Source organism: Anomaloglossus baeobatrachus, chromosome 1 (genome assembly GCF_048569485.1).
Source record: "Anomaloglossus baeobatrachus isolate aAnoBae1 chromosome 1, aAnoBae1.hap1, whole genome shotgun sequence".
Lineage (NCBI taxonomy): Eukaryota > Metazoa > Chordata > Amphibia > Anura > Aromobatidae > Anomaloglossus > Anomaloglossus baeobatrachus.
This window is the reverse complement of record NC_134353.1, coordinates 635,477,496-635,549,584: the sequence shown is the minus strand read 5'-3', so window position 1 is coordinate 635,549,584 and position 72,089 is coordinate 635,477,496. Positions and strand designations below refer to the sequence as shown.

Genomic DNA, 72,089 nt, shown 5'->3' with positions numbered 1-72,089 from the left:
AGGAACGTTACCCTAGCGGCAACGTCCACCTACGAGTAGAATCACAAGGCCCAGCCAGACCATGTGCCTCAGGCACCTGCCTATGTCCGCTCCCCTAAGAGGTAAGGATACGGACAGCAGCCGAAGCTGTAAGGTATAAGAACGCTACCCTGCCGGTAGCGCTCACCTAGCATAGACAGAGGAATGCCTAGAGGAACGCGCACAGAGCGTCTACTCATATGCATGAACCAAGAGGACTGAGCACCATGCGGCGTGTGTCAGGGTCTTATATAGACTCTGTGCCTCATCCAAGATGGAGGACACCAGAGCCAATCCGCTGCCAGAACGACAGGAGTGACATCATGCTGGCCTATCACCGAGCAAGACGTCACAAGCACATGACCAGCGACCAATCGGCATAGAAGGTGTCAGAGACATGTGACCTCGTGTCAGCGATGATGTCACCCGCACATGTGCAATGGCTCCAAGATTGGACTTAGTCTCCGGCGCTCGCACATGTGCAGTAGCAAGAAATCTGGACTTAGTCTCCAGCGCTCGCACATGTGCAGTAGCAAGAAATCTGGACTTAGTCTCCAGCGCTCGCACATGTGCAGTAGCAAGAAATCTGGACTTAGTCTCCAGCGCTCGCACATGTGCAGTAGCAAGAAATCTGGACATAGTCTCCAGTGCTCGCAGCAACCGTAACAGTCCCCTTGTGAGGTTGATGGTGGCCCCTTTCCCTTGCACCTCTTTGTTGTGGTTTTCGGCTCCCCTGCCTGGGCAGTGGTAGCCCGCTCCCCGGCGTTGAGCTGTCGGAGGAGCCCTCGGTTGCCCGCAGGCACTGGCCCGTCGGATGTTTGGCCCTTGGCGGTGGCTCTCACCCGGTATCGGTGGGCTTTTGCCTTCTTTTGGGACTTTGGGTGAGGATGAACCCGTGAGGTCCAGCCTGCAATCAGTTAATTTGCTTATACTCAGTGGCTTCTAAGCTAGGACGGGGTCTGAGTACCCGGTTTTTGGTGCTACGGTACACGGTTGACTCCCTGGTTCAGGGCCGGCGGGCTCCAACCCTGGCCCGGTCCCTATGGTTCCGCCGGTTACTGTACCGGTACTCCAGCAGGCGGCCACCACTGTCTGCCTGCCTGACGGTTCAAGGGTCCCAGGCTCCTACCCGGGTCCCTGACAGCTCTACAACTCCGCTCCTCTCACTGTCACTCTACAACTCTTTCTGTTTGTATTTCCTGCCTCAGGACAGTAGTCTCCTCGGTGGCCGTGTCTTTCCGCCTGACTCCGCCCACCTGGTGGGCCCTATTGGCCCTGAGGGAGGCATCAGGTCTCCCTTTCGGGTGACGGGTGTGTCCTCACAAGGGGTGGGGGTGGGGGTGTAATGTGGTAGGTGTTGTTACCTGTGACCCCTAGGGTCCAGGGCGTCACACTTGTACAGCATAAGGTCAAATATTGTTATTAATTTCTTCTTAGTTCCTAAATTATTACTCCAGTTCCTTATCATATTTATCTGCGTGTGTAGAGGGTCCATCCAACCTAGAACCTAAAATAAGGTATAAAAGTGATACTAACCTGTTTAGCACGTATTTTAGAAAGATACTCCGTTTGTGCTGCAGAAAAATACACTTGGGCCACATTCACACATTAAGTATTTGGTGAGGTTTTTTACCTCAGTATTTGTAGCCAAAACCAGGAGTGGAAAAATCAGAGGAAAAGTGTGATACAATCACAGGCACCACTTCTGTATTTATTACCCACTCCTGGTTTACAAACACTGAGGTAGAAACCTCATCAAATACTCAATACATGAAATTGTCAGAAACACATGTCATGCAAAGTTTTGACACTAGAGGGCACTAGAGTATTTTACACAAGAACAGCGCAGTTTCTAAACAGGATATGTGCACATGTTGAGTATTTGGTTGCAGAAATGTCTGCATCTTATGGCAAGAAAAACGCAGCTGCAGAAATGCGCCTTTTGCCTCATTTTCTGTGCGTTTTTGAGTGCATTTTGTCATGCATTTTCGACATAGATAGATAGATAGATAGATAGAGACACACAGATATAGACACAGGTCCATAGTTATTATTAAGACCTTAACAACCTAAATATACCAGCCCACAGCTGACAATAGATGCTCCAATTGTGGTCTATGGTGATCCTGATGGCGTCTCCCTTATAGAGTCCAAACTCCGTAGTCTCCAACAGTGGACGCAGAAGGCTAAGGAGTACTGCTCTAAGTTCTGGAATGGGCCATGGACACCTAATGGATTGATCCTGCTCTCGGGAGTCCGTTCATTCAGGGACTGTCTGATAGGCTGAGGGATTCTCAGGGAGGGATGCTCCAAAGTCACTGGAGGCCACCTTTGTCTTTGCTATTAGGGTGAACAGATACCTCAGGAAGAGACCAACTGTGACCCAGTCAGGCCCGTGTAGTTCTTTTAGAGGCTTGTGACAGGCTCATGTCCAGAGTGTTTTTCTTTCCTATGGTGTATTAAGGGTTAATGTCAGTTTTGTTGCCAGCAGCTTTCTAGCAGTCCATGTCAGGTGCAGCTGCCCTGTTACCATGCCCACCACCTTCAGATCATGGCAATACCCATCAACTTTGGCTGTTGATAGAATACATTCTGTCCTGGCTTACTAAGTGAAAGGGGCTGCTGGGGTTCTGACCTGAGCTCATCTGTCTACTGCCTTAGAGTCTGGCTGCAGCCATGGAGTTTGTATCCTCTTTCCCCCTGTCTGTCTTCTAACCCTTCGTGCTGTATTGGTTGAGTGGTGAGGCTAGTGTTCCTCGTCGGCCAGCTCACTAGCCAGGATTAATTGCAGGGCTTTCTAAGGTTCAAGGTATATTGTTCAGTAACAGGTTGAAAGAAACTGTATAGGGCTGGCTAGGGAGTGCAGGGTACAGCTGCAGGTGAGTACAGGAGGTGTCCCATCTTCCCTCTCCCTAGCACCAGGACCCACCATTGCTATATTGTCCCCCTTGTGTGTCGTGTGTTTATAGTGCACCAGACATCTGTTGGTCAGGATGCAACTGTAAAGGCCCAGTCACACTAAACAACTTACCAGCAATCCCAACAACGATCAAACCTGATAGGGATCGCTGGTAAGTTGCTAGGAGGTTGCTGGTGAGATGTCACACTGCGACGCTCCAGCGATCCCACCAGCAACCTGACCTGGCAGGGATCGCTGGAGCGTGGCTACACGAGTTGCTGGTGAGCTCACCAGCAACCAGTGTCCCAGCCCCCAGCCAGCAGCGCCGCGTGGAAGATGCTGCGCTTGGTAACTAAGGTAAATATCGGGTAACCAACCCGATATTTACCTTGGTTACCAGCGCACGCAGCTACACGTGCAGAGAGCAGGGAGCAGCGCACACCGCTTAGCGCTGGCTCCCTGCTCTCCTAGTTACAGCACACATCGGGTTAATTACCCGATGTGTGCTGCAGCTACATGTGCACAGAGCAGGGAACAGCGCACAATGCTTAGCGCTGGCTCCTTGCTCTCCTAGTTACAGCACACATGGGGTTAATTACCCGATGTGTGCTGCAGCTACATGTGCACAGAGCAGGAGCCGGCACTGACAGTGAGAGCGGAGGAGGCTGGTAACGAAGGTAAATATCGGGTAACCAAGGACAGGGCTTCTTGGTTACCCGATGTTTACATTGGTTACCAGCCTCCGCAGAAGCCGGCTCCTGCTGCCTGCACATTTAGTTGTTGCTGTCTCGCTGTCACACACAGCGATCTGTGCTTCACAGCGGGACAGCAACAACTAAAAAATGGCCCAGGAATTCAGCAACAACCAACGACCTCACAGCAGGGGCCAGGTTGTTGCTGGATGTCACACTAAGCAACATCACTAGCAACGTCACAAACGTTGTTCGTTAGCAGCGATGTTGCTAGCGATGTTGCTTAGTGTGACGGGGCCTTAACACCGTGTAATCGGGCGTCTTCCACTCTGAGGGTGACATCACCACTCATCAGTGTCCCGAGTCTCGCAGTGTGCAATGTGAGCCGGGACAGGCTGCTGCTCATAGTTTATGTAGCATCATTCTGATAATCGAGAAACATTGCGGGAACTGCAGGACTATGACAGACCTTGGACCTTCGATTTCTAATAAATTGGTGAATAAGGGACAGTGTCTTGTTTTTCTTTTTCTCTTTTTATGTCTTTCCTTCATCCATTTGTTGACTATATCGGGGTAGGGGGGGATTCAAATAAAGTCTTTGTGTTTGATTTTAGTTTTTGCTTACTAGGTTCGTACTGGGAGTTTCTGATAGTCATGTCTCCATTGCTGTCATCAGCTTGATGACAGCTGTCATCAACCCCTACTTCCATTACTCTGATGGCCACTGCACCAGGACAATCAGGAAGCACATCTAATGTGATGCGTCACTTCAGGGGCAGCTTTCAGTTGGTATTTGCAGGCTGGTAAGGGTCCAATTATTATTATTATTATTATTATTATTAATATTAATAATAATATTTATTTATAGAGCACCATTAATTCCATGGTGCTGTACATGAGAAGGGGTTATGTAGAGCGCTGCCACGCCCCTGGCCCTTGGGATACTCGGTTACGGGCGTTGGATAACGGGGATCACCATCACAGGTGGCCGTGCCCGGTTCCGTGACCTGGGGTGCGCTCGGTAATAGGGTTATTTTGTATATCACCTGTGACTCCACTGGCGGGTTGCGGTAATAAGATGACCCGCCGCTGCTCTGGTTTTAGGGACAGATGGTATAGCAGTAAGTGTGTTCGCACCCTCCGCCAGTAGGGGCTTAAGTCCCATGTAGGTGTGCTGAGCCTTGTGGTTCGCCAGTAATAGACACGACACAGTTGTTGCAGATTAACTGGTATTTACTCACTGGATGTTGAAAGTGCAGTTTGGTACGGCTGGTCAACCGACTTTCCTTTGTCCCACTGCTGACTTGAGACCCTGTTGAGCCCTTCGTGCACATAAAGAGCTGATGGTCCCCTTGCCTGAAGCTGTCGGTGACCTGCGGCGCTCCGCTCCTTTTCTTTCCAGGCCCAGTATGACAGGCCTCGCGGTCCCTTGTGGGATAGGCTACTTTTCGGTGCCCTCTCCCGGGTCCTATATATCAGGCTGTGTCCCTGAGCTTATGGGTGGTGTGGTACCCTGGAAGTCACCAGACATGGCTGGATCAGCAGACCGCCTGGAGCTGTTGTCTACTCTGGGGTCCAGTACCCCATCGTGCAAAGTACCTGGGATCTGTTTACCCTCAGGCTACTACCTCCTAGTCGCCCTTTGGGGTCTCCTCACAATCCTTACACCACCCTCACTCACTGACGCCTTTCAACTGTTCCTTTTTAAACCGTAGTTTTTCCTCTCCTACTCTGCCTAGCAACGCCTGTTGCTTTCCACTAGCCACGCCCCTTCTCCAGGATAACAGCTAAGGGATTGGGTCTCACATCTGCCCACTGTTAACCCTCTACATGCTGTGTCCCTACCTGTGTGTGAGGTGTGGGTTGTCAGCAGAGGGCGTTCCAGAAAGCCTTAGGATCCTGCAGACCACTAGGGTAGCATACCCCAGGGTGCTGTAGTTACATACAGAATACATATCCAAGTTACAATAGACAGACTGGTACAGAGGGAAGAAGACCCTGCCCTTTCGAGCTTACATTCTGTAGGATTTTGGGGAGGAGACAATAGGTGGTGTGTTGATTGTATGGCGGCTCCACACGGGGGTGAGGTGGTGGCGGCTCCGCACAGTGGTGAGGCGGCGGCCGCACCGCACGGTGGTGAGGCAGTAGCTGTGGTGGTGGTGAAGCAGTGGGGTCATTGAAGATTATAGGCATTCCTGAACAGATGAGTTTTCAAGTTCCGTTTGAAGCTTGCAATTGTAGCAGATAATCTGATGTGTTGAGGCAGCGAATTCCAGAGGACAGGGGATGCTCGGGGGAAGTCTTGGAGGCGGTTGCGTGAGGACCAAATGAGAGGGGAGGAGAGAAGGAGATCTTGGCAGGACCGGAGATTACGTTTTGGAGTGTAGCGGGAGATTAGTTAAGAGTAGTGATGAGCGAGCATGCTTGTTACTACTCGGTACTCGCACGAGTATCACTGTACTCGGTCTACTCGGCGGGGACCGAGTAATCTCGCGATACTCGTGCTGTACTCGTGGTCTTCATTTCTGCATGTTGGCGCTCTTTTGAGAGCCAGCCCTCATGCAGGGATTGGCTGGCAGACCACTGCAATGCCACAGCCCTGTTAGTTGTGGAATTGCAGTGATTGGCCGGCATGCACAGCGTGACCGAGCCTTTATATCGGCCGGCGCGCTGTGCTCTGCTCACAACTATCCAGACAGTCAGTGCAGGGAGAGTGTCGCTGATTCAGGGAAAGCTTTGCGGCCCTTTATAGTTAGTTCCGGAGCAGGGCTGCAAACAGTGTGACCAGAAGTCCTTCTCAGGACTATTCTAGTTGTATACAGGCAGGCAGGGTATAGCCAGGTCGGAGTACAGTAGCAGAGTCCTTCTCAGGACTATTGTTGCTATATACAGGCAGGGTATAGCCAGGTCGGAATACAGGCTAGTGACCAGAAGAGTCCTTGTCAGGACTATTGTAGCAGTATAAAAACAACATCCACTCAAAAATATTATGTATTGCAAAGTGTGCACAGTACCAACATTCCAAGCTGTACTATTGAAAAAATGAGATTTTTGGCAAAAAATTGCAATTTTTCGAGCCACCCCGCCAACGTCACGGCAAATCTCCTGGGGCAGTCCTAACACTAAAATATTTTTATTTAAAGTGTGCCTATTGTAGCAGTATACAGGCAGGCAGGCAGGCAGGCAGGGTATATAGCCATTCCTAGTGGTGACCGTATACCAGCCTTCATCATATCTGGGGCTGGTGTACACAGTGTAAAACAGTCCAGATAGTGTCAGACTTCTCAGTAATTGTCGCTCCTAAAAACCAGTTAGGTTCTTATTGCGTCCGTGCTTGCATTTAAAAACAGCACGTGTGTGTCTGTCGGTGGCAGCGTACAGGTGCGCGTTTTGCACAAACTATTATATAACGCACAAGTCTAGTGTATAATACACGTCAGTCAGCAGTGTCTGATAGTGTCAGACTTCTCAGTAATTGTCGCTCCTAAAAACCAGTTAGGTTCTTATTGCGTCCGTGCTTGCATTTAAAAACAGCATGTGTGTGGCAGTCGGTGGCAGCGTCAGGCTCCATATTGTCCCTGGATAGAGACGTGCATGATGGCCTGTAAACATGAAGTGCCCATTGTAAGGAAGTGGGTCTATTTTAGTATAGCCCTTAGGCAGGGCAGCCAAAAATTGGGAGGCTCCACATTGTCCCTGGATAGAGATGTGCATGAGGGCCTCAAAACATTGTTCCCATTGCAAAGGAGCGGGTCTCCTGTCGTTGTAATGCCCATTCAGAAAGAATGGGCGAAAAAATTTACCACTGGGGGTATACCTGAAACAACGGCTTAACTATTGTAACGGTCACCATGATGGCGCATGAGGAGAAGGAGGAGCAGTCCAGCGATTAGCCAAAGTCCAGAAGTGTGTTACCATGGGTGAGTGGAGGTACATGGCAAATTCCGGTTACAAACTTTAAATTCCGCTGTAATTTGCTGTTGGTGTGTGTGGTGAAGTCTGGCCAAATCCAACCCTTGTTCATCTTGATCAGAGTCAGCCTGTCAGCATTTACAGTTGACAGGCGGGTGCGTTTATCTGTAATGATTCCACCTGCGGCACTAAAAACACGCTCTGACAAAACGCTAGCGGCAGGGCAGGCCAGGACTTCCAAGGCGTAGAGAGCCAATTCATGCCACGTGTCCAGCTTGGATACACATTAATTGTAAGGCACAGAGGAATGTCGGAGTACAGTTGTTTGATCAGCATCTGGCCAAACTTAGGATTTCTTGTGTCACTACCCCTCACCTCAGGGGCTGTGGTATGTGAGGGGCTGAGAAAACTGTCCCACATCTTAAAGACTGTTCCCCTACCTCTGGCGGATTGGACTTGTGCCCCTCTCGGCTGTACGCCTTGGTTGTCCAGTGATTCCTGACCTATGCCGCTAGCGTTTTGTGAGGGGAATGCTTTGCCTACTTCCGTGACTATGGCCTTCTGGAACTGCTGCATTTTGCCTGACCTCTCCGCCTCGGGAATAAGAGACATAAAGTTCTCCTTTTAGCGTGGGTCTAACAGTGTTACCAACCAGTAATGATTGTCGGCCAAGATGTTCTTAACGCGAGGGTCACGAGACAGGCAGCTTACCATAAAGTCAGCCATGTGTGCCAGACTCTTAACAGCCATCACTTCAGTATCCTGACCAACACGATGACTGAACATGCTGTCCTCCTCCTCCTCATCATCTACCCTGTCCTCTGGCCAGCCACGCTGAACCGAGGATATGACTGCATGTCATATCCTCAATTTGGCCAGAGAGTTGCTCCATGTCTTCATCCTCCTCCTCGTCATAGTCCTCCACTGCACGTTGTGATGAGACGAGGCTGGGCTGTGTGTTATCATCACCCACACCCACTACTGTTTCTTGCTCAAACTCATCGCGCTCCGCCTGCAATGCATCATGGTTGTTTTTTGAGCAGAGACCATTTTAGAAGGCAGAGAAGCGGTATGGTGACGCTAATAATGTCGTCATCGCCGCTCACCATCTTGGTGGAGTCCTCAAAGTTTTGGTGGATGGTGCATTGGTCGGACATCCATCTCCACTCCTCAGGTGTTATGTGTGGAGTTTGACCCATTTCCCGACGGCTTAGGTGATGCAGGTACTCAACAACTGCCCTCTTCTGCTCACATATCCTGACCAACTTGTGCAGAGTTGAATTCCAACGCGTGGGGACATCACACACCAGTCTGTGTGCCGGAAGATGCAAACGGCGTCTTAAGCCGGCAAGGCCGGCTGAAGCAGTAGGTGACTTTCGAAAATGTGCAGACAGGCGGCGAACTTTTACCAGCAGATCAGACAGCTCTGAGTATGACTTTAGAAACCGCTGAACCACGAGGTTGAGCACATGGGCCACGCATGGAACATGTGTCAGCTGGCCTCGCCTCAAAGCCGCCACCAGGTTCCGGCCATTGTCACACACGACCTTTCCTGGCTTTAGGTTCAGAGTTGTGAGCCAGTGATCTGCCTGCTGTTTCAGAGCTGTCCACACCTCTTCTGCATTGTGGGGTTTGTCACCTATGCAGATTAGCTTCAGCACTGCCTGTTGCCGCTTCGCCGAGGCAGTGCTGCAGTGCTTCTGTGTCGCCCTGGACAAGCCAGGGGCCACAGAGCACAACACTTAAACACCCCACACTCCCTGCAGGCATATCATAGTCAAAACACAAAATCCTTGTTGCCTTCCCCAGGGGCTGTTGTCCACACCAGGGTGTGGAGCCAGGCGGTTGGTCTCCACCCACCGAGGAGGAGGGAAAACACAGGCAGTGAGAGTTAAGCTAAGGAAGTGGAAGGAGGAAAGTAGTAGAGAGGAGAAAAGTGACAGCAAAGAGCCTGAAGTTGGTCCGGGTGTGTGGCCCGGACAGGACAGCAAGGTTGGCAGGATGTGGTGACCGTCTGCAGTGGAGGCCGATTGGAGTCTGCCGTAAGGACCGTGGACGGGTGGTGACCCGGCCGTACCGGACCGGTATACAAAGAGAAGCCAGCACCATTGGCAGAGGACTTTCGGATCCCGGCAAGGCTTGGTGTCGCCGTGAATTTGCCAAATCCGTTAGTGAAGGGAACCTCAGGGTTTCCAAACAGCCAAGTCCAGATAGAAGGCAACCGTACAACCGTGAAGGGGAGACACCGCCACCGCTAAGGGCAACCGTCTCCCAGGGCCAGCGCCTGTGGGCAAAAGGGGCTCCTCCGGCCCATATCCAGGTCGGGGAGCGGGTTACCATTGGGAAACCATCACTACCAACACTTAACTTAGGTGCAGGGAGAGACAGTCATCACTAACCTGCAGGGAGGAACAACCGCAGCCGTCCGAGTGACCCGTCCATCCAGCCACTTGTTTTACCGTGAACTGTGTCATCATCATTGGGCTGAGTGAGTACCTCCGTGCCGTGCGGCACAGCGCTGCCCCTGCGACCCTGCACCTCATCAGGCCCCGCAACCCGCCTGTCATCCATCTCTACCCCATCACCAGGCCCCGGGACAACCAACCCCCCTACCCACGGAGGGGAGAAATAACAACAAAGCTGCTCCCTGTCACAGGCTCCCGGGATCCCCGTCCAGAGCAGCGGTGGTGTCCACACACAATCACCACAACCGTGGGTGGCGTCACGGACAATATCCCCAAAACCCAAACCACCCCTTTTCACTCACGGGCGAGTAGCGCCGCTCGAGTCCCCGGGATCCGGCCATTGCTCGAGCCAACGAACAGCAGCAGCCGTAGAGCAGCGTCAGCCGGACCCGAGCAGTGGGAGAGCGCACCGTCCCCTCCTCCGCCCGCGACACTTCCAGCTTGGGACTGGTGTGGAGGGTAAAGTGGATCAGGATGCGCAGGAGGAGGAGGAGGCTGAGGAGCATGACATTCCGGAGCTGTAGAGTGTGTGTGAAACCCTGACTGAGGTAGGGCCTGCAAAACTTGGTGTGTGAAGGACGTGTTCCGTCCCTCGCTCAGACTGGGTCCCAGCTTGCACAATATTAACCCAGTGTGACGTCAACGAGATGTAGCGGCCTTGCCCACATGCACTTGTCCACGTGTCTGTGGTTAGGTGGACTTTGGCTGAAACAGCGTTGTTCAGGGCACGTGTGATGTTTTGAGACACGTGGTTATGCAATGCGGGGACGGCACACCGGGAGAAATAGTGGCGGCTGTGGACCGAGTAACGTGGGACAGCTGCCACCATCATGTCGCGGAATGCTTCTGTCTCAACCAGCCTAAAAGGCAACATTTCCAGCGCAAGCAGTCGCGAAATGTTAGCATTTAGAACTGTGGCATGTGGGGTGTTGGCAGTGTATTTGCGCCTGCGTTCAAAGGTTTGCTGAATGGATAACTGAACGCTGCGCTGGGACAAGGACGTGCTTGATGATGGTGTTCTTTCTGCGTAGGCAACTGCAGGTGCAGGAGTGGAGGAGGCTTGTTCGCAGGCAGCATGGACAGGGGATTGGCTCGCATGCACAACCAGCGAAGACGTAGCAGTGACATCAGCAAGCACTGCTCCTCGACTCTGTTGTACTTCCCACAAAGTCGGGTGCTTGGCTGACATGTGCCTGATCATGCTGGTGGTGGTCAGGCTGCTAGTTTTGGTACCCCTGCTGATGCTGGCATGGCAGGTGTTGCAAATGGCCTTTTTAGAATCATCTGGAGCCAACTTAAAAAACTGCCAGTGTCAGAGTTCCGGGTTTTCCAGTTTTCTTTTGAAAGAGCTTGCCCTTTGTTAACATGGAGTTTTCTGTTCTGTTGCCCTACTTCCTGTCCATCTGTTTAAAAGCCGCCCCTAAAGCTTAGTCCAGTGCCTGAGTATACTGCTTCCTGTGTGCTCCTGCCCTGCTGCTTTTGGTTCCTGATTGTTATTCGGATCCTCTTGGAAAACAACCGACACCGACTCTGGACTTCATCTGGTATCATCTAGCTGTGCCCGGACTCCGTTTGCCGTCTTTGGTCGGCACTTCTGCCCGGTTCCTTCCGTTTAATACCACTCTGGACTCACATCACGTACGGACATTTTTGGACTTACCTATTGCCCTTTTGTGTCCCGGCTGCTGCGCATTTAGGGCTTCTGGGGTGATTGCCAGACAGTCCCTGTATAGGGGTTCGCTCTTGGTGGTCTCCCTGGGGGAGTCCGGTGCGCGGTCCCGGGAATTCCCTTTCGCTCCGTCCCTGGAAGGTATTTCCTGTATTTATGTTCTACTGTGTTTTTGTTCCGTTTATGTACATATTTGCTGGTTGCATATTATAAACGTCTTGCACCAAGAACTCGTCTCTGGTTGTCATTGCCCTAACGCAATCGAAATCCTCAATACATACAATAGTATTACAGCCAGACTCGGGAAGACCTAACATTTGTACAGGCACCTTGTGTCGTGTTGTTCCGGGGAACAGTTGCCTGACGTCTGCCTGGGGCCACCACTCTGCTTCTTACTGCCTGTTGGGATGCTACGCCTCCCTCCCCCTGTGCACTGCTGTCCTCGCTCTGCATATCCTCCTGCCAGGTTGGGTCAGTTACTGGATCATCCACCACGTCGTCTTCCTCTTCCGCACCCTGCTCCTCCTCCTGACTTCCTGACAATTGTGTCTCATCATCGTCCACCCCTTGTTGAGACACGTTGCCAACTTCGTGAGAACGTGGCTGCTCAAATATTTGGGCATCTGTACATACAATCTCGTCATGGCCCACTTCAACAGGAGCTGGCGAGAGGCCAGAATTTGTGAATGGAAACGTGAACGAACAGCTCTTCCGAGTGTCCAAGTGTGGGATCAGTAATGTCCGTGGACGTGTACTCGGCCTGGTGGTAGGAAGGAGGATCAGGTTCTGAAATGTGCGGTGCAGTATCACGGCTACTGACACTTGACCGTGTGGAAGACAGAGTGTTTGTGGTGGTGCCAATCTGACTGGAAGCATTATCCGCTATCCAACTAACAACCTGTTGACACTGGTCTTGGTTCAAGAGCGGTGTACTGCTGCGGTCCCCAAGAATTTGGGACAGGACGTGCGAGCGACTAGATGTGGCCCTTTGTTGTGGCGAAATTAGAGCTTGCACACAACCTCGGTCTCTGCCTGCACCACCATCACGTCCACTTCCTTGTTCGTTGACAACGCCCTTGCGCATTTTGCAATGCTGTGCTGATGTGTATTCACTAGACTTGTGCGTTATATCCAAGTTTTTGCAAAACTCACACAAATGCAGCGGAAAGCTGCCACCAACAGGCACACACGTGCGGTTTTTAAATGCAAGCACGGAGGCACTAAGAACCTAACAGGTCTCTATCCAGGGACAACGTGGAGCCTCCCAATTTTTGGCTGCCCTGCCTAAGGGCTATACTACAATAGACCCACTTCCTTCCAATGGGCACTTCAGGTTTACAGGCCCTCATGCACGTCTCTATCCAGGGACAACGTGGAGCCTCCCAATTTTTGGCTGCCCTGCCTAAGGGCTATACTACAATAGACCCACTTCCTTCCAATGGGCACTTCAGGTTTACAGGCCCTCATGCACGTCTCTATCCAGGGACAACGTGGAGCCTCCCAATTTTTGGCTGCCCTGCCTAAGGGCTATACTACAATAGACCCACTTCCTTCCAATGGGCACTTCAGGTTTACAGGCCCTCATGCACGTCTCTATCCAGGGACAACGTGGAGCCTCCCAATTTTTGGCTGCCCTGCCTAAGGGCTATACTACAATAGACCCACTTCCTTCCAATGGGCACTTCAGGTTTACAGGCCCTCATGCACGTCTCTATCCAGGGACAACGTGGAGCCTCCCAATTTTTGGCTGCCCTGCCTAAGGGCTATACTACAATAGACCCACTTCCTTCCAATGGGCACTTCAGGTTTACAGGCCCTCATGCACGTCTCTATCCAGGGACAACGTGGAGCCTCCCAATTTTTGGCTGCCCTGCCTAAGGGCTATACTACAATAGACCCACTTCCTTCCAATGGGCACTTCAGGTTTACAGGCCCTCATGCACGTCTCTATCCAGGGACAACGTGGAGCCTCCCAATTTTTGGCTGCCCTGCCTAAGGGCTATACTACAATAGACCCACTTCCTTCCAATGGGCACTTCAGGTTTACAGGCCCTCATGCACGTCTCTATCCAGGGACAACGTGGAGCCTCCCAATTTTTGGCTGCCCTGCCTAAGGGCTATACTACAATAGACCCACTTCCTTACAATGGGCACTTCAGGTTTACAGGCCATCATGCACGTCTGTATGCAGGGGCATTGGTGAACCTCACAATTTTGGACTGCCCTGGCAAAGGAAAATACTACAAAGACTCACTTCCTCAAAATGGGCACATTAGACTCAAGAGGCCTTCATGTACGTCTCTTCTCAGGGACATCGGAGTGCCACACAATGTTTTCACGTAAAATCTTTCATGTATTAATCTCAAAAAGTAACATACACCAGCTCTATCTCACTATTGGGTATGTGCCCTTAACATTTCCGCCATGAAAAATCATTTTGGGGTCATTTTGGAAGGTTTTCTGGTGAGTCCGTAAAAATGGCGTAAAACGCGGACAAAATTGTTCACAGCTGTGACTTTTTAGTGATAAATGCTTCAAGGGGTCTTCCCCATGCTGTTGCCATGTCATTTGAGCACTCTTCTGAGACTTTTGTGACATTTTTAGGGTTTCTCCATGCTGCCGGGGGGTCATTTCACAAAAATACTCGGGTCTCCCATAGGATAACATTGGGCTCGTTGCTCGGGCCGAGTACACGAGTATCTTGGGAGGCTCGGCCCGAGCTTCGAGCACCCGAGCTTTTTAGTACTCGCTCATCACTAGTTAAGAGATATATGGAGGAGACAGATTATGGATGGCTTTCTAGGTCAGTGTTAGTAGTTTGAATTGGATACGGTAGAAGATTGGAAGCCAATGGAGGGTTTTGCAGAGGGGAGAAGCAGGGCGGTATTGAGGAGAGAGGTGGATCAGTCAGGCAGCAGAATTAAGGATGGACTGTAGAGGGGCAAGATGGTTAGCAGGAAGGCGACAGAGGAGGATGTTGCACTAGTCCAGGCGGGAGATTATGAGGGCATGCACTAGCATTTTTGAAGTAAAGGGGTCCGGTGCAACAGGCCTGAACACAGAAGTATCCCCCAGTGCCCCCAGCACCAACACACCCACCCAGGACCTCCAAATTTCAGTAGCGTGCAGTGGTGTTAAAGGAGTACTTGCCCGGGGTTATTGCCCCGAGCCACGTTACACTGTTTATTTTCATGTAAGAAAAAACAGACAGCACATGGATTGCATCCAAATGGCAATGTGGGTTGCTCGTAATTTTTCATGAACCTATAGACTTATATAGATATGCATAATTGTCATCTGTGACTCAAATCAAAAAGAGATGTGTCTCGCTTATTTTTTATTGACACATAGTCTGCAAGAAACACAGACTTACAGTATACACAGCTTTATAGATTACTAGCTGTAGTACTTGGGCGTTGCCCAAGATAGTAACTGTCTCTCTCCCAGTCTCTGTATGTGTGTCGCTGTCTGTCTTTCTCTCTGTCTGTCTCTTTCCTTGTCTGTCTGTGTCTATGTCTCTGTCTGTCTGTTTCTATCTCTCTGTCTGTATTTGTATCAGTCTATCTGTCTCCATCTCTGTGTCTGTCTGTCTCTATCGCTGTGTCTGTCTTTATGTGTGTGTCTGTCTGTCTCTCTCTTTCCCCGTCTGTCTCTTTCCCCATCTGTCTCTTTCCCCCTCTGTCTCTTTGCTCGTCTATCTCTTTGCTCGTCTGTCTCTTTGCCCGTCTGTCTCTTTGCTCGTCTGTCTCTTTGCCCGTCTGTCTCTTTGCTCATCTGTCTCTTTCCTCGTCTGTCTCTTTCCTCGTCTGTCTCTTTCCTTATGTATCTCTTTCCCGGTCTGTTTCTTTCCCGGTCTGTCTCTTTCCAGGTCTGTCTCTTTGCCCGTCTGTCTCTTTGCCCATCAGTCTCTATGCCCGTCTGTCTCTTTCCAGGGCTGTCTCATTCCAGGGCTGTCTCTTTCCAGGTCTGTCTCTTTGCCCTTCTGTCTCTTTGCCCATCTGTCTCTTTGCCTCTCTGTCTCTTTCCAAGGCTGTCTCTTTCTAGGTCTGTCTCTTTCCCCGTCTGTCTCTTTCAAGGTCTGTTTCTTTCCCCGTCTGTCTCTTTCCCTGTCTGTCTCTTTCCCTGTCTGTCTCTTTCCAGGTTTGTCTCTTTCCAGGTCTGTCGCTTTGCCCGTCTGTCTCTTTCCAGGGCTGTCTCTTTCCAGGGCTGTCTCTTTCCAGAGCTGTCTCTTCCAGGTCTGTCTCTTTGCCTGGCTGTCTCTTTCCAGGGCTGTCTCTTTCCAGGGCTCTCTCTTTGCCCATCTGTCTCTTTGCCTGTCTGTCTCTGTCTGTCTCTTTGCACGTCTTTCTCTGTCTGTCTCTCTGTCTCTATCTCTCTGTCTCTTTCCCCATCTGTCTTTGTCTGTGTCTGTCTGTCTTTCTGTGTCTCTCTCTCTATCCTTCTCCCCACCGACATCTTATTACCTCACACATAAGCTTCTTATACTAAGTTTATTTTGTTCTTATAGCAACCACTGACAGTTGCTATTAATAACCTATAGCTCTTACATCCATTCAGTTTAATGGAGCCAGGATTTTTGGAGAGTAACTGTAAAGCGCGGGGTTAAATTTTCCCACCCAAACATAGTCTTTGACGTTCCCTGAGGCACATAGAGTGTCTGTGCAAAATTTTGTGGCTGTAGCTGAGATGGTGCAGATGCCAATCCCGGACATACATACACACATACATACATACATACACACTCACATACACACATTCAGCTTTATATATTAGATAATGGGTATATCTTCTACATAGAGTAAAAACTGGATGTCTGAATGAGGCCTTAGTTGGTCTGCAGGAACATCATGGAATAAGGTTGAAGTCTAAGTACATTCCCCTTCCTGATCGTCTGTATTGCGTCTAGTAATGTCTTGTGCATCATTGATGAGCTTCAGTTCACACCGTTATTGCTGTTTTCCACATTGCTTTTTCTCAGAACAGACTTTTCCTACTTTGAAGCAGTTTAAAAGCTGTTAAAATTTTACTTGCAGTGTCTTAGGTCTTGATAATGTTTAGCGGGACCTACTGCAACATGAGCCCTGATCTTTTTACTGCATCTAAATTATTTTCTTGCTGAAGATGAGTATTCTTCAATCCGCTTTGTATACTTTACCAGTAAACATGTGGTGTTCTCCAGTTCTGTTCTATGCACAAGGCTGTGTTCACACATGCTGGCCTTGTTTCCCTGGCAAGTACAGGTATATAAATAAATATATTATTATAGGCGGAAACTCTTGCATAGGGGCCAGATATACATGAAAACTAAAACAGTCTAATTTACTGATGTTTTTCTGTGCAACCCTAGATGGTCCAGAAGGATGGAGTAGTGGATGGTTGGTGGATGGCAACCATGTCCCAACAAGGCTGCAATGTCAGCAAGAAGGGAGCAGAGTCCTGTTTTGGGAAGAGACCTGGTATGCCCCATTAGTGTCCCCATTAGTGTGAAAATGACCTTGCCAAAATCTATAGAGTATCAGACAAAAATAGTGTAGCACCCCTGAGACCATCAGGGTGCTACAATGTTCTGCATCCCCACGAAAATACAGGGCCCACCCCCTTAGGGACCCAGTACCCCAGTGCTGGTACCAACAAAAACCCAGGTAATCCCAGTTTTTCCCCAACAATCCACCATACTATGGTACCCAGCTAGGGTGGGACCAATGGATGGTCGCCTAGAGGTGGAGCCAATCCAGTCCACTAGTTGACCAGGTGGGAGGGGCAGACTGTGGAGAGATTAGTCAGAGAAAGTGTCAGGCAGGCGAGAAGTGAAAGTGGAAGCTGAGTGACGTCCTGACTCGGGTTGACGGTGACTTGGTACCCAGGAGAAGTGGTTGCGGGTGGAGTACTCCCGGAACTACGCACTGACAGTATACAGGACCCTAGGACAGGAAAGAGCTTCAAGCTCACCTGTTAACACCTGCACAGCAAAGGGACCTTCAAGGATCTTGCTGACCCTAAAGAATCCAAAGACTCAGTAGCAAAGGGAGAACCGGGGACAGGACCAGAGAATCCAACCCCAGAGGATTCAAGCTACCGTCAGGTGGACAGAAGTGGACAAATCACAGAACAGAGACCCCCAGTTATTCTATACCATGTGGACCCTCTTACCAGAGACAGGTGCAGGGGAAGAAGGTACCAGAGAACCAAACTGGCATTGGGACAAAGGGGACCTGGAGGCGAAACCAGTTGGCCTCGGGCAACCAGTCCACATCTATCAGCAGTGAGTAAACCAGTTGCACTAAACACCTGTGTGGACTCCCTTCTTCTGACGCCCATTGCACCATACACCCTCTGGGAAAAAACCCTACTTGCAAAGGGTCTATCTTTCTAGCTGCCAATACCACCAGCCCCAGAGGAGACATTCTGCAGCGGCGGCTCCCTACCCTTAGTCGCAACACCGCAAGTGGCATCACATGTGAACATTATCTTATTCTCCCCTATAAATATCCCCATTACAAAAAGGGCTCAGGGCACGGACCGGGTAACGGCCACCACCGTAACTTCCCCGAAACCTGTAGTACCCGGAACTGAGTATCCCATATCCCTGGGTGCTACAATAGCATTTGCATAATAATTTAGAACGTAGTGTATGTGTTTCCTCCCTGCCCCCTATTAAAATAATATATATAAAATACACAGAACACATAACACAAAGATGGTTTTCTATGTAATACTTCAAATTATTAGTCACACAGTTAGTTAGTGAATAACAAATATCAACATTTTGGTAGTAAACAAGTCCACAGTCCAAAACTAATGGACCAATAACACACCTGATAAAGGGAATAAATACCACCCTGAAATAACCAAATATTATCGCCACATAGTGGTAACCAGTAGCCACCAACCCGTTACTGAACAAGTCCACCATACAAAGACCAATATATTAATATACCACATACAAAAGATAAATGCCACTATATCATGACTGGACCACAAATTACCACCATGTAGTAACCAATAATATCACATTAGTGATTATTATCATAAACCAGAATACTATTACATACTAGTGCATCTCAATAAATTAGAATATCATCAAAAAGTAAATTTATTTCAGTAATTCAATACAAAAAGGGAAACACATATATTATATAGAGTCATTACACACAGAGGGATCTATTTCAAGTGTTTATTGCTGTTAATGTTGATGATTATGACTTACAGCCAATGAAAACTCAAAAGTCATTATCTTAGAAAACTGGAATATTATATAAGCCAACTGAAAAATTATTTTAAACTCAGAAATGTTGGCCTACTGAAAAGTCTGTACAGTAAATGCACTCAATACTTGGTCGGGGCTCCTTTTGCATGAATTACTGCATCAATGCGGCGTGGCATGGAGGTGATCAGCTTCTGGCACTGCTGAGGTGTTATGGAAACCCAGGTTGCTTTGATAGCAGCCTTCAGCTCGTCTGCATTGTTGGGTCTGGTGTCTCTCAGCTTCCTCTTGACAATACCCCATAGATTCTCTAGGGGGTTTAGGTCAGGCGACTGCAACCGAAGCAGATTTTGAGTTAAAATTTTTTACTGCAAATTCCTGCAGCAAATCTGCATCTTCTGGTAAAAAAAATGCGTTTATACACCGTTCACACACATGCAGTTTTTGATGCAGTTTTAATGCGGTGTTTTTTTCCCAGAAGATGCAGATTTGCTGCAGGAATATGCAGTAAAACTTGCTGTATCTGACAAACTCAGCTCTGCTACATCTGATAATCTTACCTCTGCTGCATCTTGACCTGCGGTGAGGTCACTGAGTTAATTAAGTTCACCTCAGGTCAGGTAATTTGAGTTCATAGGTGTGGGATCATCTGAAGGTGTTACCAGAGTTCAATGCCTGCAAGTGTCCAACACCTGTGAACTCAGGGACATCACAGTTCTCAGCTGTGGCTTAGTCAGTAACTGTGGCTGGAGTTGCAGCAGAGCAGTCCTGTTCTGCCCTGCTGCCACTCCAGCATGTAGTAGAGTTGGTGTTACGAACCGGCGCCGCCATAGCTGCAAGCAGCTTGCTGCGGTTCCTGTTGCGCCCAGGCGCCGGCTGCCATTCTTGGCCGTGCCTCAGGTCGTCCAGTTGGCTGCTTCTTCCACCACATCTAAGTGTGGAGAGGCGGCTAGTGTGCATGCCTGCGCTGATGTACCCCAGCCAGAGTCTAAGTCCGGTGTTTTGCCTACTGAGTATGCTCAGCCTGATTGTGTCATTTCTGAGACTAAGTCCTCAGTTCAGGCTACTGAGCATGCTCCCACAATTAATCCTAAAAGCCTCTTTGCACAGGTACTTGGACTTCGTGCTGTGTCTAAGTTCTGGAATGTGCCTACTGAGCGTGCTCAGGCAGATAGTCTGATTTCTGAGTCTGTTGTTCAGGCTACTAAGCATGCTAAGGCACTTACTGCATCAGAGGCTAGGTCCGGTAAGGACCTCACTGAGCATGTCCGTGAGGTGGCAGGCCCTGATAGGGTAGAGAGTGTCAGGTGTCCTGATGACGTGGCCACTCCGGACTGGCTCGCAGAGGACCGCCCCTATGATCTGGCACCTCACCATTGGTCATCAGACGATGACTGGTGAGGTGTTTGGGGCGTGGCTGCCATGAGGTCATCAATGAGGTGGCAGTTCCGGATAGGCCGCTGGTGACGTCGCTGATGATATGGCACTCTGCTATTGGACCTTGGTGGTTCGACCATGGGTTTGGGGCGGATCTAGGTTATAAAAGGGGCTGGAAACAACATGGAGGTGTGCAGTTTTCACTTAGAATTCATGGTGGCATAAGCCTTGTTGGAAGCGGTAGGTAGGGCTAGGAGAATGGTGCCTGTCACGCCAAGATTCGTGGCTCAGCACATGAGGTTCAGGCGCCGTGCTTCCTTGCTACCATTCCTGTAGTGCTATAGCAGTCCAGTGGCGTTAACTGGGCTGCGGCTGCTGAGTCACCTGTCCAGTTGTGCCTCCTATGCACACGGACAGCATACCTGCTGCGTCACCTGTCCGAGAGTGCCCTCTACGCACACGGACAACGCACCTGTTGCGCCACCTGTTCAGTTGTGCCTCCTACGCGCATGGACAGCATACCTCAGGACCCCTGTGGAGTTAACAGGGTGTTCCAGAATTGGGTGTGTGAACCTATTATCCTCCTTGGCTTCCCAGTCAACGCTACTGGTGTGATCCCTTGGCCTGATGTGTCCTCTACACACGTGGCCATTCGAGTAGTGACCAGAAACGCTAATCGAAGGACCGCTCGGCCTGTCGTGTCTGGAACACATGGCCGACAGGGCGCTGTCGCAGCGGTCTTCTCGGTCAACGCTACCTGGTCACCATCCGGCCTGACGTGTTCCCTGCACACGTGGTCGGGGTTGCGCCAATTCCACCGAAACGCTAACTGGGTTGTCGGTCCGGTCTGACGTGTCACAACACATGTGACCGGTTCCCTGGGTTATCTCAGAGCCATCCAGCTCTACAGTCTCCGCCTAACCCACAGGGTGCCAACAGCTCCATTACCATCTGGAGCACGGTGGGCCCCGACTAGCGGTTGGGATATATACCCCCTGGTCCTAATCTGCCGGTTCCCCCGTAACAGTTGGGATTGTCGTAGGACATCATGTTTGTGGATTTATGCCAGACCTGGGTATGTTGTGGTAATAAAAAAATAATTAAAACAAAGTATTTTTCCCTGCTTTAGCTATTGGATTAGTGATGGGGGGTCTCATAGACCTCAACCCATCACTAATTATGGCTTAGTGACAGTTGTGTGCTGTCATTAACTTCTTATTACCCTGATTGCCACCTCACCAGGGCAATCGGGCAGAGCCAGGTAAAGCACCGGGATTGTCGCAGCTAAGATGCCACAATTCCGGGGTGGCTGCAGGCTGCTATTCTTAGCCTGGAGGGGTTCCAATAACCATGGGCCTCCCCATGCTGAGAATACCATCCTCCAACTGTTGGCTTTATCTTGGTTGGGCATCAAAATTAGGGGGAACCACACGTCGTTTTTTTAAATTATTTATTTATTTACATATTAAAAAAAAACTGCATGCGGTTCCTCTTATTTGATACCCAGCCAAGATAAGCCCACGGCTGGGGGTGGCAACCCATAGCCGTGACTTTATCTGTGTTGTTATTACTATAGAGGGGACTCTTTAAAAAACATTATTTATTTTACACTGCAGTATAACGCCGCAAACAGTGCCTGTGATACAGCAAGGCTCAGTAAGTATATGCTCCTGATTTATCCCTTTATTTTACGGGCTGTTTGGGTCCCCATAGACTTATACGGTGTTCGGCATCTGGGCAGATGTTAAGGTTCGCGTGCAAACCCGAACAGGACTTTTTATTATGTCCGGCCTGACCCACCGGACACCAACATCTGCGGGTTTGCTCATCAATATCAATGATGTCTCCCTTTGTGTCACATTAAGTAGTAATATCTGACTATGTGCTCAAATTCTATCATCGGGGTGCACACTCCCCAGTGGCAATATTACAGTAGTAGCAGTCACCATTTCTGCTACCATCCAGTAACAACATCTACCTTCTAAGCCTCAATACAGATGGAACATCCCAAATTGTGGCTCTATGACTTTATAATGTATGGGACACAATACGGAATACGTGAAGGATGTCGCCAAGGAAACTCTGTGTGCGGATGTGACTTCAGGTGGGGTGCGTGATACTAACTTGGTTCTTCAGGCTGGTGTCCATCACCCCTCTGGCAGTCAGTAACACACACAACACCAGAGTTCGCTTAGCTAACCAGAATCGTTTTCTTCTTCCCACTATTTTGACAGACATGACCTTCCTTTCCTTCCTTCCTCTCCATGTGGGGTATTGCTTCTTGACCTGTTCCCCCCCACTATCTTGGATCTTGTTCTCAAGCTCGGGAGTCTGTGTTTCCTACCAGTTAACTCTGTTCACCTTTGTCAGATTCTGGGCTCCGATGGCTCTCTAGCCGGACGATTCACCCTCCAGGGTCCGTCGTTTCCTCCTCCTCCTCCTCCTCCCCTCTCTGTGGATGCCATTACAATGTTGTACAACATAGCCTAAGAGCTGTGGGTAGAGGTAAGGCCATGGGGCAGGGGCAAAGATCTGTGGGGCAAGGGCAGTGTTCTTGAAGCTAGGGCATAGCGGACGGCAGGCAGTTCTTTCACTGCTCAGAGTTCTGCACTCCAGCAGAGGGGGGTACAACGTGCGCAAAACAACTGGGAGAGAGAGAAACAAACAGAAAACTTCTGCCGCTTGAGATCAACTTCAGGGGATGGGACCTCCTGGCCTATTGCCTCCAAATGGAATACAGAACAGTCCCGTATCTTTCGGTGCAACGAGCACAACTGGGGGGCTGTTCACAGAGTCACCTTTCTGATTCATATCTATGCAGATTGTGGCTGACCTCCCATCCTGGTGGCCTTGGATTTGACCACCTTAACATATATCACTGAGTGGGCCCCCTGCACAGCGTTTACTACAACTGAGTGACCCGCTGCTTTTGGGGCCCCGACCTGGGACTCCAGTGCAGTGCTGGGAAAGCTGACTTTTGTTTCCCCGCTAGGATGGCTGGTTTGTGGGGCTAGTGCAATCAGGGTACCATCTTTTGGTAACGATTCTTCGGGGTGCAACACCTCCCAGAATGCTCTCTCAGCCAGCGCTTGCACGACCGCAACCATGCACCACCCGGGGTTCCATCTTCCTTGATAAAGCGCAGTCTTCCCACAGCAGGACCCTCACACATCGACCCGGCATTGCTGTACACTTTGTTGCCGGTCCCCTCCACTTGAATGAAGCCATAGCACTGCTCGTGTTCAGGTAACGGATCACCCCGTGGGTAAAGCGGCTGCCATTTGTGTCGCCGCCAGAGAATGCCAGCTGAATCTGGACCCAAGCCTCCCGTTTCTTCTTTCCCTCAATAACGCGGGCCATCCACTTAAATTCATTGGGTTGCAAGGTCAGGGGCTTTTGCCACATAGTGTCGAGCTGGGGCCTTTTTGCGGGGAGCTCACTCACGGTCAGTACAATCAGGGGTGAATGTGTTTTCAGTGGCACCTCCGGACTGGTGTTTCTTGGCGTAGTCCTGACTCTTACGCTGGCCACGATGGCTTCAGCTGCTGCATCCTCTCTCCTTGGCTGCAGGGCTGCTTGGGGGCTGTCGCTGCGACAGTTGCCTGGAATGGTGGGGCTTGTTGCTTAGCGGCCTCTAAGTGGTGCCATGAGTCTCACTCTCTGGGGGCCTCCTTCTACAACGGTAGACCTCCCAACCGCCCCAACTTCACCTCTGTAGCCATTTGGGTGACCCAGTCTAACCAGCTATGGCAGTCATTATGGGTGTGCAGCCCATACCAGTGGCCGTCTCTCGTTACACATGGCTCCATACTCCGGTCTCGCTCATCTCGAGTCATCTTGCTCTCCACTATCCACAGAAATGGTGCCAATCTATATTGTTGGAGGGAGTCTCCATCTTCTAGACTGCACATTCCAGGGTGGGGCCTCTGCCAGCTCCTACACCTGGTTTTTCAGAGCAACCACCCATTACCCATCAGCTTCCTGGGAAATCTGGGCTCTCTCTTCGGTACACCCACCAGAGCTGGGCACCATTTAACAGGGTGTTTCTTAATACCCAGCCTTCAAGCACACAGAGTTCAGCTTTGCGCTCTTTTTCCACTGTACCACCCACAATAGTTGAAGCTTGTTTCTTGTCCAACGCCATGTACTAATATCCTTGTTTTCACGCCAGTAGTCTTTTACTCTTAGGCATCTTCCCAGCAGCCTTCTCTGGTAGGTTGTGCGGGAATCGACACAGCTCGTAGTGCCACTTGATGGAAGGTGCCGGCCCTGTGCCACACAGGCACAGTACTCCTTCGTGTCCATAACCCTGCTGACAGTTGCCATTGTGGACAATCGGTAACACATGCAACACCAGAGTTTGCACTTAGCTAACCAGAATTGTTCACTTTTATTCTTCACACCGTATAACAGACATGGCCTTCCTTCCTCTCCGTGCTCCTTGACCTATTCCCTTTCGCTATCTTAGATCTCGTCCTGAAACTTCAGGGTCTGTGTCTCCTTCCCCCTAGACTTGCCTCTAGATGGCAGCCGTTGGTACAAACATATACCTCTTATAATATTCAACAGTCTATACACTTCCTGACAGAAGTTTTGTTGCTTATCCATGTTATGTAAATAAAAGCTTATAACTTGACTTTAAATTCATCCATTGGTTTTATAAATTACTCTTTTGAAAGTTGAAACCCTCCTAAATTTGGTTTAGATTATGAAAATAAAGTTGCTGCAAAGCTGAAATAGTGATCATTTAATGAACACAGAAAGGTCAGATTTTGGCAAGACAAAAGTTTTGTCGCCCACAGAAAGTAAAGTGAAATTCAAACAAATAATTAACTTCTAATACAAAGATATGTTGCATAACATTGGTGAATGAAGTTGTGGTGCTATTAGAGCCATATTTAATATTTTGTGTGACTTCCATAAGCTTGAAGGACTGCATCCATGCAGTTCAACAATGATTCATACAATTTATTGATGAAGTCATCAGGAATAGCAAAGAATGCAGTCTTACATGCCTCCCAGAGTTCATCTAGATTCTTTGGTTTTGTCTTCCAAGCTTCCTCTTTCATCCTACCCCAAACATGCTCAATGATGTTCATGTCTGGTTGACTGGGCTGGCCAGTCCTTGAGCATTCTTTGCCAGGAGGAACTTTGTTGTAGAAATGGATGTATGAGATGGAGCACCATCCTGCTGCAGAATTTGACCCCTTTTATGATTGGGAATATTAGAGGTAGCTAATACTTCTTAAAATGTTAGGCTATTGATTTTGCCTTCCACCTTGCAAATGTTTTGCACACCCCCATACTGAATGTATCCTCAGACCATGATCTTTCCACCACCAAACTTAACTGTTTTCTGGGTGTATTTTGGATCCATACGGGCTCCAGTAGGTCTCCTACAGTATTTGCGGCGACTGTGGTGTAATTCAACTGAAGATTCATCAGAGAAATCCACCTTCTGCCACTTTTCCAGCGTCCATCTGTTTAGCAGGCTGTGGGACTTGGCAAATGCCACACGTTTTTTTAATTGCCTTTTGTGTAGTGCTGGCTTCTGGGCACTGATTTGACCATGGAGGCCATTTCGAGACAGAATCCTACAAACTGTTCTAGTTGACACAGGGACTTGAGGTGACCAGTTAATTTTTACAGACTGACTCTGTTCATAATTACAATAGAATATTAAATAAAGGCTAAATGCCAAAGAATTTACAAATGTAAAAATATTTTATTTACCAATGCGAATCGAGAACACACAGATAGTGCAAAATAGTGAAGGTTAAAATCAATACACACAAAGACAGGGCAGCTGTGCGTGTCAGGATTATATTAAACACCAAAAATTGGCTCCATGATATTTAGAAAGAAAAAATATTGTCTGAGAGGCCAGAAGCAATCAGAGATGGCGCAAACAAAGATTCCGTAAATCTATATATATAATTGCCTTATTCTGTCTGTCTGTCTGTCTATCTGTCTGTCTGTCTTGCTCCAAAATTGTGTCCTTACAGTGACAACCGTCGGATTGGCCGCTGGGCTCGGCCTGGCCCCACCCCTCCACACGGATTGGCCGCTCGACTCGGCCCCGCCCCCCGCATGGATTAACCGTTTGGCCAGGCCCGCCCCCCGCACGCGATGCCCGCTAGGCCACGCCCCTGCACGCGATGCCCGCTGGCCCCGCCCCCCGCATGGATCAACCGTTTGGCCAGGCCCGACCCCCGCACGCGATGCCCGCTAGGCCATGCCCCCCGCATGCGATGCCCGCTGGCCCCGACGCCCGCATGGATTAACCGTTTGGCCAGGCCCGCCCCCTGCACGCGATGCCCACTGGATTAAACGTTTGGCCAGGCCCGCTCCCCGCACACAATGCCCGCTAGGCCACGCCCCCCGCACGCGATGCCCGCTAGGCCACGCCCCGCACGTGATGCCTGTTAGGCCACGGCCCCGGCACGCAATGCCCGCTAAGCCACTCCCCCCACAATGCCCGCTAGGCCACGCCCCCGCACGCGATGCCCGCTAGGCCACGTCCCCCGCATGCGATGCCCGCTAGGCCACGCCCCCCGCATGCGATGCCCGCTAGGCCACGCCCCCCGCACACGTTGGGCACCTGTACACCACCCCCCAGGACTACTCCTCCCATTATACTCCTCCTATTATACTCCTCCTATTATACTCCTCCTATTATACTCCTCTCTGAGGGGTTCGCAGCATGGGGGATGGAGCATGATGGGGAGTGCAGCATGGGGGATGGAGCACGATGGGGGGTGCAGCATGAGGGGTGGACCACGATGGGGGGTGCAGCATGGGGGGTGGACCACGATGGGGGGTGACCAGAATGGGGGGATGAAACATGATGGGGGGTGTGCAGCATGGGGGATGGAGCACGATGGGGGGTGCAGCATGGGGGTTGGACCACGATGGGGGGTGCCTACAATGGGGGATGAAACACGATGGGGGGTGCACAGCATGGGGGATGGAGCACGATGGGGGGTGCAGCATGGGGGATAGAGCACGATAGTGGGTGCGCAGAATGGGGGATGGAGCACGATGGGGGGTGCGTAGAATGGGGGATGGAGCATGATGGGGGGTGCGTAGCATGGGGGATGGAGCACGATGGGGCGCATAGCATGGGGGATGGAGCACAATGGGGAGTGCAGCATGGGGGATGGAGCACGATGGGGGGTGCCCAGAATGGGGGGATGAAACACGATGGGGGGTGCGTAGCATGGGGGATGGAGCATGATGGGGGGTGCGCAACATGGGGGATGGAGCATGATGGGGGGTGCGCAGTATGGGGGATGGATCACGATGGGGGGTGCGCAGCATGGGGGATGGAGCACGATGGAGGGTGCGCAGCATGGGGGATGGAGCACGATGGGGGTGCGCAGCATGGGGAATGGAGCATGATGGGGGGTGCGTAGCATGGGGGATGGAGCACGATGGGGGGTGCACACCTCCCCCCAAAAAACACACACACCGCCACACACGCACCATACAACACACCACACACACACTGGGAACCACAAACACCGCCCTACACAGACACCCACACACACAGACAACGCCGCACACACACAACACCCAACACACAAACACCGCGGCACACACAAATATACGCACATACCACACAACACAGACACTGCACAAAACATACCTCCCCAAAACACACACACGCACTCCACACCAACACAAACCGCGCAACACACACAGCACCACACACACACAACGCTACAGACACACAGCACTCCACAAACAACGCAACACACAGAACGCAACACACAAACAACACCGCTCTCACCCCCCGCTACACCTAGACAACACCCAGTACATTTACAGCGCACTACACAAACACTTGGCAACTACACACAACAACATCCATATATATAACAAAAATCATACATTAACTACACAATACGTAAATTCTAGAATACCCAATGCGTAGAATCTGGCCACCTTCTAGTATATATATATATATATATATATAAAGCACCAAATTCAATCACTGGGGGTCTCTCATAGGTTGGGCCACAAAATTGAATTCAAGACAATACAATAAAGCAGTTGAATGAAACAGCAGCAATGTGACAGATATATACATAATGTAATTCCATACAGATGAAGTTTGGATATAACAGTTAATAATAACCATGTGGTATTTCAAAGTCTCATAGTCACCAACCATAAAAAACTGCCATATATAATATGTATGCCAGCATACTCTGCAAGAAGACAGTGTAAATGCAGATTGTAACATATATTACCCATATACAGCACCACATCCTTTAAGCATATTGCACACTGCTAGACAATCAGATGAATACACCTCTCTAGCGGTAAATGAAAAATCATCATGCTGCACGTGTGGAGAAAGGTTCTGCGGGGAAAGATGAAACGACCCACCAATAACGGCCTGACTGGACACGCTGTCCTGCACCTCAACACGTGTTTCGCTTCTGCTTCATCGGGAGGTCCAGGGAGTGTGCTGCCGGCAGTTTAAATCCCACATTGTGGAGCTCATCTGCCAATAGCGGCGCACACCGGCACCCTGAGGCCCGTCCCCCACAACACATCGGTGTCCGGGAAGTTGTCAGTGTGCACACATGCAGCACAGACATCCCATTGGACGCCAGGTGTTGGGGCGAGAGGCATCAGAGAGCCGACGCACGCACAGGCAGGAAGCCAAGGATACCATTAAAAAGTCGGGCAAGGTATGGGTAAAATACAATTAATCAATCCAAGATGGAAGCAATGTGAAGCGCCACCCATTGTTGCCTGGTGATAAGATGGTTTTTCATAGGGATCGGAGACCATTTCCACATTTATCCACTGGGGACTGCCAGATCTATAATTAAAAGCATATAAAATAAAATAAATGTCATGGTACAAACGATGTGATCCAAAACAACCCTCAACTCATCAGCAATGTCGGAGTACAGGAGGTTATTTAATAATCATGCTTCTTAGAATAAAACATAGTATCAAAAATCTACATCATGAAAAAATCATGAAAAAACATGAAAAAGCACGGTGGGAAAAGACTCAGGAATACCATAAATAGTAACAAGGGCCAAAGTTATTTGAGAAAGGGCTTGAAGCTTACGGCATCATTTAATCCCTTAGGCTTGACAGTGTCCAGGATTGTAATCCAGCGAGCTTCCTTCTTATGGAGATTGTTTGTAATATCACCGCCTCTAACCCACATATTGACCTTGTCAAGTCCTCTAAACTTGAGTTGTCTCCAATTACACCTATGTTGTTCCTTGAAGTGTTCCTTGAAGTGTGTCGGTATATTTTTTAATTGGGCTATCTCATCAGGTCTTTGAGCTTTTGCAGCATTTTTTATGTCCCGTATGTGTTCTAGGACCCGTATCCTTAACTCGCGGGTAGTGAGCTCTACATAAATCAGCCCACATGGGCATGATGTCCAGTAGACAACATTCATAGAGCGACAATTGAAAACTTGTAAAATTTTATAGGTTTTTGATTGTGAGGAGTCCCAAAATTGAAATGCCTGATCCATCTGAGGGCAGGCGCCACAGTCACCACATGAAAAAGACCCGTATCTCGGGCCCTGAGTTGTAAACGGATTACTGATGTTGCGTGGTGTGTAATGACTCCTCATAATCAAATCCCTGAGTGTTCTCGATCTCCTAGGGGTAATATCAGGTTTCGGAGTAAGAATGGAGGCGAGATCTTGATCTGCCATAAGTATCGGCCAGTATTTTGGCAATTTGCCAATGGTTGGTGCATCAGTAGTATCCCGACATTTTTCAAAAAAACACAATGGGGATTTACGCGGTTTTTCTTTCATGGGCATAGAGCATGTAAAAAAACCATTGAGAGGGGGAGATTTTCATAAAAAAGTGCTTGCAAGAGAGAGTAGGTGGATATTTGAGCTGGGGACCCGCATGCCACAGGGCTTTAACAATCGTATGGATATCATTATGCACTATTGATACATTGTTGCATTATATGTTGCTGGCTATTACTATTGTGTTATGCTTTTGTATCACTTAAAAAATAATTTTATGGTCAGGTTATTGGATTTTCAGATTGTATTTGCCTCCAAAATGTTGAATCCTTTCCTTATAACCCTTATGCATGCTGTATATTGATTAATATGCGGATAGCTTACATGTTTGATTTGCTTTTCTAGCTCATGTTTTTAAATCTCTCACACATGTTTGTAATTACCCTGATGGGAGTGAGATGTATATAAGGTTCTATGTTTGGAAAGCAGATCAGATTCTGGACCGTGAAGAAGGAGGACTTTACCGCTGAAACGCGTAGTCCTATCTGCGCTATTTTCCTGCGATAATGCTGTTCTGAATTGCTTGGACCATTATATTTTAATGAATTTATGAATAAAAAGAAGGAAAAAAATGTTTAACAGCATCCTGGATTGCTCACGTTATTGCTGGACTCTGCCTTGTCGTTGTTCACATTTGTATGGATGGACTCCTACGTCCTGATCCGGGCACAACGGAGTTAACCAGGTCAGCTGAGGTTCCAGGTGATTCACAGGAGTGAGCTGGTCTACATTGTTGGACATATATATATATATATATATATATATACATTTACGGAATTTCTGTTTGCGCCATCTCTGATCGCTTCTGGCCTCTCAGACAACATTTTTTCTTTCTAAATATCATGGAGCCAATTTTTGGTGTTTAATATAATCCTGACACGCACAGCTGCCCTGTTTTTGTCTGTGTGATTTTAACCTTCACTATTTAGCACTGTCTGTGTGTTCTCGATTCGCATTGTTAAATAAAATATTTTTACTTTTTTAAATTCTTTGGCATTTAGCCTTTATTTAATATTCTATTGTAATTATGAACAAAGTCAGTCTGTGATAATTCATTTCTGTTTTGGTGACTTTGGTCAAAACCAGATGCATATATAATATGGATCAAGGTATTCTTTTTTTGTTAGTAACTTGAGGTGACCAGGCCTGTTGGAGCTCTGCTGCAGTGGAAGATGGGCTGTCTTTCGATTTTCTAACCAACAAACGTTCCTCCTGAGCAGTTGTCTTGCGGGGTCTGTCGGACCTGGGCTTGTCAAAAACATCTCCAGTCTCTTCAAATCTTTTTTTAATTCTTTGTACTTGACGCTGAGACACATTAAAGGTGCCAGCCACCTCTGCAGTGGATCTGTCCTTCAGCCTCTTGATAATCAAGGCTTTGGTCGCAGGGTGGATTTTTGGCATGTTGTCAGAGGTCAAGTTGCAGTTCAAGTGAAGGTCTGGGGTGCTGGGTTTCTTTTTATACACACCCACTAATTAACTGATCATTTAGTGAGCACAGGTGAGGATGTAAACTAGGATTGGGTGCATTATATGACAAGGCGACAGAACTTTTGTCTTGCCAAAATCTGACCTTTCTGTGTTCATTAAATGATCAATATTTCAGCTTTGCAGTAACTTTATTTTCATAACCTAAACCAAATTTGGGAGGGTTCCAGATTTCAAAAGAGTAATTTATAAAACCAATGGATGAATTTAAAGTCAGGTTATAAGCTTTTTTTTTACATAACATGGATAAGCGTCAGAACTTCTGTCAGGGAGTGTAAAGCACAGTACATGTATACAGTGGGGCGCAGACCCCCTTCTACATATGCCCCCAATTGTGGACTAATAGTGTCCCCTATTCTGGCCCCTATACAATATTACTGTCACCCAATTGGCCTTATTCAGTAATATTGTTTCCTATTTGGCTTAATTCACTAATAATGTTCGCCAATCACCCCTATTTAATAATAATGTCTATAATGTCCCCCACTTGACCCCCTACAGTAATTATGTTCCCCACTTGCCTTCATAAACTAATAAAGTATGTTCCCCATTCTGGCCCTTATCCAGTAATTATATTCCCCATCCTGGCTCCTATTTTGCAATATCTAACATCCTGAACTTTATCCTGTAATAATGTTCACAATCCTTTCCCCATCCTGTAATAATTTCCCCATCCTGTATAATGTCCTCTTTCCTAGCCCCTATGTTGAAATAATGATGTCTCTCATTCTGTAATAATGTCTCAGTCCTGGCCCCTATCCTGAAATAATGTAGCCATCCTGATCATCATCCCGTAATAATGTCCCTATGCCAATTTCAGCTTATGGCCTTTCACAGGCTAGTGCTGCTTATAGATATTGCAGTGGAGGGAGTCGGAGGCTCTCTGTGCTGCAATGCATTTCAACTGAATATACATGTACAGTCATGGTAGCACCCTGTGTGACCTTGATCATTGGGTACAACAACATTTTTCCACTTTTGCAGACAAATTTAATTTTTGAATCTTGTGGCCAAATCTTATAAATTTCAGGGTTCAAAATGCTCACTATGCCTCTTGATGGGTGTAGATAACAAAAGTTTATATTTTAGGGTGTTTGGGGTGGGTTCGTCTGTTTCTGTACCTCAGTGTGTGCCAACTTAAGAGATCATACCATGTTCATAATAAATGAGCAGATACCTCACCAACACAGATGGAAGTCCATGATGAAAGCTCTGTGGACCAACTATGTGCAAAGCCATTAGGTCTCATATTTGGCCAGTCAATAAATTAGGAATTGGGTCAAGACATGGTAAAAAAAACTGGTAACAAGAGATTCTGCTGTAAAAACTCTGTATCTTTTATTTGTCTATCTTTAAATATATATTTTTCCTTTTATATTTTTTTTTCGAATACAAAATAATAATATTATTTGAAGAAAAAAAACAATTCTTAAAACTGTTCACAACACACGGCCAGATCTGTCTAGTAACACGCTAGCTTTGCCCCTTATGTGCAGGGAGAGGAGACGCAAAGTGTTGCATTTTATTGAAACTCACAATCACACACATAAAAAATGCAATAATTTAATGTTTCCCTCAAATAAAACCAGAAATTGCTTCCGCTCCCTAGCATGGGAATGAATGGTGTAGAAAATGTAAAGAAGAGAGCCCCTGAACAGGACAGGCTCAGCCGGTCCATCATCACTCAGTCACATACGTTCTAGTTAGCTGTAGGAGAATCGGTTGTAATTGTATCCTCCTGGGAGATAAATCACTTATTAATGAGTGCAGACTACACTCGGTGGCTGAGATACGGCCATTTAACTAGAATCTGTGGAATTTTTCTCAGTAGCATCAAGAACAAGCTTGACTATAAATGGGAAGTATTAGAGGGGGCAGACTATAGCAACCAATGACATTGTTGATTTCAGGGAGTATTAGAGAATCTGTTAGCAAGTTTTTGCTATGTATTCTGAAAGCACCTTAAGGTAGGTACAGAGACCCCGATTCCAGCGATGTGTCAGTTAGAATAGAGTAAAATAGAGCAGTTATGATAGAATAAAGGGGGCTTTACACGCTACGATATCGTTAATGTTTTATCGTCGGGGTCACGTTGTTAGTGACGCACATCCGGCGTCATTAACGATATCGCAGTGTGTGACACTTACCAGCAACCTTAAGCGACCACAAAAATGGTGAAAATCGTTCACCATGGAGAGGTCGTCCCAAAACCAAAAATCGGTAATAGTTGATTATCGATGTTGTTCGTCGTTCCTGCGGCAGCACACATTTGCTGTGTGTGATAGCGCAGGAACGAGGAACATCTCCTTACCTGCCGCCGACCGCAATGCGGTAGGAAGGAGGTGGGCGGGATGTTACGTATCGCTCATCTCCGCCCCTCCACTTTGATTGGCCGGCCGCTTAGTGATGCCGGACGTCCCTCCCCCTTGAGGGAGGGATTGTTCGGCAGTCACCGCGACGCCATCGACCAGGTAAGTGCGTGTGACGCTGCCGTAGAAATAATGTTCGCTACTGCAGCGAACACACGATATCGCACACACGACGGGGGCGGGTGCTTACACGCTCGATATCGCTAGCAATTGCTAGCGATTTTGTAGCGTGTAAAGCCCCCTTAACAGTTTTCTCTGCTGCAGATTGAGCTGAGCTCAGCAGTTTAGCTGTGTTTAGCTGTGTATAATCCCAGCTGCAACACAACTTTCTGCGTACATTGTATAGAGATAGAGAGCTGCTAATCATTGCTGAAGGCAAGGTTGGACTAGGTGGCAGGAGGCCAGTTGTCCGGTAAGGTTAATCTCCTGCTAATAAAACAACGATTGTATTGAAACAGCAAAACTCAGCCCAGTAAGTGACACATCACTATAATCAGGCACTCTACTCCCACATTAGGGTGCTCTCAGATTACATAGCAAAAACCTGAACGATTCCCTTTAAAGGGCGCCTCATGTGTGAATTCTGGGAATGAATAATTATGTTGTGATTGAAATAAGAAAACTTGTGTTTTTCTACTCAGAGAAATGAAGAAGTGGCAGTAAAAGGTTCTAAAGCTTTTGAGTTGCACACTAGGGGCATTTTAGAATAAGTTTCTTATATAAAGAGTTAGGCCAGTCTTCTGCATGACGTAACACCTTATGTTGGATCCAGTCTTTTGATTTGAGTATCACAGGAAGAGCTCAGCTCCAGGCCCCGTGTCTCCCCCTACTCCCAGCACATCCGACCCGGTCCCCCCTCCTGTGGCAGTCAGCAACTTCTCATATCTTGCTCTCCATCCATCCCTCTCTCTCGTCACCCGAGCGACCTCCTGCTGCAATTGTTGAAGTTGACGAGAGAGCTGACACTTCTCTGTCTCCAGGACATGACGTTGCTGCACCCGCTTATACCGACAGGACTGGGCATAACCTCGGTTCTTCAACGTGCGCCTTCTTTGCTTTAGTCGCAAAGCCTCTTCTTTACTGAAACCCCGCAGTTGGCGATTCAATTCCCGCACAGACATTCCTACCAATTGCTCATCAGAAAAACGTTCAGACAGGGGAGATAGCTGTGGGAAAATACAAAAGTATTAGCACAACAATGAAAATATTTGTTTATACTTAAAATCTATGATGTCTGATATAGTCCAAATTCACACTATCTTTTAACCACATAGGTAAGGATGCTAAAGAAGGCTATTTTCTCGCGTGGCTACCAAGGATCCCTACAGATTACACCAAAATCCCCAAAATTAGACTTTGTTCATACAGCATTAGTTTGGTTTTTATGTTGAATCTGTATTAGTATGTCAAAACTAGGAGTGTATAGGCCCTAATACACATTAGGGTTGCCCAAGAAATATAAATATTAAAATGGCATAGAATAAATAAAAACTCACCCTCCCTGATGGTTTACAAGTTCTATTCCAACTCTCCTGATTCCCCATTCCTCATGGTTCTTGTAGTTCGCCGGTACAGGATGTGTATCGGCAACCATCGTGAAGAGGGAGGAAATTGCTCTGGCAGGGGAAGTTCCTCCCTTGTCGCGATGGTTACCCGATACACATCCTGTAGCGGCAAACTACAAGAACCATGAGGCCAGCGAAGGAACGTAAGGTAAGGTGAGCATACTATGTGTACCTTCCGTTCCATCGCCGGCCTCCCGGTTCTTGTAGTTTGCCGCTACAGGATGTGTATTGGCAACCATCGCAACGAGTGAGGAACTTCTGCTGTCAGCCGCTACTCAAAGGCAGCGTGCTGGCCAATCAGAGGCAAGCGGCTCCTGGCTTTGACGACAACGCTCTTGTAGTGGAAGTTCCTCCCTCGTCGTGATGGTTACCCGATACACGTCCTGTACCGGAAAACTGCAAGTTCCAGGAGGTGAGCGATGGAATGGAAGGTAAAGTGAGCATAATATGTGTGTGTGTGTGTGTGTTTGTGCGTGTGTGTTTGTGTGTGTTTGTGTGTGTTTGTATGTGTGTGGAATGGCACAATAGGGGACCATTTGTGGAACGAATTGTCTGCATTGCAATGATTTCCTATGGGAAATCTTGCTTTGCTGAATGAGTAACTTGGTTAACAAGCACACTCCCAGAACGAATTGTTCTCGTTAACCAAGGTTCCACTGTAGTTAGGTCCAGAAATATTTGGACAGTGACTGAATCTTCGTGATTTGGCGTCTATATGCCACCATTTTAATTTAAAACGAAACAATTGAGATGTAATTGAAGCGTAGACTTTCAGGTTTAATTAAAGGGGTTGAACAAAAATATCCTGTGAAACGCTTAAGAATTGCAACCATTTTTGTACAAAACCTCCTCATTTCAGGGGCTCAAATGTAACTGGACAAATTTACTTTACCATAAATAAAATGTTAATTTTTAATACTTTGAAGAGACTTCTTTGCAGGTAATGACTGCCTGAAGTCTGGAAGCCGTGGACGTTACTAAACGCTGGGTTTCCTCCTTGTGATGCTTTGCCGAACCTTTCTTTACTGCAGCTGACTCCAGTTGTTGCCTGTTTGTGGGACTTTCTGCCTTAACGCCTTCGCCACCCACTGATTTCCCATTTTCGTTTTTTTCCTCCCCTTCTTCCAAGAGCCATAACTTTTTTACTTTTTCATTAATATTGCCATATGGGGCTTGTTTTTTGCAGGATGAGTTGTACTACTAATTTTACCATATAGTGTACTAGAAAATGGGGAAAAACATCCAAGTGCTGTAAAATTGCATGTTCACTATTTGGTAAAACTGACCTAGCATTATGATTCCCCAGGGGAGTACGAGTACGTAGAAATCAAACATGTATAATTTTACTTTTATTTAATTGGTGGAAAAAAATTCAGGGTTTGAAAAAAAAATATTTTCTTTTTGGAGCCATTTTCCAAGACTCATAACTTTTTTATTTTTGGGGATTTGGAGCTGTATTTGACTTATTTTTTGTATCCTGAGCTGATGTTTTTTAATTATACAATTTTTTGGTAGATGCCATGTTTTGATTGATTTTTACTGCATTTTATTGTAATGTTATGATGGCCAAAAAAACATAATTCTGTCGTTTATTTTTTTTTCCATTATGCTGTTTACAGATTGGATTGATTTTTCATATTTTTATAGATTGGACATTTCTAAATGCAGCAATACCACATATGGATATTTTTTATTATTGTTTTATTTGCAACGGGGCAAAAAGGGGGTGATTTGAACTTGTGGTGTTTTTTCCTCAATTTTTTATTGTATTTTTTCCTCATCCAATCACTTATGATTTCCTATGAACACTCAAGGCCCCGTCACACACAGAGATAAATCTTTGGCAGATCTGTGGTTGCAGTGAAATCATGGACATATTGTTCTATTTGTACACAGCCACAAACCTGGCACTGATTGTCCACAATTTCACTAGAACCACAGATCTGCCGCAGTTTTATCTCTGTGTGTGACAGGGCCTTGACTCACAGAAGGTATTCACAGGACATTCATCATGACAGAGACATGGGTCACACTTTTTGACTTTTTAAACTCAAGCTCTATTTTTTGCAAAATGTAGAAAACTGTTGATTTGACCACTCTTAACATTTTCTGTTATCACTGCGATGGATTTCTCCTTTTCTCAGCCTAATTATGGTCTGTTTCATTGAGAGCTCCTTTAAGCACATGTTGTGGGTTCACAGCAACCACTTCCAAATGCAAATGCCACATCTGGAATCAGCTCCAGACCTTATATCTGCTTAATTGATAATGCATTAATGAGGGAATAGACCATGCAGACCATTAAAGAGCTTTTGAAATAATTGGCCATTTACCTTTTGTCCCTTGAAAAAGAGGCAGGTGCATATTAAAGAGCTGAAATTTCAAAATTTTGATGTAAATACTTTCAACTTAAAGCTGAGAGTCTGCACTTTATGCCCATATTGATTATATAACTGTATCCTGAATATGTTTTAGTAAACAGCGAAAATGCCAAAACTTGTGTCACTGTCCAAATATTTCTGGATCTAACTGAATGTATAAGTGCCTACAAGCTCTCCCCCAGCAGATGATGTCATGGAAAACAAGGATCGGGCATTCTGATTTCCAATGCCAAACCCTTAGTATTCTTAGGGGAGATAAGCAACAGTTTGATTAGCTTCACGGAAACATATTTTTAATCCAAATGCAGGCTGTCATAAAAATGGAGAGCACTCGGACCTATGTTACGCAATTGGGCTGTTCAGGTGACCTCTTTTTTGCGGACCAAATGTGCATGTGAGAAAAATTGCAGCAGATGAGACACGCCTATTCATGTCTAGGAGTGCGCAAAAAATATCGGCTCCCATACAGATTAACTTTATGGCCTCCAATTGTTACAGACACATTGCAATTTTCTTAGCATGGAACACTGTTTTTGGTCATGAAAATGTAACTCTGGATGATATATAAAAACAGATGACATATGGATGCCATACAAATGACAATACAGGTGAAAATTCATTCATTTTTTCGGGATGAAAAGTAAACAATTTTTTATATGCTCATGTGAACTTAGCTTTACGAGTAAGGCTATGTGCGCAGGTTGCGTACAGTCACTGCAGAAATTTCTGCAGCGATCTGAAGAGCACACGCGCGCTTCAAATCGCTGCAGAAAATGTCCGTAGTGAAAAAAAAAAGCCAATTCCATGCGCTCTGCCTGCAGCTCCTGCCATAGACAGAGCAGGAGCTGCCGGCAAAGCGCACGGAAGAAGTGACATGTCACTTCTTAGAACGCGCGCTTCGGGCAGCAGCCGAAGCGCTGCGCTCTAAGACGCCACGTGCGCACGTCTCCTGCACAATCTCCATAGATTATGCAGGGGACGCAGGACGCATGCAGTTACGCTGCGCTACAAAGCGCAGCGTAACTCCATGTAATTACGCAACGTGCACACATAGCCTAAAGGTACCGTCACACATAACGAGATCGCTAGCGAGATCGCAGCTGAGTCACGGTTTCTGTGACGCAGTAACAATCCCGTTAGCGATCTTGTTATGTGTGACACCTACCAGCGATCAGGCCCCTGCTGTGAGATCTCTGGTCGTTGCCGAATGGTCCAGGTCATTTTCTTCAAAGGCGATGTCCTGCTGGGCAGGACGCATCGCTGTGTTTGACGCTGTGTGACAGGGTCACAGTGACTGCTGAGATTGTTATACAGGTCGCTACTGCGACCTGTATTGTTCCTGCATCGCTGGTAAGATCTGACTGTGTGACATCTCACCTGCGACCTCCCAGCGACTTACCTGCGATCCCTATCAGGTCGCATCGTTTTCGGGATCGCTGGTAAGTCGTTGTGTGTGACTGGGCCTTAACAGTTTACAGTTTAATCTACAGGATAGTGTATAGTAAAATGAAATGTATCACTTCATTATCACTTATCAGACAGAAGACATCAGATAGAACAAGTCTGCTTGATTACCTCAGATAATCCCTGTCATAAAGTTAAGATTAGCAATAGGATAGTGTTGGTACTTTATATGGCTCATCAACTCATAATTAATGCCTATATGTCTTTAAGCAGAGATGGAGCATAATATTATTTAGTTGCTCCTAAACACATATATATCCACACACACATATACAGCTCTGGCAAAAATTAAGAGACCACTTCCAAATTTTCAGTTTTTCTGATTTCTCTCTTTATAGGTATATTTTTGAGTAAAATGTAAATTGTTCTTTTATTCTATAAACTACTGAAACGTCTCCGAATTTCCAAGCAAAAAATTATGTATTTACTTTCTGAAAATGAGAAATGTTCAAAATAACAAAAAGAATCATTGCTTTCAGACCTCAAATAATGCAAAGAAAACAAGTTCATAATCATTTAAAAACAACAATACCGATGTTTTAAGTCAAGAAGAGTTCAGAATTCAATATTTTGTGGAATAACCATGATTTTTAATCACAGCTTTCATGCATCTGCATCTTTTACACTGCTTTTGGGTGACCTTATGCCACTCCTGACACAAAAATGTAAGCAATTCTTTGTTTGATGGCCTGTGACTATCCATCTTCCTCTTGATTACATTCCACAGGTTTTCAGTGGGATTCAGGTCTGGAGATTGTGCTGGCCATGGCAGGGTTTTGATGTGGTGGTCCTTCATCCACACATTGATTGACCTGTGTGGCATCACACACTGTCCTGGTGGAAAAAACAGTCCTCAGAGTTGGGGAACATTGCCTGAGCAGAAGGAAGAAACTCTTTGATTCATCAGCCGCATATAAAGTTATCAGAAAAACTAAAAATATGGGAGTGGTCTCTTAATTTTTGACAGAGCTGTATTTATATATATATATATATATATATATAAAAATATATCTACAGTGTATACACAGTCATGAGGAAAAGTGTTTGCACCCTTGATATTGTTCCAGAAAATGAAGTATTTCTTCCAGTAAATGATTGTAATTATACCTGCTTTGTCATACACATATTTGTTTCTTTTGTGTGTGTTGGATTAACAAAAACACTGAGGAAAATTAGACATAATTTTACACAAAACTGCAGAAATGGGCCCAACAAAATATGAAAATCATACCTGAAACCAGATAAAAAGGGGAGAAGTTGATTCAATCTGTGCATTGTGTGTCTGTTTGATCCACACTAAGCATGGTGAGCATAAAAGAGAACTTGAAAACCAAAATTGTTGAAAAATATCAACAATCTCAAGTCCATCTTCAGAGATCTTGATGTTCCTTTCTCCATGGTCTGCAACATATTCAAGAAGTTTACAATCTATGGCACTGTAGCTAATCTCCTTTGACATAGATGGCAGAGAAAAATGTATGAAATTTATGAACGTTTCCAATGCAGGATAGTCCGGATAGTGCATAAGAAGCTTCAATTTAGCTTCAAATAAATTCTAGATGTCCTGCCAGCTCATGGTGCATCAGTGTCAGCATACATTATCTGTCGACATTTAAATTAAATTAAACACTATGGCAGGAGACCCAGGGGGACCACACTGCTGACACACAGACCTAAAAAGTTAGACTGCAGTTTGCCAAAATGTACGTGAGTAAGCCAAAATCCTTCTAGGAAAGCGTCCTGTGGGCAGATGAGACCAAAATAAAGCTTTTTGGCTTTTTCGTAAAGCACATCATTCTGTTTATTGAAAACGAAATGAGGCCTACAAAAAAAAGAACACAGTACCTACAGTCAAATATGGTGGAGGTTAAAAGATGAAGCCCCCAGAAATGGATGGAACCAAAGCACTGGAGAGTTCTGAAATGGCCAGCAATGAGTTTGGATCTAAATCCCAATGAACACCTGTGTAGAGATCTTAAAATTGTTCTTGGGAGAAGTCACCCTTCAAATATGAGAGATCTGGAGCAGTTTGCAAAAGAAGAGTGGTCCAAAATTCTAGTTCAGAGGTGTAAGAAGCTAGTTTATGGTTATAGGAAGCAATTGTAGTTATTTATTCTAAAGGGTGTGCAACCAAATATTAAGTTGAGGGTACCAACAATTTTGGCAGGCCCATTTATGACTAATTTGCCTTTCTTTCGCTTGTTTTCTGTTGTTCCAATACACACAAAGGAAATAAACAGGTGTACAACAAAATATGTATACTTGCAATAATTTTCTGGGAGATACACTTCATTTTTTGGAACAATTTCAAGGGTGCCAACATGGGCCACAACTATATATATATATATATATATATATATATACTTTTTTATATATATATATATATATATATATATATATATATATACACACATATATATATGTATATATATATATATATATATATATATACCGTATATATATATATATATATATATATATATATATATATATATATATAAAAGATACATTTGTACTCCCTGTTTGTTGGAAAAAGTCTTTGTTTGCTGGTTTTTTTTTTAAATTTGTGTACATATTTTTAGGGTGAATAGCCACGCAATAACATGTGTATGGGTATATTACAATACACAATTTTCAAAAATTGTAGCAGAAAATTGAGGTTTTACCACGTAGCTAATTTAATTGCCTTAAACATGTAGAGATCAATTGCTGTCAGCCTTTCTGTATGCAAAGTTACACGTCTGCTCTCATGGAGCTATTGTCACATGGCTCATAGTACTTTCAGTTATAAAGTAACTGATCATTAACAATTTCCTGTTTGATCACCACTTGGAAGTTAGTGATCAATGTGATTGTAAGATGTAGGATGAACACAATGATCTGCAGTATCGGTGCAATATTTAACTTGAACCAGAAAACAAATTAGCAGTAAGATGTTATCCTTGTAGTCCATGTCTCCCAAAGGGTGTTCTCAGTGTCATGTGGTTTCATACAACGCTTTAGGCTACGTTCCCACGATGAGCTTTTAATGAGTTTTTGATGCTGCGTGTCTTTGCTGTGTCAATTGTATCGTGATTAAGGATGACTGTCATCTGAAACGCGTCGAGGATTTAATAACTGCAGATGTTCAGATCAATTTTAAGAATAATGAAGCTTAAAGTTTGGGAAACTGGATTTTATTACTTCCGTGCTGGCAGGAACGTACCCGAGACTGCAAAACACTGACTATACCGGTGAGCTGGTTTGTATGTTTTAGTACATATCCCTGTGGAAACGGATCATAAATACATGTAATCTGCACCTAAGAATGTCATAACATTTTATAAAAGCCAGATTCAAAAACAAAGCAGCTTTATTTAAAGCATGCCATACCTAACAGAGACAAAAAATATGCAGCACCAAAAACACAATAAAAACAATTGTAAAAAAAAGATGCAAGTAGCCTAATTTACATAATAAGTGCAGAAATGGTGCAACATCAAAAACTCACTAGAAGCTCATAGTGGGAAAGTAGTCTTATAGGCAATGCTCCAAGGGGGAAACTAAAATTAATCTCTTTTGTTATGCAAGAGAGCTAACTCGAAAGTACCACAAACTCCTTAACGTGGCTTGCCAAGTGTTTGCTAACATACTCTTATATGCCTGGTCTGTAAAACTCGTTAAAAGGTTGGACATTCACTTATATGGTAGCTACATATAGCGCATGATAGTTTGCTAGATAGTCTCTTATACTGATAACGTGCTTGTAATGATAACTGACGCATGTATGATAAGAAAGTCCATGTTCTTCTAGTAATAATGTTGTTAGTTGGAAATTTCTTCCTTCAGTTGTAAAGAGTTTTTGTGGGATAACATTTTTGCAGCCCTCTTATTCATAGTAGAGATATTGTTGCCATAAATAATCCCTTCCTAAATGCGAACACCCGGACGGTTAGCTTTTTACCCCGGGTTTCACTCCCCACAACTCTCACAAATAGCTGATTTTCACAATGAAGGATGCAGCCAACCAGTGACTACTATGTAGGAAATGATGTAAGTCATAGCAGTCATTCAGATAGATAGCCCAAGTCTAACAAAATGGCCATTTTTTCCCGTAAAGGTGGATCCTTCTATAAGGTCTATGTGCCCTATTAGGATACATGGACAGGACTTGTCTTCATGAGATAACTCCATTACAGTTAAAGGGAACCTGTCATCTGGATTTACCCTTAAGTTATTAGGAGCGTTTTATCAGCCTCCTAATGCTTTCTTTAATGATGCTTGTATCAGCCCTGAGCATTAAATGTAAGTGTTTAAAGACAAAGTTTAAGTGTTAGGGTAAACACACACGGCGAGTAATACGGAGCGAGTGGAATGCGATAAAAAAATCGCATTCCACTCGGACGAATATTACTCTATGTGCCAGCACCCATGAGCGATTTTTTTCTCAGCCCTAATCGGACCGAGAAAACAATCGCGGCATGCTGCGAGTGTAATGCGATCCTCTTTCTCTCGCACCCATTCAAGTCTATGGGGCGAGAGAAAACTCGCACTGCACTCGCATTACAGTGGAAAGCAATGCAGCGCATCAGCCAGCAACAGAGGAGATGGGGAGATAAATCCCCCCTCACCTCCGCAGTGCCGCCCCCCTCCGCAGCGCCGGCCCTCCCCTCCACAGCTGTGGTCTGACCACAGTGGCATGACACTCGGCCACCGCTGTGCTGCGAGCGTGAGCCGAGTGTCATGCGAGCACTCGCACTAATCCCCGTGTGGCCCGAGCCTTAGTGTTTAAAAATTAGATATTAAGGGGACGTTACCTGTGTGAGACATGTAATGACTGAAAGCCTAGTCTCCTGATCTACATGTCTCACACTGGTAACACCCCCTTTCATTTTAAAATAAGCTTTGCAGGCAGATTCTGAGTAAGATCTATGTCTGACCAATAGCTCTTAACAGCTCAACTAATATATAAAGCTCAGTGTATGTATGTGTGTATGTATGTATATATATATGTGTGTGTGTGTGTGTGTGTCTGCTAAATGAATCCGCACCGTCGCATTTACAATCACGAAATTTTGGACAGACGCCCCATGTGACTCAGGAACGTCATACACTATGTTTTGACGGAAAAATTTAACCTCATGCTTTACAGTTACTCTCAAAAAAACATGCCTCCATTAAACTGAATGGAGGTGGGAGCTATAGGTTATTTATAGCAACTGTCAGTGGTTGCTATAGGAACAAAATAAACTGTTAGTATAAGAAGCCGGGCACAGAGACAGCCGGGCAAAGAGACAGCCGAGGAAAGAGAAACACGGGCAAAGAGACAGCCAGGCAAAGAGACAGATGGGCAAAGAGACAGACGGGCAAAGAGACAGACGGGCAAAGAGACAGACCGGGCAAAGAGACAGACCAGGCAAAGAGACAGACCGGGAAAAGAGACAGACTGGGCAAAGAGACAGACGAGCAAAGAGACAGATGGGCAAAGAGACAGACGGGCAAAGAGACAGACCTAGAAAAAGACGCCCCGGTACTACAGCTAGTTTACATATAAAGAAAAACATGTATTTCTCTAGTATAAAACACTTATAAAACACTGGATTGCAGATATCATTTTATTCCGTTTTCTATGACTTACATGTCCATATTGACAGCTTATGAGGGTTAATCCTACTGATAGTTTCTTTTTAAATATAAATCTATGCAAAAAAAATCAATAATTTGTTTTTAGTTGAACTATACAGTATGTTTGGTTAATATATTGGTCTGCATTCATATGCAGTTGGCACAATGTGGTCTTTCCACTCTTTCCCTACACAACCAATCTTAAAGGGAAACAGCTGCTTTACCTGCAAGACTGTATGTTCATGTATAATGGGAGCACAGTAATGATGAGCGAGTTACGAGATACTCGGATTCGCAATACTCGTAACAAGTACTGTCTAATACTCGCGTATGCATTCCAAATAGCGTGTGCAATGCAAGTCAATGGGGAATATTCACAATGTAACGAGTAACCCGAATGCCATATTATTCGCTACTTACATGAATAGTATGGCATTTGTGTTACTCGTTACATTGTGAGTATGCCCTATTGACTTGCATTGCATTGCACACACTATTCGGAATGCATAGGTGAGTATTAGACAGTATTCGTTAAGAGTATTGCGAATCCGCGTATCTCGAAACTCATTGTTGGTGAACAGTTTCGCAGGTGAAAAGCTGTTTGTCTGCAAGGTAAAGTGATTGTACAGGAAAACAATAAAGTGTATGCAGCAGCATGGTTAAAAGCTGCAGCATGACCGCTGCGTGTGAATGCAGCCATAGCGTAAAACAAGCAATAGAATGCGCCTTTGTTGTTGTTACTTATCAATTTTTCTGCATATTGTCACAGATTTCACTTTTTGTGAAATAGCAAGCCAGCCTCAGAATAGGCGTACTGCAGAATTGTCGTCTGCCCTAAATCAGCGTATATTTCTTCTTTCGAATTTCCCATTCATTAGCATTGTATTGAACAGTCACCTCTGCGCTCTTCAATTTTTTCAATGTTTCTCTTTTTCTGAAAAACCTCAGTCTTTTAAATGTGTCAGAGAAAAAAACAGAGAAAGAAATTCGTTTGGATTGTCCAATTCTGTATTTACACAGGACGATGTGGTGATCTGTTTTATATAATTGCTCAAGTCATCTCAAGTATAAGCTATCGATATAATGAACAGCCCTATTTTAATTTATTTTACCCGTGCTAATTTACATATTAATTATCTTGTTAAATATTCATTAAAATTAATACATGTAACAAATACATAATAATGAAACCTCTTTATTATTTTGTGTCATATACAGTATAATACAGTACAAAAGCTATAGACTGCAGAATAATATCAGGAATGGAGTTATTAGCAATGTACCTGTGACCCCACCAACACGTGAGCAATATTACCGTAAATGGTGAATTCTTTCATTACTAGGTTTTTTTCAGACACATTTGGGGAATTAATTTTACACCAGTTCTTTCTTGTCAAAATGTTGTAAAGTTTGTTGTGTGGCACTATTGAAATTCGTCAAAATATCATAGTTATTGTTGAGCGAGTAGTTGACTATTTGTACTCGCTATGCTGTTAGTGAGTACTGTCCGCTACTCGCATATTTGTTACGATGTAAGTTAATGGGAAATCCTTGCTAAGTAGCGAGTAACCTGAAAGTCGTACTTTTCGTGTGAGTAGCGAATAGTACGGCTTTCGGGTTACTCGTTACTTAGCGAGTATTTCCCATTGACTTACATTGTGCCTGCATAGCGAGTACGAATAGGTAACTAGTCGCTCAACACTAATCATAGCTTGATATATTTCTATGAAGTTGTCACGCTCGGGTTCAGGCATGATCATGAACAGTTGAAAGAGCTCATAGTAGGGCTCGTTCACACCACTATATAAATCGAACGAGATCTATTATTTCTCAGAAAACACTCGGACCAATATTATTCAATGTAGCAGTAATGATGACTTTTTTTTCACTGACAGAACCTGTGCCATTTGTATGGATGAAAATCGGACCTTTTTTTATACTGCCGTGTGAGCCTAGCCTTAGGAATAGGCTACATGAGTTTTTGCCGCCCTATCGATTGATTTGAACTATAAGCTACAGCTGCAGTCCACAGCAATGCATTGACTTCTATGTAATTAGGTGGATTGCAGCTGCCATGTAATAGTTAAAAATCAATCAGTACCACCACAAAAAGTCGCTTTTAAAGCCTTAGAAGTTGTGACAAAAAAAGTTTTTTAAAAATGTCTCAATTCTTGCTCCATTAGGGAAAAACACAATAAATGATCTAGTCAGAAGCATTATACTTTTTTTTAGATGCAGCCAATTTATCAAACATTGTGCGTCAATTTTGTTGAAAAAAAGGCAAAGCCTAGCGAAACTGATAAATTCTCCCTTGTTGCCTCCGGTTTACTGAATGTCTTTAGCTCCTGTCAATCTTTTAATATTAGCTGATTAAGTGATCAGTGACAGGTCCGGCTTTATAGCTATAACTGTACTGACAAATCCTGTCACACAGTGACAATGCAAGGTGTCACACATATGTCCTCACAAGCTGAATAATCACTCAGGGGTGACAAATTGGGATATCTGTGAAGTTTCTTTGGGAATTGGGAAATATTACACTTTGTATATGTACTTGATCTAACAGAGACTACTTGGCCAATGACCGAGTCATAAAATATGCCCAAAAGAAAGCATTGCATGTCAAAACATATCACAATTAGACAAAAAAAATGGCCAGCTCACCTGGTGTTGCTGTGCATTCATATCTTCTGGACTCAGCAAGTAACCGGTAGGGTGAGTGTTGTGGGGGTGCGGCCCCCCAGTCCTGTATCCCCCCTCCATCCCTTGTAAAGATGGTGCTCCACCACCCATCAACACCTCCACGGCATCCTCTGGAGTTAATGGTAGTCCTTCCCCACCCATCTGCTGCTGTAGTGCTGCCATCCAATAAAGTTCTTCTAGACTCGGACGAGGTGGTCCTGCTGGTTCAGGGGGGTCACTGAATGTTGGTGATGGTGGTACACTGCTGCATGGAGTAGAGCCCAGAGATGGAGGTGGGGCCAGACGGTTGGTTCTGGGTTCTGGAGGCTCTCTCTTTACCTCAAACTTCATTAGATCAAAGTCATTGAGGTATTCAAGAGCCAATGGGGTGCTGGGAAGATCTGAGAGCGCCATCTGTGAAAAATTAAACAAGAAAGTTGGGATTGAAGTAGCAGCAATTATTGGGTAGATGTTTAAATTCAAATTCAAATTGGTAAGAAAAAGCAGGTGAGCGTAGTTACATGCATGTTCATTTAGCGCAGCTTTAGTGCATATTTTTTTTTTCCAAAAATGTATTTGGATCCCGTTGAGAGTAATTCTCTCATTAAAAGTTTCTGTGATTCATTCTTCGGCCCCGGTGAGAATTAATGAAATAAACAGGAATAAATTAATTTTAATGAGAGTCATATCTTTCATAGTCTTCAGATATATATGTGTACCATGCATAAATCTAAGAATACCTTACAGGATAGCAAATAGTAGAATACATAACTGCATAACCAGTAAAGACACTCCCAGCATCCACCCAGATTCAACACATTTCCTGAACAAGTCTTTGTTCGAAAATTGAAATCCCACACCCTAAGAACTTTTTGTCAAGCTTGAAGACATTAACTCCGTCCTTACTTTAACAGAGTCAAAACATGGAACCATCTTCTTTTATACTTTACTTATCTGTAGGATTTACTACTAGGCTTGACTAATATAATATGTATCAAAAACTGCACCTTAACTTATATTTATAACAATGCATGAGTTCATACACAGACCAAATTTACACAAGTATTCTGCCACACAAAGGTATGGTCAAACTAGCAGGGCAATCGGTTAAATGTTTACTTGATCAAAGGTAACAGTGAGATATCTCATTGCATATATCCATTTTACTCTCGTTAGTTATCTCGTGTAATGTCTATGAAAATAAGTATTTTCGTCCAATTCCTAACATTTAACAGTATTCTAATGTATATGGGGCCTTGAAGACTGTCACCTGCGATGACATCAGGTAAAAACAGTGTGCATAGTTTGATTTTACCCAAGTTTTCCTTAGATCTAGGCTATAACTTTGGTGTTGAATGACCAAATAATGGTTCATGTAACATAAACTAATATCATATACCATACTAATTCCTACATTCCTAATTCCTTAGTTCCAGATAGTTCATCAATTGATAAAATTCATTATCTTGAGAATGCAGATGAGCAAATCGATTCACAGGATCCTGTTCTAATGGCCACGTCAGTATTGGAAAATCACTGCAAGAAATAACATTGAGTACATCATGTGAACATGGCCTTACATTTAAAGGAGCACTCTATCAACTTTTTTTATTAAATGTGTGTATGTGCATGTAAAGTAATGTGAGTGTATTGATTTATTCACTGACTGCCGTTCTCTCCGGTGTCCAGACCTGTTCTCCGCTTCTCAGTGATGTCACTGCTCTGCAGACTCTGTGGCTTCTACAATGTAAGCCTATGGAGCATCAGAACAAAGCTCCATAGGCTTACATTGTAAGGCTGGAGTTACACTTGCGTGTGTAAGGATTGCATCGCATCGCCCGAACCGGCCGGTCGCTCTCCTGATAGGAGCGTGTCAGCTTCATGTATTTCTACACAATTGTGACTCCAGCCTAAAAGAGTCTTCCGGCTCACACAGAGCATAGAGTGCGCAGGCTAGACGGAATTGTGGTGACGTCACCGAGAAGAACGGCGCTGGACACCAAAGAGGGCAGCGTCAATTAAGGATATGAATACACTACATTAAGTACATATATACACAGATATAATGATAAAAATGTAGATGGAATGCTTCTTTACGAAATGCGAGAAAAAAATACTTTTCTAACTGGTGGAACAACCATACACCATCTATTGTCTGTGTATAACTTTATATGTAGTTAGCGTAACAGTGCAGCTGAATTATATCACCCAAAATGTATGGTCTGGTCTGTCTCTAACCGTGTGCATGATATATTCTCTTTTGGACTTTGTCTCTATGTGATTTGAGTTATAGTTTTCCATGTGTATAGTGCAGATAGGAGTATACGCTTCTGATTTTGCACTGTTGAGTTCAAGGCTGTTGGTAGTGTAGACATGTCTCTGTGTAATTATATACCTGACTAAAACTAAATGCCCAATTCAACAACGTGTTTTTTGCCAGACATGTGGTGTAAAACATCTTGAAATGTTACAAAATTTTTGTGCAACTCAAAAGTGTACAAAAATTTTGCATATATTGTCATTTTTACTCCACTTCCAACCAGCTGTTTGAATGTTTTGAAGGGTTAGCGGTTACCAAAGGTTTGTTCCATTTAAAATATTAGTAGCCAATAGGCTCAGTAATGTATAACATATCAAACTAAGCTTTTACTCACCAACCCTGGGCTTATTAATGCCTCTTTGCTACCTCTACATTCTTTATTGGCTTTCTGTAGCTCTGACATCACATCAACATCACTGCAGCCCCTCATTGCGCTCAGTGGCTATCACAATGTACAGTAGCGTAAATATTTGGACCAGGGCCCCCACCTTCATGTTCATTAGACATTCCAGATCCTTTGAAGACATTCACATTCCTCCCGATGTAATAATGTCCCCATCCTTGGCCCCTTTTAGAACTTATATCCCCAATTCTGGACCCCTGCTATAATAGCCCTCATTGGCCTCCAGCCTGGCCCCTTCCAACTATATTGTCTCCTATCGTGGGCAACTTTCTGGTATAGTATCTGGTTTAATGTCTCCCATACTTAGCCCCTGAATATTTTCCAGTAATATTGTTCCTTATCCTTGGCTCCTTTCAGTAAAAATATTGCCCATCCTGAGTCCCTTCCAGTATTAATGTACAACATCCTGAACCTCTTCCAGTAATGATGTAGCGCCCCTGAGACCCTCAGGGCACTACAGGGAACTGCATCCTCTTGGGGATGCAGGACCTACCCCCCGGACCTGGAGTAACAGTGCCGATACCACCAAAACACGGCCAAAATCCTAGTTCTCCACTCCACACTGGGCATAGAGGGTTAACCAAGGAAGGGGATGGTCACCATGGGAACGAGTACCTGGGTATAGCCAGCCTGGTGGGAGGGGTCAGCAGTCAGTCTGTAGTCAGGCTAGAGAGGGTAGCATACGGAAGAGGTGTGCGGACGTGCCTGAGCTGGGTCCGTGTAACAGTGACCCGGGGGCACAGGAGAGAGGTTGCCAGGACGGGTACCGGAGATACTGCTGGGACCGGAGCTCGAACGGGGCACAGGGCCCTAGGTAAAGCATCAGTTTCATATGATTTGATAAATACCTGCCCGGTGAGAACACCTTCACGGACTTCACCGAACCAAATAATCCGGGGGCATCAGCAGTAAACTAGGATTGGGTTTCGGATACTTACCTGCCCGCAGGGTCCGCACTGTCCGTCGTACGGAGAAGGAGACTGTACCCCAAAAGGGACAGTCGGGGCCCCCAAACGCTCCACACTACGGGGACCCAATCAATAGAGAGTGCCGGGGACAGAGCCACCTGGGTAAATTCATTGGCACTGATACTCCAAGGGACCTGAACCAGTGGTCCAAAGATCAGAGTGAGTAGAGACTGTTAAAGACAACCTGGTGTGGTCTCTGTTATTACCCTGCAACATCTCCCAGGCACAGCCCTACCTGCGGAGGGCCTAACACCATTGCTGCAAACACCACCAGCCCTGGGAGTACCCCCATTTAGCAGCGGCGGTTCTTCATCCTTAACTGCAACTCGCAGGTGGCGTCACATGACATTAACTCTAATCTCCCCTGTAAATATCCCCACTTACAAGTGGGGCCCAGGACACGGAACCTGGCAACGGCCACAGAAGTGATATCCCCGACTGAATACTCTGCCCAGGACCGAGTACCCCCTACCCTGGGCGACACAATAATGTCCCCCATCCTGGTATAATGTCCTCCATGCTGGACCCCTTCCTGGTGTACTGTCTCCCTTTCCTGGTATAATGTTCCTCATCCTAGCATAATATCCTCTATCCTGGGCCTCTTCCAGTAATAGTGTCCCTGTTCTGCCCTTCTCCAACAAATGTAAGCAAAAAAAAAGTGATTCTTATCAGCCTTCCTCCGCTCACACTTTGTAAGGTGCCCTCCTCTTCTGTAGCTGCTGAAGAAGCCAGCAAATAACTTCAGCGTGCAAACAAATGGCAGCGGATGATGTCACTGCTATACGCAGCCTGTAAGTGACACGCTGGTGACAGCTGCCCGCCTCAGATCAGTGTCAGTGTGTATTACAGTGCAGGGTCCCAGCTTGTCTCTGTGCTGCAATACATTTCAGCTAAATGTGCGTCTTTGGATGCACATCTAGCTGAAATAGGCTCTGGCGTCGGTGTGCCCCCCTCCGACATGGGCTCCGTCATGGACCCACCCTCTGCAACTGCGATCATTACGCCCTGCTGATGTAGAGCGCATAAACCACTAAATTCAGTGACTCCTATATCACGGCTGCAGCTGATCAACGGAGAAGCAGGTTGAGTTAAAAAAAAAACACAAAAAACTCAAGGGAGCTGCGAGAATCAAATTAAAATCAAAAGCTGGATACTTTTGACCTGAACTCAGGTCATACAAACAACTTATAGCTTTAAAATAACTTGCAAGGATCTGGACATTTTCATTAGAACTATAATCACTAAGGATTGGGAAGGAGTTTTCTCCCACCTGTCGAGGACGGTCATTATTCCCCGGGTACACCATTGCTAATGGTAGTAACACCTATTGTATTGCTATGAGCACCAATTATATTTCGATGGAACCTGTCATCTCGGAATACACTATTTGGGCTCATGTGCACGTTGCGTACTTACATGCATTTACGCTGCGTATTGCCCTGCATGCGTCCTGCGTCCCCTGCACAATCTATGAAGATTGTGCATGAGACGTGCGCACGATGCTTTTATAAATGCAGCGATTTGGGTGCTAAAATTTTGACCCAAATCCATGAGTTCAAAAATGCAGCATGTCAATTACTGTAATTTGTGCACTTTGGATGCAGCTCCCACTCTGTCTATGGTGGGGGCAGCAGCCATAGCGCATGAAATCGGCTTTTTTTTACAGAAAAACTGCATCCATTATGCAGTGTTTCTGCAGCGACTTGAAGCGAACATGTGCTGTCAAATCGCTGCAGATTATTCAGCAGTTACGTGCGCATGAGCCCTAAAGCTGCAGATATGGGATTAATCTGCAGCCTTACAATGCTTCCTTGCCACCTACTGAAAATGGAACTACCGGGAGAAAATGAACAACTTTGCTCCTGGGAGCTGCTCGCTTTTACTCATGGGTCGTAGATGGATCAGAAACTGTCAGGCTATGTGCCCACGTTACATCGAGGTAGTTGCAGTTCTAAACGCACCCTTTGGCAGAAATGGTCTTTTCCAAAGTTGATTTTGATCACAAAAACGCTATAATACGCTTGCGTTTTTACCGCGATTTACACGCTTTTTCATTGCCTAAAGTCAGATGCGTTTTGATGGCAAATACACTGCTAAATAAAGTTTTAACATTCAAACACTGAGAAAAAAATGGAAAAAAATGATAACAAATATCAAGATTATAATCATAAACAAAATAGCTGATTTTATTAAAATGATAAATGTTTGTTAATCGTTATGTATAAAATAACGTTAAATTAATGTTTTTCATAATTTTAATTGTCAGACTATGTGTGTGTGTAAAGGGACAAATCATGCCTTTAATATAATGACAAAAACGCATGCAATTAAATTGTCAAAAACGCATGTTTTCTGCATCCAAAAAGCTTGTAAAACGCTAGGATTTTGATGTAGAATGCGTTTTGCATCTTCTCATTGACTCTAATGTTATTAAAACGCAGCTCAAATGGCAAAAACAATTACATGCTGCTTCTTTAAACACAGAGTTTTTGCCCAAAAATATGCAAATTTAAAGCAGCATTTTGAACAGCATGGTGTGCACAAAAAATCCCTATTTCTCATAGACTTTGCTGGGAAATCAAAACGCATGCATTTTGGCATTAAAACGCTGCAGTTGAAAACGCTGCGGAAACACAGGTAAAAACGCAACGTGGGCGCACATAGCCTCACCGCGCACTATACTGTGGCAACAACTATAAGCACACTCTGGCACTTTGATAGCTCATTCTGCATAAAAGCACTGCATTGTGAACTGTCAATCAAACTGCCAGGCAAGTTTACAGCCACTGCTCATAGTATAGTGGTAACTGTGGCAACTCCATGCACGCTCTTAGACTGAAAGCAGGGGATTCAGGGGAGGAAATAAATTAATGACTGAAAGCAAAGCAGCATTGTAATGCTACTTATACGCAGATTTACCCTTTATCCAGTGGCGTTCATAGAAATCCCATGGCCTATTAGCAACAGTCTTAATTGGGCTCCCTCTCCGCACAACCCCTCAAAAAATATTTGGAAAAGTAAGCAGAGTCATACGTCCCAACTTTTAAAATCAGAGAGGGACATGTATTGCAGCAGGTATGCAGTAATTATGCCAATTATAAAGCTCCTTAGTGTTCTCAGCCACTACTATAACCCCTTCATGGCCCTTACAGAGTATGATTCCAAAATGCCCCCCATAATACAGGATACCCCCACAGTGAATTTCCCCCAGAATTTTACCCCAAAGTTCCCTCACATACACAGTATTATGACACCTCAATACTTCTAGCAAAGTATGAAGTCGCCACAGTGCCCCCCCACAAATTATGAGGTTACTACAGTAACCCCAACACAGTATAACTCTCACAGCATGATACTGTTAAAGTGTCCTCCAACCAGTATGATAGTCCCACAGTTCCCCTATATATAGCGTGATAGGCCCACAGGCCCTGAAGCACCGTATGTTGGTTCCCACAGGCTGAATAAGCGCCGCTACCGTGCCACACACAGTTGATGTCTAGCGCCCCTGAGACTTCAATCGCTACAGGGTATTGCATCTCACTTAAGGTGCAGTACTCATCCCGTGTAAGAAAGAGGTTAACCACTGGGGTTCATCACTTACACTGCACACAGCTTAGTAGCCAGTCTCTGGAACTGGGCTAGAGGTGGTCACCATAGCAACGGGACTTCCCCAGCACTAGTGAGTCATCAGGAAGATGGGGGTAGTATGAGAGAAGTTAGAGAACACACAGACTTTTACCTCAGAATAGTCTGGGACACAGAACAACACGGTCGCTGAGGAAAGTGCTTCAGAGACTCCTCAGTTAGGACCGGCCTGACTGGAAAAAGCATGAGACGACCGGTGGAGTTGGTGAGACAGAGGAGCAACACGGTAGCTGGAGATCGAGATCAATAGCTCCCTCGGTACCAGCGCAGTTCAGGGTGCAGAGCCCTACGGTGGTATACACTTCATGTTGAGCCATCAGAATCTTCCGCACAGGGGGATTTCACATCTCTCTGGCCACCAAAGATCCTGGGGCACAGCAACATACAGAGTCAGGAGTCAGGACCATAGTCGGGCCCGCATTTGATCCACGCTGCCTGTGAACAGGACAGGAACGTAACCACCAAAGGCAGGGGTCCCCAAGTAGCTTCACGCCACAGGGATCCACACTACAAAGCGCAAGGAAGGAAGGTCTCACACTTCACAACATCGGTGGTGGTTTCTGAACTGTGACCGGCTGGGGTCCATCAAGGCGGAAACCGGCACTCCGAGGGTGATGACCTAACAATGAGTGTCGCGGGCGGAGGAGGGGACACTGCGCTCACCCACTGCTCGGGTCCGGCTGCTGCTGCTTGGTGGTGGCTTGAGCGGTGGGCCGGATCCCGGGGACTTCAGCGGCGTTCCTCGCCCGTGAGTGAAAGGGGGTGGTTTGGTTTAGGGATATTGTCCGTGACGCCACCCACGGTTGTGGTGAGGTTGTGACACCACCGCTGCTCTGGACGGGTATCCCGGGAGCGATGACAGGGAGCAGCTTGGATGTTTTTTCTCCCCTCCGTGGGTAGGGGGGTTGGTTGTCCCGGGGGCCGGTGAGGGGTAGGGATGGATGGCAGGCGGATTACAGGGCCTGGTGAGGTGCAGGGTCGTGGGGGCAGCGCTGTGCCGCACGGCACGGTGGTACTCACTCAGCCAGTAATTCACACGGAGTCTCTGGTCAAACAAACGGCTGGATGGACGGGTCCCACAGACGGCTGCGGTAGTTCTCCCGGTAGGTTGATGGTGACTGCCTTTCCCTGCACCTGTGTTGTGTTTACGGTTCCAATGGCTTCCCACCGGTAACCCGCTCCCCAGCTTGGATAGATGCTGAGGGAGCCCATTTTGCCCGCAGGCTCTGGCCCTGGGAACTGTAGCCTTGGCGGTGACTGTGTTTCCGTTTACGGTGTGAGCTGTTGCCTTCAATCGGGTCTTGACTGCTGGGAAACCCCGGAGGTTCCCTTCGCTAACAGATTTGACCAGTTTTACGGCGACTCCTAGTCTGGTCGGGGTCCGTAAGCCCTGCCGGATGGTGCTGGCTTCTCTTTGTTCCCCGATCCGGTACTGTCGGGCCACCGCCCGTCCCCGTTCCTTACGGTTCACTCCAATCAGCCTCTCCTGCAGACGGTCACCACCGTCTGCCAACCTTGCTGTTCCGTCCGGGCCACACACCCGGACGCCTTCAGTCTCCTCTCCTACCACTTCACTTCCCAAAACTGAACTCTAAACTGATCTGTTTTCCCGCCTCCAGGACTGTGAACTCCTCGGTGGGCGGGGCCAACCGCCTGGCCCACCCCCTGGTGTGGACATCAGCCCCTGGAGGGAGGCAACAAGGATTTGTGTTTGACTTCAGTGTGCCTAGCCGGGGTGTGGGGTGTGTTGGTGTAGTACCTGTGACGTCCTGGCTTGTCCAGGGCGCCACATGAGTAAAGACCTTGAACCACATCCACTGTTTCAGCCCATCATTGCCGTCACCATCGCCCGCACTCCGGTGCCACCGGCCACTACATCCTCGTCGTCCTCCCTGGGGCCTAGCTCTACTTGTGGGAAGCTGAACCATCCTGCCTGCAACACTATCCGCCCCAGAAGACAGCACCCGCAGTGGCAGCTATTCCCTGGCCGCACACCACAGAAGGCGTCACGAGACAACTACCCCCAACATCCTCAACCCCTTCATCCTCCTCTCCCCACCATCATTCCATCATCCATCCCTTTATGGACACCTCGGGGTCACGAAACCGGGCAGGGCCACCTGTGACATCCCCCGACCCTCACTGGCCCGGTGATGAGTATTCCGCAAGGCCCCGTGGGGTGCTCCAGATGTTTCCCACAGCCCTCTAAAACACAGTATGAAGGCCCCCATAACGTATGAAGGCTCCCACACACAATATGATGTTCCTCACAGATCCCACAAGCAGTGTGAGTGCCCCTGCCCTGCACCCCCACACACCAAATAAAGTAATGAGGGCCCCCACAGCACTGTATGAAGGCCCCCACACAATATGAGGACCCCTTGCAGCCCTACACCCAATATAAGGGCTTCCAGAGCCCCCCAATCAGTATGAATGACTCCACAGCCTCCAACACAATATAAGTACTTATACACAGTTTGATAGTCCAGCAGCACACACACACACACACACACACACACACACACTATGATGCCTCCATAAGGTATCATGTCCCCCACAAGTACTGACAATGAAAAAAAAATAAAAGCCACTAGCCTTCTGGCACTCATCTGATGTCTTCTCTGGTCAGTGCATTCTACAGACTGAGGCTCCGTCCGCACAGAAAGCGCTGTAATTACGTAATCGCGCCTGTTGATAAGACGCTTAGGCTGAACAGTGCATCAGCAAGCTAATGGCTCCCTGCTGTACCAGTCCATTCACTCATAGCAGTTGCGCACCTGCCTATGTCTGCAGGTAAATATTGTTTTACAAAGTGACAGGTTGCCTTCACAGACCATAATAACACCAATATTCACTTAAATTCCCTTTCCTGCATTCACAATGAATATTGTTACAAGCACATAAAACCCAGCTAGTTATAGGCAGTGAAACGCTTACAGTTTGAAATAAAAGCCCTTATGCCTATATCCAGCATCTGACAGACAACTGCAGAAAGAATCATGTAGTTTGCTTGCAGCTTATCTGTAGCCTTTGAGGTCGGAGGGGAACAGTAAGCAATGGGGTCAATGAACCAGTGACAGGGTCATGGGCACCCAAGGCTCATTGACATGTGTGTGGAGGATAGGCTATCCAGTCTGTGCAATTACAGCAGAAATTGCTGAATATTTTAATGCTGGTTATAATATAATGCTCCTCTCCACATATACAGTGTGTCCTCCCATATCCTGTCCACCACCATTAATTTGAGAACGGCGGCAGCTATGGGCATAGAAGTGGTGTCTAGGTATAGTAAAGTAGCCATGCGCTACTCAATGAAACCACCTATAGCGCTATTTGGTAGAAAACAACGGAGTTAGCATTTTAATCTCGAAAACACGAGATAGAAAAAAAAGTGAATTAAAAAATTGTAGGGCATCATCAATTCAATACGAATCGACACCTTGCATACAGAAATGCTATGATTAGAACCTGGAAAACTCACAAGGCTGCGGACGTGAAGTGATACCTCATGGAGACTTTCCTACAAGTCATTGGGTATGGTGGCTGCATGGAGTGGCCTCCACGCTCACCAGACCTGACCCCATTGGACTTCTTTCTGTGAGGTCACATAAAACAGCTGGTGTATGCGACCCCTCCACCAACATTGCAGGACCTATGATGACGTATCACAGATGCTTGTGCAAACGTGTCACCTACCATATTGCACCATGTGCAGCAAGATACAGTATGCTGTCCAGAGTCCAGATGTGCATTGCAGCTGATGGGGGCCACTTTGAGCATCAAAGTTAAATGAGCGCCATATGCGTGGCCAGCATTCAATGTTTTGGGGGGGTCATGGGTTTCATATATAGTTACATAGTTACTTAGGTTGAAAAAAACCTAGGTGTAATAAGTTCAACCTTCCTCCACTAATTCTACATTTTGTCCCTAAGTCACTTATATCATAGCATTTCTGTATGCAAGGTGTCGATTCGTATTGAATTGATGATGCCCTACAATTTTTTAATTCATTTTTTTTTCTATTTCGTTCTGTTTTCAAGATAAAAATGCTAACACCGTTGTTTTCCACCAGGTGGCGCTATAGGTGGTTTCATTGCATAGCGCATGGTTACTTTACTATACCTAGACACCACTTCTATTCCTATAGCTGCCGCCATTCTCAAGTTAATGGCGGTGGACAGGATATGGGTGGACACATTGTATATATGTACAGTATATAATAAAAGTGAGTACACCCCTCACATTTTGTAAATATTTTATTATATCTTTTCATAGGACAACCCTGAAGATATGACACTTTAATACAATGTAAAATAGTCAGTGTACAGCTTGTATAACAGGGCAAATTTGGTGTGCCCTCTAAATAACTCAACACACAGCCATTAATGTCTAAGCCACTGGCAACAAAAGTAAGTACACCCCTAAGTGAAAATGGCCAAATTGTGCCCTGTGACAATATTTTGTGTGGCCACCATTATTTTCAAGCACTGCCTTAAAGGGAACCTGTCACCAGTTTTTTTGCCCTATAAGCTGCGGCCACCACCACTGGGCTCTTATATACAGCATTCAAACATGCTGTATATAAGAGTCCAGGCCACTGGGTATAACATAAAAAACACTTTAGAATACCCACCTATTGTCGCTCCGGTGCACAACGGTCGGAGGGGTGGCGCCGTTCTCCGGGACCGGCGCCTCCCCTTTCGGCCATCTTGCTCTTCCTTATGTGTATGACGTAGACGCGTCATGCCCCAGCTTATAGGGAAAAAAACTGGTGACAGGTTCCCTTTAACTCTCTTGGGCATGCCGTTCACTAGAGCTTCACAGCAGTCACTGGAATCCTCTTCCACTCCTCCATGACGGCATCACGGAGCTGGTGGATGTTAGAGATCTTGATTTCGTCCACCTTCCTTTTGAATAGGCACCACAGACGCTCAATAGGATTTAGGTCTGGAGACATGCTTGGTCAGTACAGCACCTTTTCCCTTGGTTTCTTTAGCAAAACAGTGGTAAAGGAGTGTTTGAGGTTGTTATCATGTTTGAATACTGCCCTGCGGCCCAGTTTCCAAAGGGAGGGGCTCATGCTCTGCTTCAGGATGTCACAGTACATGTTGGCATTCATGGTTCCCTTAATGAACTGTAGCTCCCCACAGCCGGTAGCACTCACACAACCAAAACCCATGACACTCCCACCACCATGCTTGACTTTAGGCAGGACACACTTGTCTTTGTAGTCCTCACCTGGTTACCACCACACATGCTTGACACCATCTGAACAACATAAGTTTATCTTGATCCCATCAGAAATCAAGACATGGTACCAGTAATCCATGTCTTTAGTCTGCTTGTCTTCAGCAAACTGTTAGCGGAATTTCTTGTGCATCACCAATGAGAGTGTGTGAGCGATCACACCAAATTTACCACACCTGCTCCCCATTCAAACCTGAGACCTTGTAACACTAATGAGTCACATGACACCGGGGAGGGCAATTGGTTAACTGTCACCAAACAACAAAGAATATCTAAAGGAATTTTTTTACTCAGATAATGTCAAAAATAATCAAATTGCACAAATTATAAATGCAAACACTTTAATAAATCGTATAATTAGTCACAGAATGCCAAAGGAAGACATAAAAGCACCCCATAAAACAGGAGATAGTGTGGTCAAATGGCAAACATGATGGCACAAATAGAAGATCATTTGATATTAGATACACAGTGGCATATAAATAAATAGATGTGTGCCCATAAAAACACCAAGGACTAAGAACATAGAATGAAATCAATTACATCAAAACCATTATTTAATAATATACTCCATAGGAGAATCCCAATATACATGATTAGACATTAATGGCTGTGTGTTGAGTTATTTAGAGAGCACACCAAATTTACACAATTATACAAGCTGGACACTGACTACATTACATTGTATCAAAGTGTCATATCTTCATTATGGCTACATGAAAAGATATACTAAAATATTTACAAAAATGGGTGTACTCACTTTTGTAAAAAAATATATATATATCGTAAAATGGGTTGTGAATGGACTTCTTTTTTTTTTTACTATAAGGAGCGTCCCTTTTACTTAATTCACCAGAAATCAGTTCTGGGGGAGGTTTTAGGTGGTCTTATATTCTCCCTGCAGCAGCCACTATTGGAGAGCTGTTATATTACATGGTACCTCTTGAAATGAATAGGAAACCATATAATACATGGCCATACCAAGTCCCCCAGAGCAGAAGATGCTCTTTGCTTCAGCTCATTCTATGGTCTCATAGAGGGGTGTCCTATTTGGTGAGCTCAATTTTGTCCAATTTGAACATCCGCTAAAAATGGAACATCATTTTAGGTGAATTCTGTATTGTAGCTGCAATGTACCATCATTAATATAGCTGGAGAATTCCCTTTTATTTTCTTAGCCATATATAATGACGCAATTAATTAAAACTGCGTGAATTCATTAGTTAATCTGTTTTAATGTTCCATTTAAGTTAATGGAAAAATTGTGTTCTTCACCCATTAATACGTTACGCTCATCCCAATTCTGTTTACCGCATTTACACTATTTTCCAAGAGCCTGATGTTATCCACTGATCACTGTAGGATATATATCTCAAGACCTCACTTGTCCCATAACGTGCGGATAATTCCGTCTCTGAGCTGTGTCTTATCCCGGATTTACTATTCAGATTTGAGTGATACTGTCTGACAGTTCCTGCGCTCGTCTTATGCTGTGGCCCAGAATATTGCTCATCCCAGAGATAGAATTGGGGAGACAATGAAAAGAAAGAATGAGGAATGTCCTAGCATTGATCTTCTCCTTTATTTTTTTATTAATATCTACAGTTGTTGAAGAGACTCATCTGATATTTGGGGGATCATACATCTGGTGGTCAGGATATTTGGGGGATCATACATCTGGTGGTCAGAATATTTGGGGGATCAAACTTCTGGTGGCCAGGATATTTGGGGATAATACATCCGGTGGCCAGGATATTTGGGGGATCATACATCTGGTGGTCAGGAATATTTGGGGATCATACATCTGGTGGCCAGGATATTTGGGGATCATACATCTGGTAGCCAGGATATTTGGGGATCATACATTTGGTGGCAAGGATATATGGAGGATCATATATATGGTGGTCAGGATATTTGGGAGGATCATACATCTGGTGGTCAGGAATATTTGGGGATCATACATCTGGTGGCCAGGATATTTGGGGATCATACATCTGGTGGCCAGGATATTTGGGGATCATACATCTGGTAGCCAGGATATTTGGGGGATCATATATTTGGTGGCAAAGATATATGGGGGATCATATATATGGTGGTCAGGATATTTGGGGGGATCATACATCTAGTGGTCAGGAATATTTCTCTGGCAGCAGTTCTATAAGGATTAACTTTACGATCATATTAATACCCATTTACAAGAATTGATTGTCAGACATTCAATAACCATTGAACTTTCAGGCCTGAAATGTTTGTCTAGAAATGAGCAACTTGATAATTTACCATAGTTCATGTACAATAAACAATATTGTTACTATTGCTGATTTTGCTCACGTATATGCCATAGTTGTGAATGGTGATTGCTGTTTTTATCTGATCTATATTCACTTCATCTGGCCCTAATGTTACACACACACCAGTCTGGCTCCAATAATTGAGGAATGGGGTGCAGGATACAGGACCTGATACACATTAAAGTTGATTTTGGTTTACCAGCTGACCTTTCAATGTGCATGCATGCACAACAGATGATGTCCACGGTAGATAGGGAACTGCAAGTTTGCATTTAAAGGGAATCAACCATCAAGATTTTCCCACAAAAAGTAAAGTCAGTGCCATACTGGCGCTAGGATGGAGAATGAAATCATGCCCTCACTTTTCATATTGGATTTTTGACTGCAGAAAAAAACATTGATAAAACGCCCAGAAGTTGGTGCATTCTTTGATTGACATGTGCAGCGGTCCGGGCCTTTGTGCATTGGGTCCTCTGTGTAAATTCCTCTTCCGGCATTTTCATGGCTTGCCCCATTTGTTTATTTAAATTTTGCGCTGCGCCGCCATTACAGAATTGCTAGTGTAATGCTGTCTTCATTAAATGGCGCCGGAGTCCGTGCATGTGCGTACAGTGATTTCTGGTGCCATTTTATGGAATACACTTTGGACAAAACTGAGCGGCATTGGTGCATGCGTGGATTTAATTTTTTTTTTCCATCTGCGCATACATCAATGCTGCTCATAGTCTTCTCCAGCAGAATGCGAAATTAAATAAACAAAAGGGCAAGCCAGGAGGACGCCAAAGGAAGAATTTACACAGAGGACCCAATCCACAAAGACACGCACCGCTGTACATGTCAATCAAAGAATGTTCCAATTTCTGGATCTTTATGAACATTTTTTTCTGCAATCATAGATCCAATCTAGAAAGTGGATGTATGCTTCCATTCTCCATCCTAGGGCCAGTATGGCACTGCCTGCACTTTATATGAGGAAATCCTGCTGGGTGGTCCCTTTAAACATCCAGTCCTCCGGGATAATCACCTACAGATGTTTGGCAGCAGTTTCACCTCTTTCCCCACTAAAAACACGATTGCTCAACCATTCATGTGTCTAGGGGAAGGGGAGAGACACTGTCAGCCCCACAATTGTTTGGGTGACAGCTATCTAAATTGCATTCTCAATTTAATGAATCAAGTTTTAGGGGTACTTTGCACACTACGACATCACAGGCCGATTGCTGCGATGCCGAGCGCGATAGTCCCCGCCCCCGTCGCAGCTGCGATCTCTTGTGATAGCTGCTGTAGCGAATATTATCGCTACGGCAGCTTGACACGCATTTACCTGCCCTGCGATGTCGCTCTGGCCGGCGACCCGCCTCCTTCCTAAGGGGGCGAGTTGTGCAGCGTCACAGCGACATCACGCGGCAGGCGGCCAATAGAAGCGGAAACATCCCGCCCACCTTCTTCTTTCCTCATTGCAAGCGGGACGCAGGTGAGGCGATGTTCCTCGCTCCTGCGGCTTCTCACACAGCGATGTGTGCTGCCGCAGGGGAACGAGGAACAACATCGTACCTGTCGCTGCAGCTAAATTATGAAAATGACCAACACTACACCGATGATACGATTACGACGCTTTTGCGCTCGTTAATTGTATCAAAAAGGATTCACATACTCCAATGTTGACAGCGACGCCGGATGTGAGTCATTTTCGATTCGACCCCACCGACATCGCAGCTGCGATGTCATAGTGTGCAAAGTACCCCTTAGAGTCAAGTATGAAGGTCTTCTGCACCACAACAGAAAATTAAAGGAAGTTTTATTAAAGAAGTTTTTTCAACTCTAGACATGTCTGACTTCTCTGGTGGCTGCTTTGAATTGCAAATGAGGGTCCAAGATCCGGACATGTTGGTGGTACCCCCATTCAGCAGACATGTGGCATATACTGTGCCTATGCCATGAATGTCTATAGTAAGAATACCCTTTTTAAAAGAAATTATCAAATAAAAGTTGCAGGGTGGTAAAGGCACCAGGCCTGGTTATAGGTGAATTAGGAAAAAAGGGTACAGTCTCAATATCCTTAAACTAATAACAACTTTTTTGTCAAACTACGGCTATGTGCGCATGGTGCATTTTTCCGCATTTTTCGGGTGCGTTTTTGGTCAGAAAACTGCGTGACATTGGTTCCCCAGCAAAGTCTATGAGTTTTCATTTTTGCTGTCTGCACTGTGCTTTTTTTTTTTAGCTGCGTTTTTTAAGTAAAAAAGAAAGCAACATGTCAATTCTTTTCTGCATTTTTCTGCATTTTCCACCCATGCAATGCATTGGAAACATGCAGCAAAACGCAGTGACCAAAAACGACGCAAAACTCAGCCCAAAACGCACAAAAATGCAGTAAAAACGCATGCGTCTTTGCCGCGGGTGCGTTTTTGTGCGTTTTTTGAGGCCAAAAACACTGCATCTTTGTGGTCACAAAAAAAGGCAATGTGCGCGCATAGCCTACCAGTATATTTTTCCGTGCTCCCCGTTCTGTTTTTTTTTCATCTTGAGCATGGACAGCATTTCGGTTAAATGCTCGTAATTCAGTTTCAAACAAGCAAGATGTCTAGCCAAAAATCAGGATAAAACCTTGGTCCTTCTTTATTTTTGATAGCTTAAAATCCACACAGGTTGAATATTATATCAACGGAAAGTTAAGGAAAACCTGGTACTAATGACAAAGAACAGTCTGGCTTTTCCTAAAAACGCGTAGGCTTTCTGTATCTCTAATGTTAGAGAGAGAGAAAGAGAGAGAGAGAGAGAAAGAGAGAAAAAAAAAAAAAAATCCCGAACCCGGATCATGCAGCCGGATTCCCGGGTCCATGTCGGACCCAGATCGGACGCTGAAACCGCGTGGATCTGGACTTTTACAGTTCGGGTCCGCTCAACACTACTCTTGAGTTCTCTGAGGGTGACCTATCTCCACTCCTATGGCAGGAGCTTACCCCAGAAAGAGCAAAGGAATCGGATGAAATTCATTCCGATCCTTCTCTGCCCCAATATCACCCAGTGCGTAGGAAGGACATCTTTGAACTGGAGGCGATGCAGAGAACAGTGGGCAAAGTTAGTAAGGGAATATGTGGACTGCAATATCAAGACAGGTTATCAAACATGGGGATATTCAGTTTGGAAAAATGAAGGTTTAGTTGCGATCTTATTCCATTGTACAAATATATAAGGGGACAGTACAGAGATCATCTAGTAAGCTTGTTATATCTAGGTCTACGTCAGAGACAAAGGGGCATCCTCTACGTCTAGAGGAAAGATTTAATCATAATCCCAATGCAGATTCTTTACTGTAAAGGCCCCTTTACACACTGAAACTTTCTAGCGATCCCACCAGCGATCCCAACCTGGCCGGGATCGCTACAAAGTCTCTGGTGAGCTGTCAAACAGGCAAACCTGGCCAACGACGCAACAGCGATCCGGACCTGCAGAACGACCTAGCTAGTCATTGGGGACGTTGTAAAGCAGCTTTTTGAAAGGGAAGTCGCTAACGAAGTCGCTGTAAAGTCCCCTTTACACACTAAAACTTTGCTGCACAGCGGGAAACAAAGGACCAAAGAATGGTCCTGAACGATTTGTAGCGATCAGCAACTTCACAGCAGGGGCCAGGTCGCTGATGTGTTTCACACACTGCAATGTCGCTGGGGAGGTCGCTGTAACGTCACAAAACCGGTGACGTTACAGCAATGTCGTTTGCAATGTTGCAGTGTGTAAAGCCACCTTAAGAGCAGAACTCTCTCTAGCACATGATGTGATAATTATTGATTCACTAAACAAGTCCAAGCAGGTGCTGGAGGCCTTTCTTGAAAAATACAATATTACAGGTTATGGGTACTAAATTCTGTGATGGTGGGTTGATCCAGGTAACTAGTCTGATTGCTGTATGTGAAGTCGAGAACAAATGTTACCCCTAATGTGGAGCTGTGTCCACCTTAAAGGGTTTTTGCCTTTTCTCTGGATCAAAATTTTATACTATAGATGAATTTCAATGGACTTATGTCTACCTTAAAAGCTATGAAACTATCTATAAGGAGAAAAGTGAGTACACCCCCATACAAATTACTCTGTCAACCGATCCCACCAATATTGGTTGGTTTGGATGACTTTGATCAAATGTATATGGGACCCTTAATGCAGTAGAGGTGTACAATTAAAGTGGGAGATAAGAAAAAGTGGAATAAAGGGGGCTTTACACGCTACGATATCGTTAATGTTTTATCGTCGGGGTCACGTTGTTTGTGACGCATTTCCGGCGTCATTAACGATATCGCAGCGTGTGACACTTACCAGCGACCTTAAGTGACCTCAAAAATGGTGAAAATCGTTCACCATGGAGAGGTCGTCCCAAAACCAAAAATCGGTAATGGTTGATTATCGATGTGGTTCGTCGCTCCTGCGGCAGCACACATCGCTATGTGTGACACCGCAGGAGCGAGGAACGTCTCCTTACCTGCCGCGCGGCCACAATGCGAAAGGAAGAGGTGGGCGGGATATTACGTCCCGCTCATCTCCGCCCCTGCGCTTTGATTGGCCGGCCGCATAGTGACGTCGCGGTGACGTCGCTGTGATGCCGAACGTCTCTCCCCCTTGAGGGAGGGATTGTTCGGCAGTTACAGCGACGCCGCCGAGCAGGTAAGTGCTTGTGAAGCTGCCGTAGCAATAATGTTCGCTGCAGCAGCGATCACACGAAATCGCATGCACGACGGGGGTGGGTGCTTTTGCGTACGATATTGTTAGCAATTGCTAGCAATATCTTAGCGTGTAAAGCCTGCTTAAGGCCTGTTGGTACATGCATGAAAAGGGATAAGAGGGAATGGTAAAGATAGATGAGAATCCTAGGAAACAGTCTCCATAGCCTTAAAGGATACCTAACAGCTGATCCATGCTTCCTTACCCTTGAGCAGCATGTCTCAGCCACTGGCTGTATTATTCTAGTCAGGTATGTTTGACTCTGAAACGCTGCAATGTTTCACACAAAAACATACTTTAATAGCGGTGTATAGGCAGAGACCTGTCAGTCACTATCAGTGGGCGGGGGGAGAAGACGCTGGGGACCCGCCTGTCTGACTAGTGTGCAGTTCAGTCTCTGTCTGGATTTTAAAATATGTTTTTCTCTAAAATGATGCAGAGCCAACATACCTGGCTGAGATAATACAGCCAGTGGCCGATACACGCTGTCCACAGACTTGTCAGGTTCATGTCAAAATGAAAACATCCTCTGGACAATTTAGGAGAAATCAAATCTAGAAAGAAGCTCAAGACAGAAGCATGCAGATAAGGAAGTGACATAGGTAACCTAAGGATCACAGTCACCATATTGCTAAAACATGTTATTTGTAGATTGATGATACAAAAGTATCATCATCCCCAGCTCAAATCAAAGTTTTTACTACATGTACAGTATAAGTAAGTATAACTATTAGTGAATAAATGTTACGTTTTATAGGCAGGAAATACAATGTATTCGTAATCTGGTTCCCTCCACATGTACAATAGTGTGATTACTAGTCCTTGTGGTGCTACCTGTCCAGTATGTCAGCCGTCAGCCATACTGGGCACACTGATTTACTGTGAGTTATATAACCAGAGAGTATCTTCATTTCATCTCAAAGCCCTTATCACATTATATAGATCCCATCCATCTGTATATATGGCCTTTATGTACTGATAACAATGCCTCTCATCCAATAGACAATTAGCAGCAATCAATATCTAACCGTAACACTGATGAATAGATTATTGATTTATTTTTGTGTGGCCTTGTAATTGTTGACTCTACCAAGATTAACCGCAGACCTTATGAATGAGGGGAAATGACTTTACCAGTACAATTACCTCAGGATTTAAGACAATTTTTAATTGTTTAGGGTATTTAGTCGCAGCCGGACAGTGGGAGACAGCACAAGTCACACCGAACACACCAAAGTGTGACAGAAAGCGAATCACACAAAGTGACAAAGTCCAGACATACAAGGTGTACAAGACAGGAGTCCAACTTACTCTGAGTGTTCAACACTGGTCAGCTCCTCCTGTCCTCTCCCTCTTCACAGATCCCCATGCAATTCCTGGGCAAAGCCTGCTCTGCCCCGGGTGCCAATCCAACTACTCTCGTGTCTCCTAACTGCCCCTATCTGTTGCTTGTGCCCTGGGTGCAGGGGTTAAATAGCGGGCCTGTGAGCTCACACTTATCTCATTATGGACTCTCCAATAGTAAAAGCCAGGGCATAGATAGGGAGGGAGAGGGCAGAGGGCACTAGAGAGGGAGGGCGTGCTGGAAAATTATTCACAGAGTGTTAGATCTGTCAGAGCTAAATCTCTCCAATAAGTAGGAAGGGTGGAGGGGCAGAAAGTACGAGGTGAGGGGGGCCTGGATAGTCTACACTACCCTTACCTATTCAGTCTGTGTGTCCCAGTAACTAGATAAATGTATGAACAGGCAAACATAGATAGAGAGATAGATAGATAGATAGATAGATAGATAGATAGATAGATAGATAGATAGATAGATAATGGATAGATAGATAGAGAGATAGATAGATAGATAGATAGATAGATAGATAGATAGATAGATAGATAATGGATAGATAGATAGATAGATAGAGGGATAGGATAGATAGATAGATAGATGGATAGATAGATAGAGATAGTGAATAATTTAATGGGCCCAAATACTGCTCATATTGGGGGGTAAGTGGCTGACTCCAGCACAGGGGCCCACCGGGGAATTCCCCTGTTCACCTGTGGGCCAGTGTGGGCTTAGAAAGATAGATAGATAGATAGATAGATAGATAGATAGATAGATAGATAGATAAATAGATTGATAGATAGAGATAGTGAATAATTTAATGGGGCCAAATACTGCTCATATTGGGGGGTATGTGGCTGACTCCAGCACAGGGGCCCACCGCGGAATTCCCCTGTTCACATGTGAGCCAGTGTGGGCTTAGAAAGATAGATAGATAGATAGATAGATAGATAGATAGATAAATAGATAGATAGAGATAGTGAATAATTTAATGGGCCCAAATACTGCTCATATTGGGGGGTAAGTGGCTGACTCCAGCACAGGGGCCCACCGGGGAATTCCCCTGTTCACCTGTGGGCCAGTGTGGGCTTAGAAAGATAGATAGATAGATAGATAGATAAATAGATTGATAGATAGAGATAGTGAATAATTTAATGGGGCCAAATACTGCTCATATTGGGGGGTATGTGGCTGACTCCAGCACAGGGGCCCACTGCGGAATTCCCCTGTTCACATGTGAGCCAGTGTGAGCTTAGAAAGATAGATAGATAGATAGATAGATAGATAGATAGATAGATAGATAGATAGATAGATAGATAGACAGACAGACAGACAGATAAATACTGTAGATAGTGAATTTACATTTACAGATTGATAGATAATATAATATGAATAAATAGATAATACACATTTATATATAACACAGTATACATTTCTCAATATTGAAATTGCCTCACCAATAAGGAATACTTCTGGAATTATGGAATTCACAGGATCATTACACAACACTGGAAACATTTCAAAACACCTCAATTTATTCATTATCGAGTATGAGCCCCAAGCACAAAAACAGACGCACTTATACTCCTACTCCTTGGTAGAGATGAGCAAACCTGAGGTTTAAGGTTCCAGTTTGAAAAACAAAGTTTGGGTTCGAAGTTCGAGTGAGTTACTAGTGCAAAGCAGTCAAGTGAGCAGCACTGTGCTTGGGTATGAGTGATACTCAGCCCTGTGCGAGCCGCATGCAGTGTTTGACCGGCTCACACTAGGGTAAAATCAGCATGATCAGATGTAGTGTGCACACACACGCGCACACACACACACACACAAACATTTTTTGAAAAACCACGCTCACCCTTCCCCGGTTGTGTTCTGCTTATGGCTGACAGCATGTGGGTGGAGCCACAAACTGCCCAATTACTGACTTCCGTTGAGGTTTGGATCAAGTCAGGGTCACAAACCGAACTTTTTTAAGGTTCGGCTGTACCTGGCGAACTGAGCTTGCAAAGGTTGGTTCATCTCTACTCCTTGGTTATTAATAGTTGTCTGAGGGATGTTCCTTGCACACTGAATGCACTTGGGCATATAAACAAGATCCACTGCTGCCAGCTCCTTTTGAAATTGCCAACCAATGAGGTTCCAGTTATACTCCTGGGAGACAAGTCTGGAGATTCTGTAGACCATGGTAGCACATTAAGGCCCTGTGCGCGCACTGCGTTTTTACCCGCATTATTTTTGTGTTTTTGCTGCAGAAATTTCTTGAGAAAATGGTTGTAGCCTTTCTGTAGACATTTCCCAGCAAAACCTATGGAAAAAAAACTATCTGTGCGCACACTGCGTTTTTTTCTCAAGAATATTTTTTCTGCAGAATTGAGAAAAAGAATGTGCATGTCACTTCTTTTCTGCAGGCACCTGCGCTTTTTGCCATAGATAATGGTAAAAAAAAACTGCAGGGACCAACCTGCGGAAAAAAACGCACCAAAAACGCATAAAAAAGCAGTAAAAACGCATGTGGTTTTCGGTGCGTTATAGGTGCGTTTTTTTAACGCAAGTGCGCTAATCTTTCAGACTCTCAAGAAATTTCTTGAGAAAAATCCTTTTTCTAGTGTGAACAGAGCCAGACAATACAGGCTGCTCACAGTAGCACAAGTATGTTAGTGTACCTGAAATGAAGACTACAGGCGTCTGCAGTAGACCATGCCACCCCACATAATGACACATCACTGGAATCAGTGTCTCTGATCCTACATCATACTGCTCTCAGACGTTATAGCAAAACCTGCTGACAGTTTCCCTTTACCTTGTGTGATTTCAATAATTCCACAACTTTTCCTTCTTGATGCTTCAATTTCGGTGTAGAGGAGTGTGGATGGATGGATGGATGGATAGATAGATGGATAGATAGATAATAGAGGGATAGATAGATGGATGGATAGATAGATAGATAGGGGGATAGATGGATAGATGGATAGATAGATAGATAGATAGATAGACAGATAATAGAGGGATAGATGGATGGATGGATAGATAGATAATAGATGGATGGATAGATAATAGAGAGATAAATAATAGAGGAATAGATGGATAGATAGATAGATAATAGGTGGATAGATGGATGGATAGATAGATAATGGATAGATGGATAGATTATAGAGGGATAAATAGATGGATAGATAGATAAATAGAGAGATAGATGATAGAGGGATAGATGGATAGATAATAGAGGGATAGATGGATAGATAGATAGATAGAGGAATAGATGGATAGATTGATAGATAGATAGATAATAGATGGATAGATGGATAGATAGATAGATAGATAGATAGATAATAGAGGGATAGATAGATGGATAGATAGATAATAGAGGGATAGATGGATGGATAGAGAGATGGATAGATAATGGATAGATAGATTATAGAGGGATAAATAGATGGATAGATAGATAAATAGAGAGATAGATGGATAGATAGATAATAGAGGGATAGATGGATGGATGGATAGAGGGATAGATAGATAGATAATAGATGGATAGATAGATAGATAGATAATAGATGGATAATAGATAGATAGATGGA

The 72,089-nt window shown here is 45.4% G+C and overlaps 1 protein-coding gene across 1 annotated transcript; it reads right to left on the bottom strand.

The window, feature by feature from the left end:
* Nucleotides 1–32,852: 32,852 nt before the first annotated feature.
* On the bottom strand, nt 32,853–68,647 carry NRL (neural retina leucine zipper). The gene is made up of 3 exons (XM_075341018.1): nt 68,490–68,647; nt 47,574–48,005; nt 32,853–35,061 (listed from the first exon to the last, which is right to left on the bottom strand). Exons 2-3 carry the CDS (start codon nt 48,003–48,005, stop codon nt 34,684–34,686), a joined length of 810 nt encoding a protein of 269 aa, XP_075197133.1. The 5' UTR covers nt 68,490–68,647; the 3' UTR covers nt 32,853–34,683.
* Nucleotides 68,648–72,089: the final 3,442 nt, after the last annotated feature.

Coding starts and splice junctions, on each gene's coding strand:
- NRL (XM_075341018.1), bottom strand. CDS start 48,005: ATGGCGCTCTCAGATCTTCCCAGCACCCCATTGGCTCTTGAATACCTC. Junction 35,062..47,573: donor TGAATGCACAGCAACACCAG/GTGAGCTGGCCA, acceptor ATTTTCCCACAG/CTATCTCCCCTGTCTGAACG.